This window comes from Nicotiana tomentosiformis, chromosome 7 (assembly GCF_000390325.3).
Source record: "Nicotiana tomentosiformis chromosome 7, ASM39032v3, whole genome shotgun sequence".
In the NCBI taxonomy this organism is placed as follows: Eukaryota; Viridiplantae; Streptophyta; class Magnoliopsida; order Solanales; family Solanaceae; genus Nicotiana; species Nicotiana tomentosiformis.
Window position 1 is genome coordinate 60,090,111 of NC_090818.1, and position 72,089 is coordinate 60,162,199.

General features: G+C 38.2%; 1 protein-coding gene and 2 non-coding genes across 3 annotated transcripts; 1 reads left to right on the top strand and 2 right to left on the bottom strand.

The window, feature by feature from the left end:
* Window positions 1–7,994: 7,994 nt before the first annotated feature.
* Window positions 7,995–8,101, bottom strand: LOC117281775 (small nucleolar RNA R71). Its single transcript, XR_004512405.1, has one exon. It is a non-coding gene; the product is annotated as a small nucleolar RNA R71 (small nucleolar RNA).
* Window positions 8,102–12,258: 4,157 nt separating this feature from the next.
* Window positions 12,259–13,083, top strand: LOC138895652 (uncharacterized). The gene has a single exon (XM_070180363.1). It carries the CDS (start codon window positions 12,259–12,261, stop codon window positions 13,081–13,083), a length of 825 nt encoding a protein of 274 aa, XP_070036464.1.
* An 18,344-nt stretch (window positions 13,084–31,427) lies between these two features.
* Window positions 31,428–31,534, bottom strand: LOC117273560 (small nucleolar RNA R71). Its single transcript, XR_004503564.1, has one exon. It is a non-coding gene; the product is annotated as a small nucleolar RNA R71 (small nucleolar RNA).
* Between the last annotated feature and the right edge of the window lie 40,555 nt (window positions 31,535–72,089).

A 72,089-nucleotide genomic window follows, 5' to 3' on the forward strand; every position in this document is an offset into this window, starting at 1 on the left:
ACCTTCCAAAACTCGAAACTTTAGCCTATGAAGTTTGTACCATTGTCCCCCAAATTTACAACTCAAATCCCTAATTAGATGATGAAAATAGCAATAGATTCATGAAATATAGTCCAATCCGAGATAGAATAACTTACCCCAACAACCTTCTTGAAGAAACCCTGAAAACTCACCTCACACCGAGCTCTCAAAGTCCCTAAATCGAAATGGAAATCAAACCCTCGAAATGCCATTTTCTGCTCAGTTTTTCCGCATCTGCGGACACACAGTCGCACCTGCAGAATTTCCCTTGCAGGTGCGGAAATGACATAAATGGATGGGTCCGCATCAACGATCAAGTGGTCGCACCTGCGTGTGCGCACCTGAGGACAAAAGTCCATTTCTTCGATCCTCCCCTTCATCTCACTTTTCGCATCTGCGGAGATTCAGGCGCATCTGCGGACTCGCAGATGTGGTAACACCCTCGTACATGTGACCCCTGGCCATCTCCTCAACTACCGATTCTACTCTCCTTTCTCCACATGTGCGAGTATGCACCTGTGGTCTCCCCACCGCAGGTACGAAACCACCAGATATCAGAAGGCTTCAGCCATATGCCTTAGTCCAAATTCAAACCGTTAAGTATTCGAAATACACCCGAGGCCCCCAGGACCTCAACTAAATATACCAACAAGTCCTAAAACACCATATGAACACAGTTGAGCCCTCAAAACACGTCGAACAACAATAGAAACACGAATCACTCTCCAATCCAAACTTAATAAACTTTAAAATTTCCAAATTCTATAAACGATGCCGAATCATACCAAACCACGTCCGATTGACATAACATTTTGTACACAAGTCATATTCAACTTTACGGACCTACTCTAACTTCCAGAATCATAATCCGACCCTGATATCAAAAAGTCAACCACTCGGTCAAATTTCCCAAAAAATTGACTTTCACCATTTCAAGCCTAAATTATTTACAGACCTCAAATTCACAGTCCGGACATGCTCCTAAGTCCAAAATCATCCAACGGAGCTAACGGAACCGATAGAACTCCATTTCGGAGTCGTCTTCACATAATTCCGACTACGATCAAAATCCTAAGACTTAAGCTTTTATTTTAGGGACTAAGTATCCCTCCCGGCAAGTCTCATAAGCAGAAACAGATATGGGGAAAATAGTAAATAGGGGATCGGGGCTAATACACTCAAAACGACTGGCCGGGTCGTTACAAGTTGTCTCATAGACTACTGTTTTAGAATCAACCATTACATTGTCTATTGTAGATATATGATCTTGAATCAACCTCCTTATTTTAAGAAGGCGTCATGTGACATAGTTATTCCCTGCTTTACGATCAATCCCCTTAATGTATGTTCAACCACCTGTAATCAATGTTATATTGTCAACCCCCATCGATATATTCAATTTAACCAAGACTTGTTGTGCATGTTTAGGTAGTCTATTGACAAACACCGGTTTAGGTAGTTAATTTAATGTCTAATGTTAATAACAACTGGTAGCCAATATGAAAAAAAGTTGTATAATTAATTGAACTGCATCAAATATGCCGATGCAAAGCATCAATTCGTTTCTCAAAACACTCAACAATCACGTCATTTACGAGAAGTTTTATGGAAAGGCATCATTTAATGTCAAATTTTGCATATAAATACACTGGATCTGATGGAAATATTTATTCATATTCCAAATATCCCAATCACTTAATAGATAAATGCCTCTGAGGCCAAGGCCAAGCATGAACACTATTTTCATCAGGGAATCATTGGATAAGCTCATCCGAGAGATCCAAGAAGACAGGGTGAGGCAAGAGAGGAATATTCGTCGTATAGCATGCATGCTGCAGATTCTCCTTCGTAGGGTTGGTGCAAATATTAACCACTATGTTAGCCCAAGAAATTCTCCTCTCTGTGATCCTTCTCCCCCTGCAGTTCAATTGTTTTTCTTTAGTTAATGAGAAAAAATGTATGTTGCTGTGAATAGAGTTATTTAATTAAAAAATAAAGTTTGTGTCTATTTAATTTTCTGCCTTGTTTTTTTGAATTTTGTTGCCCTATTTTTTATTTTAATGCTTTTGTTTTTTTCCATTTGACAACACTTAAGTGCAAAAAGGCCCCAAAATAAAATAAAGAGATTCCAATAGAAACATACAATTGAGGGGATATAAATTTCAGTCTTCCAAATATTTAAATTTCCTGCCAATGAATTGAAAATTTCATAACAGTTTTTGAATAAACCTACAGTATATAGTCTACCCCACTGGTGCTCGACATGTCCATTTTAAATGTAAACCAATAGACTTTCATAGTAAAGAATTAAGAACGGTATATCATTCATAAATTAGACAGGCATTAGGGTAGTTCCTCGATTATTAGTTGTTCGTTAGTGCAAAGTATTAGTTTAGTTACCTTAAATCAAAACAATGATAATTAGTTGTGAATAACTTAAAGTTGTAAATATTTAACTCAACAAACTGCAAGCTTTGAATTGATTAAAATGGATTACTATAACGTATCAATTATATCGGTATCAACCTAAGCCTGTAATTCATGAAAATAATTTTCATTATATGGTCAATGAATATTATTATAACATAATGTTAAGGCAATGTATGCAATTTGAAGACTAAATACCTATTATAATCTATCATAGCATTACTTAATATCAACACATGTTGATATTACAGCCCAATATTCAATATACAACATTCATACTTAGAGGCATTACTTTTTGACAACACTTCACTAAACAACACTTTTATACTTAGAGGTCTTGCTTCTTGAGTTGTTACATATTCTAGAATGGCCAACTCTTAATGGTATGAAATACACTGCCATGTATAATAACTTTAAATATTTCATGATATTTAATAAGATGTATAAACGTTATAAAATCAGAAAAACCAAGGTCAAACGTGGTGTTATCCTTATTTTTGTGAATTCTCGACCATTAGTTTACCCTCGACCAATAAGAGTTGAGGACGAAACCTTAAGTTGACACTCTCCCATTAAGAATATTTATTGATTTATGATGAATGTCCATGGTTGGGGTTTAGGGTTGGGGTTCAGGGTTAGGGTTCAGGGTTGGGATTAGGGTTCATGGTTTATAGACTATTAAAGAAGTTTATCAGCGACTACTGGTTGATGGAAGACAACTCGTGCTGTTCAGTAAATTAAAATATCCCATGTGGACTATCCCTAACCATACATTTTTTGACACGTTGAAATCACCCATTTGACCCATTTAAAATTACCCATTTGACCGGCTATGTGATCAAAATAAAATTGATCACATTTCAACCATATTTTTTTGACCCGTTCAAATTAACCCATTTGACCCAAAACAAAATTGATCACAGTTCAACCACAATTTTTACTTCCGAAACACATTACTCAAACAATTGATGAAAAATGAGTCAAGGGTCGAGTGCATCCTTTGGGTTGAGAAAGAATTATCACTGCGACATGGCTGCAAGTCAATTTACAGCTATAACTCCGATGAATGTTGGTCGGCGTTTCTCAAAATGTTCCAAAACTTAGGTAAGAGGAATTCCACAGATTCACCTCTTTTTAATTTTGGGGATTTAATTTTACAATTAAATTATTTTGTCCATTTGATTCGATAGGTGTAAAAGATTTCAATTTTAGGAATGGGATGCTGATCTGCTAGATCCAAGGGTTGTTGACCTTATCAGTAGTTTGAAGTGTGAAAAGGACGCACTTAAGCGTGAAAAGATCATTCTGCAGATGAAGGTAGCTGAACTTAAAAATATATTAAAAATGGATATTCATGAGGATGATGATGATGGTGGAGGTATTGAAATGGAGGGAGGGCATATTCGTGTAAATTGTACAATTGGAGGGATGGTTAAGATGAATGAAATGAGGCTCAATAAGTGGGCAATGCTCTTGTGCGTCATTGTCGGATTTGTGGAAGCTTGGATGATGAAGTGAGAAGGAGAAAATTATTTTGTTGAAAGTATTTTGGATCATGTAATGTTGTACTGCTGTAATGTTAAATTTGTTGAAGTTATTAAACTCGACATTGAGTCTATTACGCAACCAAGTAGCTAGTTTATTGATGAACCTAGTGTCTATTATGCAACCTCTGGGTTATGCCTGATGCAGTGTTATATTTGATCAAGTTATTAGTACTAGACACATTTTCTACTATGCAACCAAGTAGCTAGTATATTACTAGACACATTGTCTATTACGCAATGAAGTAGCTAGTTTATTACTAGACACATTGTCTATTATGCAACCAAGGTAGTTTCATTATATACGGGTAGATGCAAATATCATAAATTACTACAAGTTCACCCAAAATGAATTTGTCCCATGACCAACACAACTTGAAATTTCAATTATAAAATTAAGAAGGGTCCATCCTTTCCCTAAAGAAACAAACTGCAAATATTTCCTTGAACAACTCCATTTGCTTGTCATTAAGATGATTCAGTGGCGTATCAGTTAGCAGGAAGTCAATAACCTTCACTGCATATGCTCCACTTCTTTCACTATAATAATGAAAGACACAATTACTTATTAAAGAAATCAGAAGAATGAGTAAAACATAATGAATGACACATTTAATTTACTTTTGCTGAATGGCTGGCACATCCATAATACGCTCCCAGGACCATTTTTTCGTAAGCACATCTTGGCCTAAGTTGGAAAACTGGTCAGTTTTCATCAAAATACTAGGCATCATGAATGCGATGGGTTGTACCAGTTCTTCTAGTTTACCATCATCATAAAAGCTGACATTGCTATCGTAAATGTGAATCAAACCCTCTACCAAGTGGAAAACAACATGCACAAAATACTTGTTATCAATTTGCCATACACAGTGCAACAGCTTAGCCTTGCACCACTCTACAACCACAGGTTTTGGTATACTTCCTTGAGGATATAGCATCAGGTTTGTAAGACACAAGTCTTGAAAAGCATCAATTGTCTCACAAAAGTCCAAATCATTTCCCTCTTTACTAGCAGCCTCCTTGATCTTATCCCATGCAGTGCACATGTTGTTGCATAATGCAACATCTATAACAACATGACTAAGGGTATAAAGGCATGGACGTTTTATGTTTCGTACACGCATCAATGCCAAAAGTTCCTCCATATGCTAAATATTATAAAAATCTGTACGTTAAATATGGAGCTACTAAAAAAAAAGAAATACATGCAGTGAGTGATTAAGGGACTTACAAAAATTAAAATGGACGGCTTAGCACGGCACAACTGCTCGAAAAACCTCCATCCATAGCTGTGAGTCAACAAGATTTTGGGAAACTTCTCCTTCTTGTCAAACCATTCACAAAATAGTTTCTTATCTTCCTCCAAAACTAGTTTGAGTACATCTACCTTTGGTTTCTTCTTCTTTCTCTGTTTCAGCTTCCTCATCTTGCTTGCAAAAATTAGAGCATTCCTCAATCTGCCTTGCAATCTTGTAACTCTGTACCAAGGTGACTCAACTACTTTAAAAGGGCTCTTATTGTGATTTTGCATCCCCCCAAGGATCTTCAACACCTTATCCAATTTTTCATTCAGAACCTTCAACTCTTCGCGTACGTCTGTATCACTTGGCTGAGCATTGCACATCCTGCATGGTCCTCCGCTACCAATATTAGAAAACCACCAACTAGTGGTGAACCAAGAATACTCCCACCCAAAGGGTCACATCAGCAATGTCAGCTTCATCATTAGTCTCTAAGCTCGCTGCACCAGGTGCTTTTTTAATTGCATTCACCCATGATGGTAGGCTATAATCCCGTATTTTAGTTGTTTATTTCACTCTAAATCACTGTACTTTATTTGTGTTTGAGATTTAATTGGTAGTGTTGTGCACTTATTGTGTGTTTTATGCTTTGTAGGAGTAATTTCGAGTTATGTAAATGTTGTGGAGCTAATTCGAGCTATTTGGAACTTTGAAGTCTAAGTAAAAGCCCAAGGGATTAAGCCGGAATCATGTTCGGGGGTCGAGGACCAAGTCTGATGTCAAAACGCAAGCAAAAAGCAACACTCTGAGAATTTTGCACTACTGCGGTGCGTGGGGCAGCGCAGTAGTACAAATCTTACTGCCTGACAAATGTTGAGCTCTCGAGATTTCCCCACTAATGCCCCGCATGGCGCGTCGCCCTATGCAGCGCGCCTATGTAATTGTTACAGAGCCAATGTCCTATTTCGGCTAGGAGAAGATGGTTTCGTCTGGGCCCGACCCTACTTGGTATAAAAATATGGAAAATGTTATTTTCTAGACTTTTGACATACCTTCGACCTAAGGAGGATAAGGAGGAGTTAGAAGAAAACAAGCACAAGGATTTTATCATTCCTTCCTCACTCAAGACCCGAGTTTGGATTGAATTTATATTTTCCTATACTTTAATTTTATTTGTGATGAATTGCTCCATGTCTATGGAATAGTTCTCTTTACGGTTTGATGGATTTGGTCTATTGATAATTGTTTGTGGATTATAACTCTAGTTTTATGTATTGAAGCATTTTTGGATGATTTAATTATTGCATCAATATTCACTTGTTCATGTAATCGAGAGAGGCATAACTTGTGATATCTTTGAATTATATTGTTGGTTGAGTTCATAGATTCTTTTAAGTAATCAAAATAGGCTAGTTGAATCATTGATTAAACCAAGTTAGGAGAATAATCGAAGGAGGTTTTCCTAAAGACCAATCCATTACACATTCTTGCATATCTTCACGTGCTTAAATTGGTTCATCTCGTGAGGTTGAGACTTAATCGAGAGAGGAGTATCTGTTAAACGTGTGAACTAATAATTGAGTGAATTCGAGAGACTCACATAAATATTAGAAGTGAATAATCTAGAGTTAGATCCCAAATAATTATCTTGCACCTATCCTATCAAAACCTTATATTATCCCATTGATAACCTTCTTTGCTTGTTCATTGTTTCGATTTTCATTAGTCAATAGCTGTAGACTCTTATTCAATTTTAGTTAGAAATCATATAAATCTCAATTATTGATCATCTTGGATAGCAATCAAGCTAGAAACTATGAGAGTATTGCTTAAATCCAATCCCTCTGGATACAATATTATATTATACTATATTTGATTAGCAAGCATGATTTAAGTGTGTTTCGAGCTCGTTAAATTTCGGCGTCGTTGCCGGGGATTGGCAATCAATAGAGTTTGAAATAGTTTGTAGTGCTAATTCAGGATTCGTTTTCTTTTTAATTCGTTTTTCTCTTTTTATGTTTAGTGTTTGTTAATTGTGCGCATGTTACAGTTTTAGATTGGTGCATGACTCGAGCTTCTGTGAAAGAAGTGCTACCATACGAGCCCCAGATAGAAAACAACTACAACAACTGTGAAAGGAAAGAAATCTCACCGAGACATCAGAAAAGGTTGGGCAATCCTCAACCAAAGAACTTATGGCTGGAAACGGTGATGATAATGTAAATTTGGCTGCAAGGGAGGCAACCCAACAACTAGAAAAAGCTGCACTGGATGCTGAGGAAGTAGCTATTAGAGATAGACATATTATCTATGAAGAAGAGAGAGGTCGGAGAATTGCTCAAAATAAACCCTTGGATGCAGACCGGTTCGAAATATGGTTCCCATGCCTGGGAGATCACTGGGCGATTAAACTCGACCGGTCTACAATCAAGGCTTATCAAGTGTTAGACCATCTCCAATTGCAGCTAACAATTTCGAGTTGAAGCAAGGGTTGCTTCAAACCATTCAGAACTGTTGTGTCTTCAGAGGAAAGATGAACAAAGATCCAAACACACATCTAATAGACTTCGAGGAGATTATGAACACATTTCAATACAATGGGGTGTCACAAGATGCAGTATACTTAAGGGCATTCCCCCTTTCACTTAAAGATCATGCAAAGCAGTGGCTTCGAAGCTTGCCCATGGAATCGATTAGAACATGGGAGGAGATGACCAGAAATTTTCTTGATAAATATTTCTCCTCAGCTAAGACGTGCAAGTTTAGAAGTGAAATCCATAACTTTTGCCAGAAAGAGACTGAAATTATTTTTGAAGCATGAGAGTGGTTTAAGGAGATTGTTAGAAAGTGTCAACATATTGGAATTGAACTATGGATGCAACTCCAGGACTTTTAGAATGGATTGACACCGGCCTCACGTAGAACATTGAGCAATGCAGTTGGAGGCCCTTTGATGAAGAAGACTCTAGAAAAGATAGTTATAATTCTTGATGAGTTATCTGAAGATGCTAATCAGTGGCCCTATGAGAGTTCTGAAAGAAGAAGATCAATTGGTGTTCACTAAGTTGATGCTAACACATTTGTACATGCACAACTTAATGTTATGGCTAAAGAAATACGAAAGCTGACCTTAGCTTCGATACAAAATGAGCCTCACGCAGCTTGTGATATATGCGGAAGAGGACACCTTACTCATGAGTGTAATTGTTACGACCCCAAATTTCCTTCTGTAGGATGCCGTGATGGCACCTAGTATCTAAGACTAGGTAAGCCTCACACTTACTAAATAATTAGAAGAATTCGACCATCAAATGAAAAATACTAGATAAAATATTATACAAATTACAATTCCTAAAACCGGTAGTATAAGTCATAAGCTATACCGAGTTTGCTACAAAAACCTCTAAATACCATTGTTTCAAAATAGAGATAAAACAATGCAAGTACAATAACAAAAGGTGACTCTGAGGCCTGTGAACGCAGCAACAGGTTTACCTTGAGTGTCCACAGGAATATCCATACAGTTGGCTAGCGATCGACCAACTCTGAATTTCCTGGATCTACATAAAATGTGCAGAAGCGTAGTATGAGTACACCACAACGGTACCCAGTAAGTATCAAGACTAACACCGGTGGAGTAGTGACGAGGGACATTCAAGACACCTACTGGACTAAATAAACTGGACAAGTATAGGTGTAGAACTAGCAGGATACCATATCTCTATAAAGCTAGGCATGATAACAACAATAATACGATGCTTGCAAGAGGAACTAGAAGCAACAATTAGCAACTGGACACAACAAGTAATAACACTGTAGAGTAAGCTGGACACAGTTTAAATCTGGTGGAACCAAACAAGGGAAAAGCAAGTAGCAAATCAATAAGAATAACCGCTCTCACGCAAGTTTAGCCAATAATCCCTACGAGGTACTACACGGACAATACAAAAATTCTCACATAGGAGACAAGTAGACGGAGTACGCATAAATGGTCAGTAACATCAGTGTTCATCTTCTTAAACCAATAGGGTGATAAAGTACGTGTATGCTTGTGCAAGTGTTCTATCACAGTTCGGGCCAACAAATAAGAGTAGAGAAAAATAAACGGCGCATAAGAAACGATACCCTCAATTTGCAAAAAGTAAAACTCACACAAGTTAGGTATGCCACTACACAAATATCAACAACAACAATGTCCCCAGGCCATCCTAAGTCATCACATATCAATCCCCGACATAGCCCACCTTTTTTTCTCCACGTGCACAATAAATAAGTAAATGCCTGCCTTTGTCTCGCTGCACGCACATATAAATGTTCCCACCTTGCCTCGTCACATGCAAAAATATACAGATATAACCTGCCTTGTCATGATGCATGTGCATCATCAATAGTAACAATAGCACGACAGAAATCTCGTGCAAACACTTGAACAAAACCTCCCAACAATATCACGTGCCAAAAACACAACATCACAATAGAATGACTTTCACAACATGTGCCCATATTCTACAATATTTCCTCTAAACAGTGTTAATATGACAACCGCGCATAGCCCTCGGCTCAACAAGCTGAGTACAACAGCAACAACAACAACAATAACACGAGAATATGACAAGTAAATCAACTCAAGAGCTTTGGATCACAAAGAAGCGATAGAACGAGCTCTCAAAGAATAAACAAAATAGGGAATACTAGTCTCAATAAGAATAGCTCAACAAGGGAGAAAACATGAGTCAATAGTTCCAAATAAGGATGAGGCAACAACGATAAAGGATAACTAAACTTCATTTAGGGTTGAGAAATTATAAAGAGATACAACAAATTCAATTAAGGATAAGCAACGAAAAAGATAATCATAACCTCAATTAAGGATAGACAATTACAGAGGAGATAATAATAATTTTAATTAAGGATAAGCAATAAGGAAAGGATAGCATGACAATCGAAGAGGCAACAACTTCAGTTAAGGCACACAAGAGTCAAATAGGCAATAAGGGTGGAATATAAAGTAATTAAATCCAATTAAGACACGTAGAGGTGAAACTAGTAAATGGGGGAACATAACATAACCAAAAAACCTCATATCTAATGAACATATGAACCTAAGAGCCTTAAAAGGTCAACTTTCCACAAATAAGCCCGAGCACGTAATCGTCACCTCGCGTACACGGACTTCACATGACACAATTAGCATCAAATACTAAAATCCTAAGGGGTGGTTCCCCCCCTTTCCCCCACACAAAGTTAGGCAAGATACTTACCTCAAAGAAGCTAGGTCGATACTCTAAAATGGCCCTCTCAAGTGAAACAACCTACAGACGGCTCAAATCTAGCCAGAATAACTTTAATCCATAAATAAAACTTATAGAAAATAATTTCGTATAATAAAGCTTAGATCTTTAATTAAAACTAAGAAGTCAACCACCGAGCCCACAACTCGGAACCCAATAAAATTCACAAAACTCGAACACTCATTTCCATACGAGTTCAACCATACCAAAATTATCAAATTCCTATAGCAATTCGTCCCTCAAATCATCATTTTACATTTTGAAATATTTCTCCAAAAATTCTCATTTTCCTCAACTCAAAACACTAATTATAAGATAAAAATAAAGGTAGATTCATGGAATATAATAAATTTCTAGTTATGAACACTTACCCCAATGAGTTGTTTGAAAAACCCTCGAAGAATCGCTCAAAACCGAACTCTACAACTCAAGATTTGGTAAAAATGGCCAACCCCTCAATTTGGAAGATATATTCTGTTGTCCAGGTATTTGCACATCGCAATCGCAGAAGAAGCAATGCGATCGCAAAGAAGGAAAGGTCCACTGCCAGAAATTGTACTAAACAATCGTGGATAGGTACATGTGATCGCGAAGAAGGAAAACAATAATGCCCCAAGAAGTGCACAACGCGATCGCGAAGAGAAAATACACCAGCTGCTAAAACTGAGCTACGCGAACGCGATGAAGGAGAATGTACACATTGGAGATCGTGAACCTTGTACTGCAAACGCGAAGAAGGAAAATAGGTTACTCACCAAACAGCCTATGCGACTGCGTCTCTACCTTCGCGATCGCGTAGAAGGACATCAGACACCAGAACTCAGCATTCCAAAACATAAGAAAATGGCCCGTGGCCCATCCGAAATGCACCCGGGCCCCCCGGGGCCCCGTCGAGACATAACACCAAGTTCCATAACATAACACGGACCTACTCGAGGACTCAAATCACATCAAACAACGTCAAAACTATAAATCGTACCACGAATCGAACTTATATATTTCCAAATCTTCAAACTTCTACACCTCGCGCCGAAACATATCAAATCAACCCGGAATTACACCAAATTTTGTATGTAAGTTCCAAATAAAATAACAAAGCTAATACAACTCTCAAAATTACATTCCGACCACGATATCACCAAAGTCAACTCTTGGTCAAACCTCTAAACCTTCCATAACTTAAACTTTTCAATTTTAGCCAAAATGTGCCGAATTGCCCTATGAACTTCCCAATCCAAATTCAGACATACGCCTAAGTCCGAAACTGCCATACAAAGCTATTGAAACCAGAAAAATTCCATTCCGAAGTTGTTTACTCAAAGGTCAAACTCCGATAAACTCTTTTCATTTAAGCTTCAAAAATAAGAATTGTTCTTTTAATTTAATCCTGAATCATCTAAAAACCAATGTCGACCACAAATGCAAGTCATAATACACATCACAAAGATGCTCAGGACCTTATACCGCCAAACAAGACTTTAATTCTCAAAACGACTTGTCGGGTCATTTCAGTCAAGCATCAACTGAGGAAGTGAATGTTGTGGGAAATTATAATTTTAATGCAATGGGTCAAAAGCACCCCGGTTTTTCATGGAGTTCACCTGGGGTTACCGCTAATGCATGGAAACAAAACAACCCGAGATTTTAGAACAAGGAGCTCCTGGTTTTATGAATTAGTCGAGGCAGCAGTTTCAGACTTAACAACCCAATCAACCTAGTCTAGAAGATCACATGAAGGCCTTCATTGTGAAAATTGATCAAAGATTTAGAGTACAAGGGGCAGCAATTCGAAATTTAGAGAAGCAAGTGGGACATATTGCAACAATATTATCTGAAAGGGTTCCGGGCACTCTCCCTATTGATATTGAAAGAAATCCCAAAGAAACTGTGAATGTTGTAACCTTGAGAAGTGGGAAAGTGTTTAAAGACCTCACCCCGATCCAAAAATATGTGATACTTGAGAAAGAAATTGAGGAGCAGTTGGGAAGTGATGATGACAAGAAGAAGAAAGGCCCGATGAAAGCTGAGATAATGAAGAAGAAAGAAAAATTGATAAGAGAGGAACATGAGGAGAGCAAGCGTATGCCTGCGCTACCTTTCCATCAAAAGCTATGTAGAGAAAAGCTGGAAAAGCAGTTTGAGAGATTTCTGGATATGCTGAAACAGGTTCATGTATACTTACCATTCACAGAAGTACTCTCACAAATTCCTTCTTATGTTAAATTCTTGAAGGAGATCCTCACGAAGAAGAGGAAAATAGAGAAGACTTCACTGGTCAAGCTCAGAAAGCATTGCAGTGCGATATTGCAAAATAAACTCCCACAAAAGTGTGGAGACCTAGGGAGTTTTACTATACCTTGCTCTTTAGGAACTATTAATTTTGATAAATCTTTATGTGATTCTGGCGCCTCAATTAATTTAATGCCTCTATCTATTTACAAGAAACTGGAAAAGGAGATTGGAGAAATAAGGTCGGCACCAATATCGTTGCAGCTGGCAAACCAAACGACTTTAATACACGGGGATAGTGGAAGATGTGTTAGTTTGGGTGGATAAATTCGTATTTCCTGCGGAATTTTATAGTGGTTAATATTGAGGAAAATAAGGAGGTCCCCCTCATCTTAGGAAGACCATTCTTAGCGACGGGCAGAGCGATATTAGATATACATTAGTGAAAACTCATGCTTAGAGTGGGTGAGGAGACTGTGACTTTCAAGATGGATGTAGAAAAGGGGGTGCAAAAAGAAAAACCAGTTGCGAGTGTTGAGTGGAAAGTGAATGGCCTGAAAGAGAAGGCTTTGGTGAGCGAGAAAGATAAGTGTGGGGTGTAACCTAAGAAGGCTGAGAAGAAGTTATTTGCATGGATGTGTGCATTAGTTCGGGCCCGAGGAATGGAGCCCGACTTCGACTTAGACCCCGACTAGATATTTAGGGAAGTTCCTTTACCTTATGCTTTTTAATTGTGTATCATGGGGACATGCCACAACTTAAAGTGTGGGGTGTATCCTTTGTATGTATGTATAGTAGTTTTCTTTTTGTTAGTTGTAGTAGTTGGAGATAGAAAACAAAATTGAAAAAATATCATAAAAAGTTTAAATTTTTTGATTTTTCCCGATGATTGATATCATCGACAGGTTTCTTGAGGGATTAAAGTCGAAAGAAAAAAAGACAAAAAGATTTTCGTTTGTTAGGTAGTATAATAATTCTCCCTTGGTTTTTCTTTGTGTCGCGGTTCTTTTCCATAGGTTTTGTTTGAATCGGGTGTAGTTAGTAGTAGTTCTTTTTAGGAGTAGGAAACCTTGTGATGTGATTTGAATTGAAGGCAATATCTCTTAACTTTATTATACCTTGAGAATAGTGAGTGCTTTAGTGTGACGCTTAGGCTTAGTTTTTGACTCTTGTATAAGTACCTTAAAGTATATTATCTTAACGTTGCTTAACTGCTTTGACTAGATTGGCATGATAGTCCAATCCTGAGTGAGTTACGTGCAATGTGTTTGTGAGGTTTGTGTATTCTGTGCATTGAATTTGATATCTAGAACTTGCCCTGTGTGTTTGCAAAGCGAAATAGTAGTTTCATGCAGTTTTGGAAGTGATATAGGCATTTCTTTATTGAGCCAATGATATGTTTACCCACCTAATTGTTATGTATGATAGTTAACCCTTTTGAGCATGTAATCCTGTTTCTTTGGCAACCACATTATAAGCCCTACCCATTTGCTTGAATTGACCATCTATTTTACCTCTCGTGAGCACTCAAATTTGTTATGAACTTTGCAAAAGTTGAAGTGTGGAGTGGTTGGTTTGGTTTTTGAGTGGAACTATTGAAAAAAGGAGAAAGGTGCATTATTTTTGAAAAAAATAAGAGCCACTGGAATTGAAAAAGAAAAGGAAAAATAGTTGTATTGTTGTGCAAAATATTCCTTGATAGTGGTGAATCTTGATGTATTTGTGCTTAAAGAAGTAGGGAGTTGACGCATATTTATGTGAAGGTGGAGTTATGGTTTGACATAAGTGTGGGGTTTTGAATGAGTAATTATGCATTAAAGTGCTTAGGGAGGTGTAGTCACCCTTATATCCAAATGTATCCTACCCATCCCGCAACCTACATTACAACCAATTAAATTCCTACTTGATCCTTGACTGAATTGGCTCAATTAGTAGAGTAATAAACTACGGGCAAGCCTATTATACGTCTTTTGTGGCATATGAATGTTGTTTATGAGAGTGAGTGAATTCTGTCTATCTTGAGTTCCTGATTGTTCTTAAATTTTATTGTGTTTGGAACTACTCTCTATTGTTGTGTGAGGGCACTTAATTCATGAAGGACAGTTAATGTCATTGACCTCTATGTTAGAGTAAGTGAGGGGGTTGTGAAAAATGTGTGGTGATATTGAGTCAAATATTGAGGTGAGGATGATACGATATTGTGCTTAATTTGTTTCAAATATTCTTGGTATGATGAGTTATGAGAGTTGTTCATAAAGGTCATGTCTATATGAAGTGTAGTTTGATTGCTCGAGGACGAACAATGGTTTAAGTGCGGGGTGTTGATGGTAGGCTATAATCCCGTATTTTAGTCTCTTATTGCACTCTAATTCACTGCCCTTTCTTTCTGTTTGAGCTTTAATTGGTAGTGTTATGTACTTATTGTGTTTTTACGCCTTGTAGGAGTGATTCCAAGTTATGTAGATGTTGTGGAGCTAATTCAAGATATTTGGAGATTTGAAGTCTGAGTAAAAGCCCAAGGAATTAAGTAGGGATCGTGTTCGGGGGTCGGGGGCCAAGTCTGGACGTCAAAACGCAAGCAAAAAGCAACACTCTGAGAAATTTGCACTACTACGGCGCGTGGGGCGGCGCATGGTGCGTCGCAACAGTGCAAATCCTACTGCTTGACATATGTTGAGCTCTCTGTATTTCCCCACTAATGCCCCACATGGAGCGTCGCCCCATGCGGCGCGCCTATGTAATATTTATAGAGCCAATGTCCTATTTCGGCTAGGAGAAGGTGATTTTATTTTGGCCCGGCTCTACTTGGTATAAATACATAGGAAAACGTTATTTTCTGGACTTTTGACATACCTTTGACCTAAGGAGGCTGAGGAGGAGTTGTAAGAATACAAGCACAAGGATTTAATCATTCCTTATTCACTCAAGACCCGAGTTTGGTTTGAATTTATGTTTTCCTATACTTTAATTTTATTTGTGATGAATTGTTCCATGTTTATGGTGTAGTTCTCTTTAGAGTTTGATGGATTTGGTGTATTAATAATTGTTTGTGGATTATAATTCTAGTTTTATGTATTGAAGCATTTTTGGATGATTTAATTGTTTCATTAATATTCACTTGTTCATGTAATCGAGAGAGGCATAACTTGTGATATCTTTGCATTATATTGTTGGTTGTCTTCATAGATTCTTCTAAGTAATCGAAAGAGGCTAATTGAATCATTGATTAAACCTAGTTAGGAAAATAATCGAAAGAGATATTCCTAAAGACCAATGCATTATGCATTCTTGCATATCTTCACGTGCTTAAATTGGTTTATCTCGTGAGGTTGAGACTTAATCGAGAGAGGAGTTTCTGCTGAACGTGTGAACTAATAATTGAGTGAATTCGAGAGACTTACTTAAACATTAGATGTGAATTATCTAGAGTTAGATCCCAAATAATTATCTTGCACATATCCTATCAAAACCCTATCTTCTCCCATTGATAACCTTGTTTGCTTTTTCCTTGTTTCGATTGTCATTAGTCATTAGCTTTTGACTCTTAGTTAATTTTAGTTAGAAATCATATAAATCTCAATTGATAATCATCTTGGATAGCAATCAAGCTAGAAACTACAAGAATACTGTTTAAATCCAATCTCTGTGGATACGATATTATTCTATACTATATTTGATTAGCGAGCATAATTTAAGTGTGTGTTTCGAGCTCGCCAACCCTTTCCAAATCAACCGCTAGCTGGTCGATTATAGGATCGTCGTATGGTACCAATTCTTCATGTAGTCCATATCCATCTCACGTAGGTTTGGAATAAGGTAAGGATGCACCTCCGAAATATAGCATAGATAGAAGTCATTAGACAAGCAATACAAAATAATAGATCCGAGGTCTATGATAATCTCCTACTTTGGTTGATTCTAAACTACTGGTGGAGTTTTATTGTACTCTCTTTACCACACCAGGGTCGTCAACTTTTTTCTTAAATAGATCCCAATCCGGGTCAGATGTCACTTTGTTGTTGTGCCATCTTAACATCCTTGGAAGCAGCATCGGTATTATCTTTAATTTCTCGGCACTACGACTAAATAGCGGAATTGCTTCGTACGCCCATTCCTACATTTTTCATGAACTAAAAAGTATTAATTTCTATCTCCAGTAAATAAAACAATAATACTCATTTGCAAAGAAATATTAGAAGGTTGTTTTAATACTTACCATGTATGCCCATGAGAAGCCGTATGTCACGACCCAAAATCCAAAAGGTCGTAATGGCGCCGGACACCACTGTCAGGCAAGCCAACCATAATCAATTAACTTAATTACCCATTTTAGTATTTTTGAAATAAAAATTTCTTTAATAAAATTGTAGAGATAAAAACTCATAGAGTAAATGATAAATATTTTTGCACCTAAATTTCTAAACAATTCACAACCATTCTCAAAATTCAGTGTCACAAGTGCATGAGCATTTACTAGGGAATTAAAATAAAACACAACATCTGTCCAGAATACAAATTAGACAGGAAAATATAATAACTCTGAAGGAGATTCTGTTAGCTGCGGATCGTAATATAGAATGCAGCTCACCTATGTCCCCATAATTTTTATAACATCTCTGCGCCCACAAGGCTGCTATACATATATGTACCTGCATAATAAAATGTGCAGCAAGTGCAGTATGAGTACGAAAATAACGTGTACCCAGTAAGTCTCAAGCCTAATCTCGAAGAGGTAGAGACGAGATGGCCGACTATGACACTCACTATGGGTCAACAATATTAAATAATCATGAAAATAGAAATATTTATATCAACGATGATTTACATAATTAACAATAATTTATTGAACCAGCAGAAGTAATTAAATTCCTTCAATTCCAATAATTCTCAGTATAACAATTAAATTCCTTCAATTCAAATAATTTCTAATCTATTAAGTAAATCCTTCAATTTCAATAAAAATTCCAGTTTATCAAATAGCTTTACATGCTACAATTTAATTTCAATAAATTTCCAATTTATCAGATAACTTTATAAGCTGTAATGAACTGTCCAAGTATCGTGTAATTATTATTATTATTAAGCACGATTTCTGTCGAGGACGTACAGCCCGATCCAGAGTGTCGTGTACACTGCGGAGGGACGTGCGACGCGATCCATAGATGCATCTATCCTGCCGAGGCGTTCGGCCCGCTCCACAAGAAAGGAGGACATTTTCTTATGTGCCTCCGGAAGGACAGTATGTTTATTATAAGATAAATTTGGGAGGAGAACAATTTCTTTTAACAATTAATTGATTTAAATAGAAAATCAAGCCTATGAGATTTCCATCCTTTAATATCTTTATCAAACAATTCACAATATATTCATATATATCAATTAATATTAATTAATCAAAGAATATAATTTACACAAGTAATACATGCTTTGAGTCCTAAACTACCCGGACTTTAGCATTAATAGTAGCTACGCACGGACTCTCGTCACCTTGTGCGTACGTAGCCCCCACAATTAGCAACAATTATTTAATCTTAATCACCTATGTGGTAATTTCCCCCTCACAAGATTAGACAAGAGACTTACCTCGTCTTGCTCCAATTTAATCAACTATAAGGCCTTTTCCCCCATTATCCAACTCCGTCTGGCTTGAGTCTAGCCAAAATAATTCGATACAATCACTAAATATTATAGGAATCAATTCTATAAGAAAATACTATATTTTAAAGAAAAGATCCGAAATTAATTAAAAATTCGCCCGCGGGGCGCACATCTCGGAATCCGGCGAAAGTTATGAAATCCGACAACCCATTCAATTACGAGTCCAACCATACCAGTTTCACTCAAATCCGACTCCGAATCGATACCGAAATCTCAAAATTTCGTTTCTATGAGATTTATAAACTTTTCCAAATTTAAATCTCAAAACACTAATTAAATTGTGAAAACAATGATATATTCGTGTATATTGATTAAATCCGAGTTAGAATCACTTACCCCACATGTCTTTCCTTGAAAATATGTCAAAAGTCGCCTCTGTTCAAGCTCGAGTTTGTCAAAAATGGCAAATGGGTTGAATGCCTCTGTTTTTATAACTTATAGATCTGCCCAGTTCGATCTTGGGAGCTCGATCTGTCCAGTTCGATCTTGGGAGTTCTATCTTAGGAGTTCAATCTTGGGAGCTCGATCTTGGGAGCTCGATCTTGGGAGCTCGATCTTGGAAGCTCGTTCTCGGGAGCTCGTTCTCGGGAGCTCGATCTCGGGAGCTCATTCTCGGGAGCTCGTTCTCGGGAGCTCGATCTCGGGAGCTCGTTCTTGGGAGCTCGATCTCGGGAGCTCGATCTTGGGAGCTCGTTCTCGGGAGCTCGATCTCGGGAGCTCGTTCTTGGGAGCTCGATCTCGGGAGCTCGATCTTGGGAGCTCGATCTTGGGAGCTCGATCTTGGGAGCTTGATATCGGGAGCTCGTTCTTGGGAGCTCGATCTCGGGAGCTCGTTCTTGACAGGGGCTCGATTTTTGTCTGGCAGTTCGATTTTGACAGGCAGCCCGATTTTGACAGCATTTCCAGCAGAAACATTGCAGCAGCTTTTGCAGCAGCTAAGTCCTACTTTTGATCCGTTAACCATCCGAAACTCACCCGAGGCCCTCGGGACCTTAACCCAAAACACCAACAAGTCCTAAAACATCATACAAACTTATTTGAAACCTCAAATCACATCAGACAACGCTAACATCACGAATCATGCTCCAATTCAAGCTTAATGAAACTTAGAACTTTCAACTTCTACATTTGATGTCGGAACCTATCAAATCAACTCCGATGGACCTCAAATTTTACACACAAGTCATAAATTACATAATGGAGCTATGAAAATTTTCGGAACTGGATTTCGACTCCGGTATCAAAAAGTCAACTCCCTGGTCAAACTTTCAAACTTTAAATTCCTATTTTAGCCATTTCAAGCCTAATTTCACTACGGACTTCCAAATAAAATTCCGATCACGCTCCTAAGTCCAAAATTACCATACGGAGCTGTTGGAATCATCAAAATTTTATTCCGGGGTCGTTTTCTCAAAATGTTGACCGAAGTCAAATTTAGCACTTTAAGGCCAACTTAAGAAACCAAGTGTTCCGGTTTCACCTCAAACACTTTCAAATCCCGAACCAACCATCCCCGCAAGTCATAAATCATTACAAGCACCTACGGAAAGTTTTATTTTAGGGAACGGGGTTCTAAAAGTTAAAATGACCGGTTGGGTCATTACATTCTCTCCCACTTAAATATACGTTCGTCTTCGAACGTGCTAAGGAGTGTTCTGGAGTTATCCAAAATTACTTTTTAACACCTCGTGCACCTACTCGTGCTACCACACCCAGTTGAGCACATTAACTCGAGCCAATCTTAAAATTCTCTCATTTATTTAAGCAAATAAGCCTTAGAGCACAATTCTAACATCCAGAATTCTCCACCATGCATGTCTCCAACCTATGAATGTCGTATCAATCACTACACGATGCACTAATACAGGATTGCATACCTTTTTTTTGAATTTAGACCATGCACCGCATCATTCACATGACTATAATAACATCCTCCGATAACAATAGCCAAAAGTTCACGAATCTGATGTTCACAACACACCTCATGATACATATAAGTCATGTTACAACTCTTGAAATTCTTCCACGATGGAAGAAATGTGTAGAAATTCATAATCAACTGTCGAGTCAACAATTATTGAGTTTCTCCTTATGACAAGAACCATTGCCTCATTATAACCAAATAATGGTATTTGCTCTTTATTACACTCCATATAATCTGATCGCACAGATCCAAAATCCAATAATCTCGTCTCACCAAGTATAAGCTGCTCAGGCAATAAACCACCTCAGACACGATAAAACGAACCAATAAGCCTCATATGATGCCACGATGAGCTAATAAGTTACGGACTCGATTGCGATACATAAGAAAAACAAACTCTGTAAAGGATTTCTCAACCCACGTGACTAATTAGACAACTGAAAAAGTATCATGAACCTTCCTTAGAAAAAGGGACACAAACACACAAAATAGAATATAGGAGACTGTACTCAACATCACATTATTGCGACGTGCAACCCAATCAACACATGATACCGTTGCTCCGTGCAACCCGATCCAAACAACATACCTGTGGCGGCGTGCCACCCGATCCGCACAAAAAGAATCTATAAGAAAATACTTATCGAGCTAAAATACTCATTACTACAAAATATCCGAATATCGGACACAAGCACGCTCAGTGCATAATATCATCCCTGGAAGAACCGACAGCGCCATATGCTACAAAACTCAAGCACAACTAAGGTACGATATATGATCTGAATCTCGAGAGCCATCCTGCTCACATAACACCATCGCTATGCGGAACCTCATCACATAAGAAATTTATCAAGCCATTTCATAACTCACACGGCACAATATAGTGTTACATGAAATAACCGACGACAAAACGACATCCCACATCCGAATACTCCAACATAGGGAGCTTTTATGCTGAAATGAATACATCCGGCCTGATATAGAGACACATGTCACTCTGATATAGGGAGCTTTCATACTTGGTTACAATTTTCACTCAATCAAGTGACTACATGTCACTCTTCCACAATATTTTCATGAGACACGCTCCCACGACCTTTTGCACCAGGTAACAAGTCTGCACATCCATGCTACCGGTTACACTAATGCTGTAAAGCATATCAAAAATCCACAAATCAATACAAAAGGTCTCTTACACCTGACATTGACCTTAGATGATGCCAAAAACAATACCATCTTACTTTAAACATCTAAATCCCTTTCCTGTTCATCCGAGTTCATGACATCCTTGTCAACATCGAACCGAAATCTTAAATCCTCAACTTTCGAATCCCATGCTACTTAGTGCACTTAACCACGCCAATGCGCAGGAGTACACGAATTCCATCATAACTCCCGAACCACTAATAGAGTAAACACTTCATCATATAGAAACCTTCTTCTTAACTTATTTCAAGAGAACCATTGCAACACATGACTGAATTCTCATATCCGTAGAAAATACCGACCTCAAGTAGTGGTCTAAGCCACCATAACTTTTTCGGGATCCCTCTACACATAACATGCCATAATACTTGAATTTCTCCAGATAAAATCAATTACGGCAGCCGCCAAGTCTCGCACGTACCGCCACAAATTACATGCATAACTCTATGCGCTGAAGGAACTGGTCATTGCCACCATCATGCCGATTCAACCGTTGTTAGCCGACCCGTCTTTTTCTCAATTTATTCTCAACTTGCCTTAGAAATAATAATAGCTTCATTCATTACATCGCGAACTCAAATCCGCACTCATCCCAAGTGACCTTATTTCACGAGACCACGCTGTTTCAAAATCCACAAATTATCTCATACCCCTCCTTGTGCGCACTTTTTTTTCATCTTTAACTGTTACACCCATTCTGATACTTCTTTTATGAATCTGAAGTTATTTTCTTCCGTTTCTCAAATGCTACACCACAACCTAAAGATAACGCAGAGTACTCCAAGCCCTGTTTCATAATCTGCTGTAAAAGCTCGATACTCAACCATACTACGAACTCGAGATCCTTAGACACCGCACTTTAAATTTTTGAACCCGCTAAGACCGTTATTGAGAGTCACTTGCTCTGACTTGTTCCCAAACATGATCAATTCCAAGGCCCTGCTAGCACATGGGCACTTTATCAAGGAAACATCCGACTGCCTCACTTTCTTGTGCATTACATCTACACGAAGCATAAACTCTGAGCCTTCCAAAAATCTGAATATGAATTGATAAGGCCAAATATGGCACACATTCCCCAAATCCTTTGCTCAAATTACCACTGATGTTTTCTTTCCTTAGTTGCAATGACCCACCAATACACTGATAACCAGAAACCGCACAACTTGACACTACGCAATCCAATCATAGACGATGGGGCTCTCCCACTTAGCTTGAAGCTATAATTATAAAATTCAGGAATCCACCGAGATTCTTTCTTTATCGTTGACATGATCCTGCACACGCAACTCGCCAAATTTCCTCGAAATCTTTTTATTAACCTTTAATAAACACTCTGAACCACTAGCCACATTTACATATTAAATCTCTTACCAGGTAGGTAGTAGAATTCTTCGCACAAGCTTTGTCAACACCACGCGACTGCTAACCTGCTCACAGGAGATAACCCACCTGTGGAAATTACATGCCGACATATTCCAACGTCGCTGCACTGGGTGCAATTACTACGAAATCAGTAGATCATCCTGAGTCCGAGCTCATTCACTAGCTGCACCAGTCTGTTCACTCCTCATGGACGTCAACTAAAGGTGCGACAATACATTCCAATCCAAAGTCATGTTGTATCCTTCTTTATAACAAGAAACTCCCTCATGTTTTATCCAATCTTCCTCAATATAGCAGCCAATATTCTAAATTAAGTCCGTAGACCTAGTCACTGTCCATTTTACATCCCAAATCACTCATAATGTTCCTCAAGACATGTAATCATCCTACCACGTAACCCATGTGCTACCTTGCCACTCTCCCACTTTGGTCAACCATCTCCTTTAAGCAAATACTCTTCTTCTGTTTTCTTACACTTGGCCTTTTCGGAACCTAACCACCGCAAGGCACCTTCCACATGTCCTTCCTCATCCTTCGCTGCCCAGTTGTTGCCTTAACTCAAAATCCGTCTCTGTAGCATTTGAACCAATAGCTCGTTACCAGCTTTAAACCTTTCTGACGATCATCCTTCTCGAGACATCAATACTAGAAATGCTGCTTCGATCCTGAATTACTGCACAACGGGATCTCTAACGACTGCTTCCCCTATACCAATTCTAACACCCCGTCGTGAAGGCGAGTTGAAGAAAACCATAACACTGGCGAACCTTAACGCATTTTACAAGGCGATGACATCACATCAAAATTGAGAACTCTACCACACTCGAAAATATCAAGCTTCGTTACTCCATCAACCCCCAACATGAACATTCATAGTCCGGTTGCCTTTTCTCCGCTGGAATTAAAACATGGAGCCTCTGAATCATGTACTGAGAAAACCTTCTTTCAAGTCGTTTACTGCCCTGACACATAGACAGGAATTTTTTCCATTTCATAAACACTGTGCGATAACAACACACGAATCGTCATAACAATCAATGCCAAATCTCAAACCTTAGGTAGTACTGATATTTAATTTGAAATGACAGAGCGGCCTTTCGCAAAGCGATGACAATAGCCCAATTAATTACACAAGGAGAAGTATCTTGTACTACATTTGTAGTACCATTAAAATTTTCCTCGATCCTCAATGTATAACAAGTGCTTCACGTCGCATAAGATTGAATAGGAAGGAAATGTAGGCATAAGCCTCAAAGGAATTGAATCACACGATGAAGAATCAAAAAGGGAAGTATTCCTAACAGCCCTGTAGCCTCTCGAAAATAAGCACAGACGTCTCCGTACCGATCCGCAAGACTCTACTAGACCTTCTCATGACTCGTGAGACCTAAGTGAACCTAGTGCTCTGATACCATGTTGTCACGACCCAAAATCCAAAAGGTCGTAATGGCGCCGGACACCACTGTCAGGCAAGCCAACCATAATCAATTAACTTAATTACCCATTTTAGTATTTTTGAAATAAAAATTTCTTTAATAAAATTGTAGAGATAAAAAGTCATAGAGTAAATGATAAATATTTTTGCACCTAAATTTCTAAACAATTCACAACCATTTTCAAAACCCGGTGTCACAAGTGCATGAGCATTTACTAGGAAATTAAAATAAAATACAACATCTGTCCAGAATACAAATTAGACAGGAAAATATAATAACTCTGAAGGAGATTCTGTTAGCTGCGGATCGTAATATAGAATGCAGCTCACCTATGTCCCCATAATTTTTATAACACCTCTGCGCCCATAAGGCTGCTATACATATATGTACCTGCACAATAAAATGTGCAGCAAGTGCAGTATGAGTACGAAAATAACGTGTACCCAGTAAGTATCAAGCCTAATCTCGAAGAGGTAGAGACGAGATGGCCGACTATGACACTCACTATGGGTCAACAATATTAAATAATCATGAAAATAGAAATATTTATATCAACGATGATTCACATAATTAACAATAATTTATTGAACCAGCAGAAGTAATTAAATTCCTTCAATTCCAATAATTCTCAGTATAACAATTAAATTCCTTCAATTCAAATAATTTCTAATCTATTAAGTAAATCCTTCAATTTCAATAAAAATTCCAATTTATCAGATAACTTTACAAGCTGTAATGAACTGTCCAAGTATCGTGTAATTATTATTATTATTAAGCATGATTTCTGCCGAGGACGTACGGCCCGATTCAGAGTGTCGTGTACACTACCGAGGGACGTGCGGCGCGATCCATAGATGCATCTATCCTGCCGAGGCGTTCGGCCCGCTCCACAAGAAAGGAGGACATTTTCTTATGTGCCTCCGGAAGGACAGTATGTTTATTATAAGATAAATTTGGGAGGAGAACAATTTCTTTTAACAATTAATTGATTTAAATAGAAAATCAAGCTTATGAGATTTCCATCCTTTAATATCTTTATCAAACAATTCACAATATATTCATATATATCAATTAATATTAATTAATCAAAGAATATAATTTACACAAGTAATACATGCTTTGAGTCCTAAACTACCCGGACTTTAGCATTAATAGTAGCTACGCACGGACTCTCATCACCTCGTGCGTACGTAGCCCCCACAATTAGCAACAATTATTTAATCTTAATCACCTATGTGGTAATTTCCCCCTCACAGGATTAGACAAGAGACTTACCTCGTCTTGCTCCAATTTAATTAACTATAAGGCCTTTTCCCCGATTATCCAACTCCGTCTCTCTCGAGTCTAGCCAAAATAATTCGATACAATCACTAAATATTATAGGAATCAATTCTATAAGAAAATACTACATTTTAAAGAAAAGATCCGAAATTAATTAAAAATTCGCATGCGGGGCCCACATCTCGGAATCCGGCGAAAGTTATGAAATCCGATAACTCATTCAATTATGAGTCCAACCATACTAGTTTCACTCAAATCGGACTCCGAATCGATACTGAAATCTCAAAATTTCGTTTCTATGAGATTTCTAAACTTTTCCAAATTTAAATCTCAAAACACTAATTAAATTGTGAAAATAATGATATATTCGTGTATATTGATCAAATCTGAGTTAGAATCACTTGCCCCACATGTCTTTCCTTGAAAATCTGTCAATAGCCGTCTCTGTTCAAGCTCGAGTTTGTCAAAAATGGCAAATGGGTTGAATGCCTCTGTTTTTATAACTTACAGATCTGCCCAGTTCGATCTTGGGAGCTCGATCTGTCCAGTTCGATCTTGGGAGTTCGATCTTAGGAGATCGATCTTGGGAGCTCGATCTTGGGAGCTCGATCTTGGGAGCTTGTTCTCGGGAGCTCGATCTCGGGAGCTCGTTCTCGGGAGCTCGTTCTCGGGAGCTCATTCTCGGGAGCTCGATCTTGGGAGCTTGATCTCGGGAGCTCGATCTCGGGAGCTCGTTCTTGGGAGCTCGATCTCGGGAGCTCATTCTTGGGAGCTCGATCTCGGGAGCTCGTTCTTGGGAGCTCGATCTTGGGAGCTCGATATCGGGAGCTCGTTCTTGGGAGCTCGATCTCGGGAGCACGTTCTTGACAGGGGTTCGATTTTTGTCTGGCAGTTCGATTTTGACATGCAGCCCGATTTTGACAGCATTTCTAGCAGAAAAATTGCAGCAGCTTTTGCAGCATCTAAGTCCTACTTTTGATCCGTTAACCATCTGAAACTCACCCGAGGCCCTCGGGACCTTACAAGCACCTACGAAAAGTTTTATTTTAGGGAACGGGGTTCTAAAAGTTAAAATGATCGGTTGGGTCATTACACCGTACAAGGCATAACTAGGTGATTTGGACTTTTTAGCAGAGATATTATTTTCCTTCCTCTTGCTCACATATGATTTGTACATTGGCGACATGTCCCTCTTCAAGTACTCAATTGTAATCTCATAACACTCATTGCCCCGTGGATATTTCAAGAAAACTTTCTGATTGTTAGCCATATGAATCCACTTCTTATCGACGCGCGCTATGTTATCCCTTGCAAGCAACACTGAATGGACAAACCACACCAATGAAATCTTAAACCTCTCGACTGTGTCAAACCTATTGGACTTCAACTATTTTAAAAGCAGCTCTGCATCCACTATTTTCCTGCTAGACTGGCAAACTTTATCGCAGAATGCTTGGCCATCATCCATCACTTTCTTCATAGCTTCTTTACTTGGTTTGGCACAACAGTTCAATCCAGTCGTCATAGCAAATTCCTTCAATCCAAAGTGGATAGGCTTGTTTCTAACTAAAAACCACAACTCGCACTTCTTCGCGCAATAAATTCGGCGAAGCAGCAGGGAATGGACATGATGTCCATTGAATTGTGTCCAGTGCTCTAAAAGTTTTGCAAACTGACCAAAACAACCACTATTAAACTTTCCCATTAATTTGATTGTCCTAAGTTTATCCTTGAAATCGCGGAATACATTGACACTAGACCTCACACTTATCTTGGCCGAAAAATGTCTATGCTTTCTTAGAAAAGTCCTGAATCTCTATTTGGATGCCTCGATCGCCCTTACAAACATAGGAATTGACAGAGCATCCTGGTCACCTTCAACTACTGCATTTGTTTCACTTTCCAGTCCATTTTTACCATCTTCAAGTTGTTCATCATCTTCATCCTCTTCTTCATCATCATCATCTTCTTCATCTGCTACTTCTTCTGCTATATGTTCTTCTTTTGCTTCTTTAGCATCTTTATCAACCTCCTGAGCATCATCATCACTATTTTCATCATCCTCCACACTTAAAAAGCTTCATCATCACTGCCATTTTCTTCTTCAACAATTGCTTTTTTAGAAACCTGTTCTTCCATTTGCGTTTGTGTTGCATTTATGTCCAAGTCTTCTTCCTCCTCCTCATCAACACCCTCTAATACTAACCTCATTGAAATAAATTTATTACTAACGTGTATGTCCTCGTCAACTAATCTAAACTTTGATCTTGTTCATTTTTTTATTGGTAGACTTTAATGGCTCTTTGTTCTTTTTTCTCCTATCACGCTTAGAAATCTCAACATTTCCTTTACTAGGGGAAGCTTTAGAAGTATCTTTTTTTTCATTTTCTAGTAGTAGTTTTTGAAGGCTCGGCAATTGCATTACTTGGCGATGCTTCTTTTTCTGCATTTTTCTTTCATGTTTGAAGGCTTTGAGGGCTTTGAAGGCTTTGTCAAAGGAATATGCTTCTTAGCGGTTGATTTCCTCCTCATGTTTCCTACATCAAAATATGCAATGTCACATTTAATAATTTTAAACTTATGATTAGAATAGAAAAAATAAGCCCCAATTCCAGCAAACATCTATGACCAGAAAACAATCGACCACAAGTTTATCAATAAATATTAGGTTGGCAGTTATGACGAAATTGTAATATGCAGAGCATAGAGGTAGTCCAAGAAGTCAATATAACCACCCACGCCATATAAGATATGGTTATTCACAACCCAATCGATCTTGAACATGCACATGAACGAATCACTATACAAAACCCGAAATAAAAAATGTAAGAAACGGAAAAAAAAAAATTTAGGATTTACCAAAATTGATGCATTCTGAGCTTTAATACAATGCTTGATAGGTATATAGAGACGATTTAAACCATTTTTCAACCCCAAAAGAATTGAGAAAGAAAATGGGAGGTCACTTGACCAATTTAAGTGTTGAGGAGGTCTTTTTGATAATTCCTCTCAAGTTTTAGGGTATTCACTAAAAATATATATATATATTTTTAATACAATGGATAAATAAAAGAGAACGAAGAAAGTTGTTGATTGTTAATTTAGCAACGTGTGATTTGCTACTACTAATACAAAGTTTCAGTCGTACTTTACTAAAATGCTGCTTCATGGTGCCAAAATTAATAGTTTCGGTAAATTAAATTTATTCAGACATTTTTACCTTTTAAGAAAATTAAGTTATATTTCTTTTTTAGAATATTCTTTTTCAAATTAGTTGAGTGCTAGTTCAACTAGACAAAATATTTTAATGATTAAGCTGCTACATGATTCTTTAAGGGGGTGTGAAAAACTTTAAAAGATCGATAATATAAATTTGAGGAAGTGTACTGACAAAAAGTTCCGACAAAACTAGAGATGCCGACACTTTAAGAGTTTTAATCGTTATTGGTGACTGTACTAAAAAGGTAATTTATATTATATTGAAAGTATGTATTTGGTAATATCAATATCCTTTTCAGGGTTACCTAGAATCCTCAGGACATTACGTTCTTTATTTCATTGATCCTGCTGATGTTACCTAAAATGGTCAAAATATTTGTAAATTTCTTGTCATTATTAAATGGGAAAAAACATAAATGTGCAATATTTTTTAAAAAGTTACAAAATGTTAGCAGGATTACTTAATTAACATTCCTGACAACTATATATTTGCATTCCATAATAGAATCCCTCCATAAAAGGAGTCTAGCCGGAAATAATTTACTTTTTTGCTATAAAAAAACTTCCATAACGTTGACATTTCCTCTCTCCCTCTTTCATTTAATCGATAAATAAATTAGATGTGTTTAATGTTTGGTTATAAATGTATATTTTTATTATATTGTTTACCTTACATTTTGGCGTTTCATATTAACATGTACGACGTTTAAGCTTATTAAGTTATTTTTTTATGTGTATGGTCACTGAAATATAACGATGAGTGAAGGATGTACAAAACGATGCCGAAAATATAAGAAAAAAACACGAAAAGGCAAAACAGGAAGAAGCCTAGAACCACGCGCCAGACTAGGCGATGTCTGGCTCTCGCACCCAGCCTGGCCTTGCAAGGTTCCAGGCACGCTCCTGACCTGGCCCCACGAGGTCAGGCACCCAGTGTGCACAATCCGCGACTTAATTATTTCCTACTCGGTTTTGGACTTGGATGCTTCGATCCTAGCCTATAAATACTTCCTAAACATGATTAGTGAAGGGTTTGACATTATTTGGAGGCAAAAATACCATGTGGCACAACGTTTGAGGGAAAATCATAGAGTTATTCGTCCCTTCATCCTTTCTTTGTAATTTGTTTATGCAAAATACTTGGATAATTGTTACTACAAACATGAGTGGCTAAGCACTCTATTTTCAAATGTTGTGGTTTTCATGAATATTGAAGTTTATAAATTACATCACCGTTAATTCGGATTATCATCTTTGTTTGTTTCTCTAATTCTGTGCATAACTGCTTAATTGTTTCGCTGGCAGTTGAATTCTATTTACTATCTATGCTATGTTTGGAAAAGTCGTGTTTAGATTAGAATAGAATTAGAGAGAGCTTGTTTCTGAACCCGTGGCTTGGGGAAGGATTGCACGGTTAGGATAGGAACATACCTAACAGTTTTGCTTAGTTGAATGTCGTATTTTATTCGTTCATACTAAATTCAATACCATAGGAATATAAGATTGATATATTGTGGATAGAGAAAAAGTATTGTGAAAACATGCTATTTATATAAACGATCCGATCAACTAGCAACCATAGATAATTTGGATTAATAAGTATTATTACGAACTCAAAAGGATTGATAAACTGACCACACTCCTGAAATCTTCATCGATTTTGATTAAAATCCAACCACAATAGCCTACTTCTTAATGAGTTAGTTGTTTATTTGTTTAAATTTTGCAATAGTAGTTTTAATAGAAAACCAATACTTTTGATCACCTTGGATAGTAAATTAATTTTAGTTAGCTTAGTTAACAATTAATTCTACGTCTCTGTATATTCGACATCCGATTTTTCAGTCACTTTATTGCTTGACGACTACGTATGCTTGCATGTACTTGGGCATCCAACAAGTTTTTGGCGCCACTGCCGGGGACTTAGCAATTGATTGTCTAATTGAGATAATTTTTATAAGTTTTCTCTTCAACTTTTGACTTGTTTGATTGATCTGTCTGAGGTACTTGAAAGTGAATGTCAGGGAAAAAGGACAAAGGTAAAACTTGAACCCTTTGAGAACAAACCTGAGAGACTCTTTCCCAAAAATAAGAAAGCAGCAAAAGAAGCAGCAAAAACGGCAACACATTTTAAGAAAATCAAAAATCATAAAACAATTATTGAATTCCACAACCTGTAAGGATGACAAATAATCAAGAACTACCAGTTATCGTAGCTGCAAGGCCTAGCCTTGCAAATATGACACAAACTATCGTCAAGCCGACCATCACCTGCCATTTTGAGCTAAAACAATATATGGTGCCACTATACAATCCCAAGGACAATATGTGGGGTTTCCAAATGAGGATCTGCAGAGGCATATTTAATTTGTTTTGCAAATCACAAATACGTACAAATTTCCAAATGTCTCTTCGGATTACGTTTGACTGACATTATTTCCCTTTTCACTATGGGGGAAGCAAAGGCGTGGCTTCAAAAGGAGCCGGAGAATTCAATCAGAATCTTGGATAATCTGGCACTAAAATTCTTGATAAAATTCTTCCCCTCTCGGAAGACAATATCGCTAAGGAGCCAGATTTGTGGATTCCGACAAAAGGAAGGGGAAACCCTTCGCCAAGCTTGGAAGCGATTTAAAAAGCTACTCAGAGACTGCCCACACTATGATCAAATATATAATGTTTTTGGTCAGACTTTTGTGGAAGGTCTAGATGAATCCTTCAAGATATACATAGCCTCCGCTTGCGGAGGTATGTGCATGGAGAAACCATACGGTGAAATTTAAGCCTTGTTGAACCAATCTACTGCAAATGATCAAACTTGGCAAGGAGATGGAGAACCAAGTAGAGAAATCAGACCTAAGACAAGTGGTATGATTGAAATAGATGCCCTCACAGCGTTGAGAGTTGATATAGCTAAGATAGCTAATTAAGTTAGAAAGGTTCTCAAGAACAAGTGCAACTGGTGTAACATGTGAAACAAATGCCAATTTATTGTGAGTTTTGAGGGGAAGGCCATAGGGGTGGCCAATGTCCTACGAACCCCGAGTCCATCTACTATGAGGGGCAGCAAACTAGAGGTTCGATGAATCAGAACACTGAGTATGGTAATACATAAAATCCTTATTGGAGGAACCATTCTAACTTCTCATTGGGTAGAAAGCAGAGCAACAACAAGCCTCTAGGTAGTTAAAATCAGCCACCGAAACCACCACAATAAGCAGAGGAAAGTTTGACCGATATGATGAAATAGTTCGTGCTCGATAACCAAAAAATAACGACTGAAAATCAACAGCTGCATATAGAGTTCAGAATTCTAGAGATGCAATTCAGGCAGATGACAAATAATCAAACACTAGACCAACGAGAGCTCTTCCAAGCGATACAGAGAAAACTCTTCAAGTCAATGCAGTTACTTTGAGAAATGAGAGACAACTGGGCTCGAAGAGGAAAGAACGCCAAAACTCATGGAGGTGGCTGAAAAAAACATAGCCGAATCTGAGCATGTAGCAGAAAGGGTACCACCCCTTTTCCCTAAAGGCTGAAAAAGAAGAATGATGAATACATTTTTCATAAATTCCTAGATATGTTGAAGCAGATATATTTAAAAATCCCTCTGCTGGACATTATCCTCGATGTTTCAAACTATACTAAATATATCAAGGACATAGTGATAAATAAAAGGAGATTAACTGAGTTTGAGACTGTCACACTCACTAAGGAGTGCACTTCTAGGATCCAGCATAATCTTCCACAAAAGCTTAAGGATCCGGACAACTTTACCATCCCTATGAAGATTGGTGAGGTTGATATGCGTAGAGCTCTTTGCGATTTGGGTGCAAGTATCAGTCTGATGCCATTATCAGTGTTCAAGAAATTAGGCTTAGGAGCTCCGCCACCTTCCACAGTAATACTATAGTTGGCTGATAGACTTATGCATACCCCGAGGGGATAATTGAGTATGTGTCTCTTCAGATTGGAAAGTTTATCTTGCCACCAGAGTTTATCATCTTAGACTATGAGGCTGATGAGCGAGTTCCAATCATCTTAGGACGACCTCTTTTGGCCATTAGAGATGAAATTATCAAAGTTCGAGAAGGTAAGATGATCATGAGGGTGGACAATATAGAAGAAGTCTTCAATATGTACCGAGCCATTCAGTTGCCTCGTCATTACGAGGATCTTGCTATAATTTCTATAGTGGAAGTAGACAAACCAGCCCTGGCGATGAGTGCATTTAAAGATGATGTACTAGAAAACGCATTTATGTTGTTCAATCAGATGGAACATAAAGAAGAGGTTGAGGAGATGATGCACATTCTGGATGCATCATGTGAATACATTAGAGAAGAACCTCGGTTTGAGCCTGTGGATAGGCTGAGTGATCCACCACCTAAGCTTTCTATTGAGGAGGCCCCAAAACTGGAACTTAAACCCTTACCCTATCATATGCATTATACATATTTGGGAAGTTCTAACGCTTTACCTATGATTGTTTCTTCTTATTTGTCTAACTTGCAGGAAGATAAGCCATTGAGGGTGCTAAGGGAGCACAAGTGTGCCAGTGGATGGACAATTTCTGACATAAAGGGAATCAACCCCGCATTCTGCATGCATAAAATACTCATGGATGAAGGATATAAGCCTAGAATGAAAAATCAGCAACGCCTAAATCCAATCATGAAAGAGGTGGTAAGAAAAAAACTGATTAAGTGGCTCGACGTAGGTGTTGTATTTCATATCTCCGATAGTAAGTGGGTAAGTCATGTCCAATGTGTACCTAAAAAGGGATATGACTGTTGTAGTGAACAAACAAAATGAATTAATCCCAACTAGGACGGTGACTGGTTGGCGAATATGCATAGACTACAAGAAGTTGAATAATGCTACATGATATCACTAGAAACTCACTAGAAACTCAAATCCATAAACGTCGTCGGGGCGTTTGTCAAGCCGAAAGACATCACTAGAAACTCATAGTGGCCATATCTAGTCTAGAAAGCCATCTTCGGAACATCTTAAGCAACAATCTTCAGCTAATGATACCGAGATCTCAAGTCTATCTTAGAGAACACCCTGTCACACTGCAATTGGTGAAACAAATCATCAATATGCGACAACAGGTACTTGTTCTTAATGGTAACTTTGTTCAACTGGTGGTAATCAATGCACATACGCATACTCCCATCATTTGTTTTCACAAACAATACCGGTGTACCCTAAGGCGACACACTCGGTCTGACGAACCCCTTCGCGAGCAACTCCTCAAGATGTCCCTTCAACTCTTTCAACTCCTTTGGAGCCAAGCGGTACGGTGTAATAGAGATAAGTTGGGTACCTGGCGCCAAATCAATAATGAAAATTATATCACGATCTGGGGGCATGCCTGGTAGATCGGAAGGAAACATATCGGAGAACTCCCGCACCATGCGCACAAAATCAATCGAGGGAGTCTCTGTGGCAGTATCCTGAACATAAGCCAGATAAGCCAAACAACACTTCTCGACCATATGTCGAGCCTTCAAGAAAGAGATAACCCGGCTAGATGTACTGATAGATTAACCCCTCCACTCTAATCTAGGAAACTTTGGCATTGCCAAGGTAACAGCCTTGGCATGGCAATCAAGAACGACATGATACAAAGACAACCAGTCCATGCCCAGGATGACCTTAAAGTCGGTCATGTCGAGCAACAGAAGATCCGCTCTGGTCTAATAACCACAAAAAGTCACGATATATGACCGGTAGATCCGATGTTCAACAACAGAATTGCCCACTGCGTGGACACATATACAGGATCACCCAAGAATTCACGAGAGACTGGATAATAAGCAAATAGAGAAGAAACATATGAATCTGTAGATGTTGGATCAAATAGTACCAAATCATCCCTACTACAGACAGAAATAATACCAGTGATCACGACGTCTGAGGCTACTGCATCTGGTGTGGATGGAAAAGCGTAGAACCTAGCTGGAGCGCAATCTGACTGGCCTTCACCTCTAGGGCGACCCCTTACCACCTACCCTCTGCCTCTAGCAGAGCGAACGGCTGGTGCGGTGATCATGGGCTGATGGCCCTGTTGTACTGCCTTGCCCCGAAGCCTAGGGAAAACTCTACTCATATGACCCCGCTCCCCACACTCAAAGCAACCTCTCGGTGTGGAAGATGACTGACCCCGAGTCTGACCCTAGGGACCTGGATACCCACTGGAATAATACTGAATAGCTAGTGGACGGTAGGAGCTCTCTGGAATAGCACTGAAATAGGACCGCACTAGTGCACCCCGAGAAGGCGGTGGTGCTTAATAAATGGGCCTACTAGACTGACCCCTCATAAACTGGCCCTTTCCCACAGACGGGGCACCGCTGAATCCTCTAGAATGTCAATGCCTCTTCTCCCCCATTGTATACAATCGTCTTTGGTTGCGGATACCCTCAATCCGCCTAGCTTTCTCCACAACCTGCTCGTAAGGAGTCCCCATCTCAACCTCTTGGGCCATAGTAACCTGAATACCATAATACAAGCTCATAGAACCTCGCCTCATAATCGGTCACAGACATCTGACCCTGTTGTAGCTGCTCGAACTGACCCCATAGCGCTTTCCTCTGAGGGGGTGGACTATACCTCTCCAGAAAGAGACGTGTGAATTGGTACCTAGTCAAGGGAGGCGAACCCGCTGGTCTACTAAGAAAATAGGACTACCACCACCTACGGGCCCTACCCTCCAGCTGAAATGTGGTGAAGTCCACCCCAATGGACTCCAATACTCTCATGATGTGTAGCTTGTCTCTGCAACGATCTATATAGTCCTGGGGGTCCTCATGTCACTCACCGCCAAAGGCAGGAGGATGTAGCCTGGTCTATCTATCCAACAGCTTATGCGGCTCGACGGTCACATCTGGTTATGGCTCTAGTACAGCCACTATAACTGGCTGAGCCGTACCTAGAGGTAGTGCACCCGAGGTATGATATATGACAATAGCGTGCCCTAGAGCCTGAGCGATAAGGGTCTGTGCTCCCCCTCCTGCCTGAGATGTGGCTGGATCTACTGAAAATAAACCAGCCTATGTCATAGAGTCCATGAACCACAGCATACGACCCATGACCTCCTGAAATCTTGGTGCAGACATGAAATTTGTCGGGGCCGGCTCAGCTACAGGTACCTCACCCTGCTCCTCAATAACAGGATCCTCCACTGGATCCATTGGTGGCACAACGGGAGAATCTCTAAGATGCCCTTGTTATCTAGCAGGAGCTGGAGCCCTCCCTTAGCCTTTAGCAATAGGGGGAACATCTCCTCCACTGCCGGGTACATCTGTCGCGCGCGTTCTCACCATCTATGAGAGAATAAGAGAAAGATACATAGGACAACATCAACTGAACGATAGGAGATGAAGAAAGAGAAGTTTCCTAACACCCTATAGCCTCTCGAAGATAAGTATGGACGTCTCCGCACCGATCTAAAATACTCTACTAGAATCCATTCATTCCATCAACATCAATTGATGCTCCGACAACATGTTCAAAACTCGTGATTATATTGCATCCCGATATGATAATCAAGCATTCACATTCCCTTTACATTCCAAGCAAACTCTTTCCTCAGTATTCAAACTCTATAAGTATAGAAGCGACCATCCCAAATTATATACACAGACTTGGTCATTTGTCCACAATGACCCAAATTGCACTTAGATTTCTCAAAGCATATGGCTCCCATTTCTCACTCTGGTTTAGCTATCTTCCGAAACAAATTACTCGGTCTTTGCTGCTCATACCTGACCTGCTAACAATTCAACCACCGCGAGACAGATCTAACAATGTCATTTTTCATCCACCACCACCAATAATATTTCCTCAAATCACGATCTATCTCCATAGCACCCGAACGAATAGAATGCCATCAACTCTAAGCCTACTCAAGGATCATCTCCCTTGAACCATCAACACTAGAAACACATATTCGACCTTGAAGTCGCAACACACCGTCATCACTAAGGGCCACCTCCTCAGCACCACTGTGTCAATATGGACACGCAAATGGAGACCATCAAACTGACATGCCGTAATGCACTCCAACAAGGATGACTACACATAAACAAAGGCGAGAACTCCACTAAGCTTGGAAATACCCCTGCTCGCAAATCCATCGGCCCAAGCCCAAACATTCATATACCAAATGTCTCTCCTGTGCTAGAACAAATACCAAACTCCCAATCATGAACCGAATAATCCTCCTCCCAATGCATTCACTATCGTGACACATAAGTAAACACCCTACCTTTTTGCACCAACACTGTGCGAATATCAACACGTGAAATATCAATATACACCATGTATAGCTCTGAACCCGTGGGCAACACCAACACTGAGCTAAAATGACTGAACACCCTTCCATAAGGCGATGATACTAGTCCGTCCTCATGACGCATGAAAAAGCATCCCGCACCATATTTGCAGCCTCACCACAACTTGTCATGGCCCTAATAATATAGATTGGTTGACATTGTGTATGAATGAGTAGGAAGGAATTGGAGATATAAGCTTCAACCAAAATCAAGTCATATGATAAGGAATTAAGAAAGGGAAGTTCTCCTAACAACCTTATATCCTCTCGAACATAAGTACAGATGTCTCCGCACCGATCTGAAAGACTCTGCTAGACTTGATCATGACTCATGAGACTACGAAACCTAGTGCTCTAATTCCAGCTATCACGACCCAAATCACAACATGAGTCATGGTGGTGCTTAATGCTACTGCCAGGCAAGCCAACAATTAAACATTCACAACGAATAGTCCATAGAATATCTTAAAATAGTTTGAGAAAAAATAATCGGAAAACATTCTCAACCAATCAGGAGATTTTAGGTATGATAAAAGGAAGTTCGTAAAATAATCCAAATGCAAGCCAAAGAAACTAATACAAAAATGACCAAGCGGTCCACAATTTCTAAATCCTGGTGTCACAAGTGCATGGGCATCTACTAGAATATAAAATACTACTACAATAACTGTTTGGAATATGAAATCGATAGTATACAGTAAACGAATAGGGATAGGACTCAGTGTGCTGCAGATCAAAGCATAGAAAGCAGCTCACCACAAAATCTCCTCGGTAGTTGCGCCTACGTGCCTATATGACCACTAAATGTACCTATCTCAGTACCTACAAAATTAATGCAGAAGTGTAGAATGAGTATACAAATCAATGCGTACCCAATAAGTATCTAGTCTAATCTCAAAGAAGTAGTGGCGAGGGGTCGACATTGAAACTTACTAGTGGTCAAATAATCAAAGTACAATAAAAGTAGATAGGTATCAAGCATAGAATGGAGCAACGAAATAGATAAATATGTATGACATGATCCTCAATAGATGAATAGATATGGAATTATCAAATACTAAGTGCTGCCCCGAATAGAATGTAGAGTGACCAATATTGGATGAAAATGTCAAATCCGAGCCAAGATACTCATATACGCACTGACTCCATATCGAAATATTACTCACTATTCTGGCAAGGCGAACAAACTGATCCCATAAAAATAATTTTACAATATCCTTTCGAGGAACGACTCGATCCCATAATAGTGGTGTTACTATAATCTTGCTGAGATTGTACGACCCGATTAATATGTGTGTCTCATAATACTCCCATCATGAACAACCCACTCCCATAAGAGTAGTGGTGAGGCGATCAACCCGATCCCATAAAAATAGTAAAACTTTTGATGGGTAATCAACCTAACTCGCGAATATATGTGTGAGTTAAGAAATCATGAAACCTCTGGACAAATAAGTACAACACGGGAGTAATCCATAAGATAAGGTATAATTTTCGTGGTTATTCAAGTAGCACGCCAAATCTCTATGTATTAAATCTTGATACTCTACGCAAGTCTAGTCTTAGGCTAAAACATGAATTAAAGCTTTTGAACAGGTAAGAATAACTCAAGTAGTACAGTTAGAGCATGGTGTAAGTCTAAGTCTACCCGTACATAATCAAGAATCTAGCATACACATAGACGCTCGTCATCTCGTATGTGTGTAGCTCCTATAACACATAGCATGTAGCAAATATAGCACATATGGAGATAAGTTACCTCTTACAAGGTTAGGAAAGGGACTTACCTTGTTTAGATAATCATCTCCAACGCCTCTCTATCACCTCAAACCAATGCCAAATGATCCGAAACTAGCCAAAGAACGTGCAAACCAGTCAAAACATACTTAAAAACTTGTAATTTAACAATTAGAAATAATTCTCAGCCTCACACGAAAAGTCAACAAAAGTCAACCCCAGGTTCCAAAACTTCTCAAAAATAAATGCTACCCATAGCACCAAAAACTCAAATATATAATTTATTCCAAATTTCATTTCCAGTTTCGAGGTCAAAACGCAAAATACCATTCTAGGTCTTCTTCCAAAATTCAATATTTTTCCACCTCAAATCATGATTTTATAAGTCAAAATTCATACATATTCATGAAATATTATCAAAAGTAGGTTAGAAACACTTACGCTCAATAAGTGGGTGAAATATCCCTTCACAATCGCCCCAAAATCGGTTCATATTGATCCCAAATGAGAATTTAGAAGAAATCCCGAAATTCCAACTTATAAGGTCCTCCCAAGCATTAACCTTTGTGAATGCGGCACGTTTCTCGCGTTCGTGAAGCACAAATCTGCTTCTGCCAAATATCCTCTTCACAATAGCAAAAAGAGTCCGGCGAATGTGATGCCTTACCAGGCCAGCCTTACGCTAACGCGCCCTCGCCTTCGCAAATGCGAAGGCCAAACCTCATGTTACATCTTCTACTTCTCTAATGCGACCTCCTTGTCGCAAACACGAAGCACCACTACCGGAAGTCTTTGTGAACGTGGCACACCCAATGCGAATGTGAAGCACAAATGACCTCCAGCCCAAATCTTTCATCGCGAATGCGTGATTCTCACCGCGATCGCGAAGAACAAAACCAGAACCATCAAAAACAAAACACACCGATATGGTCTAAAACTACCCCGAAACACATCGGAGGACACTGAGACTCCTTCCAGTCATACAAACCAATCCCAATACCTTATCCAAACTTATCCAAGTGCTCAAAATTCCATGAATAACATCAAAACCTAGAATCGACGATATAAATCCTTCTCTTAACTTTTAAGCCTACAAACTACGTCGAAGGCACCAGAATCATACTTAGATATTCTGGATTATGACCAAACCTCACACACAAGTTCTAATCAACTAAATGAACCTATCTAAGGTCCTAGAACACCACCAGAGTCTGATAACACCAAAGTCCACTCCAAGTCAAACTTAGCAAATTCAAAAACCTTCAAAATGTAAACTTCCAATAATAAGCGTTGAGCCTCTCCTAGGCCACCCGATACTCAACCTAAAGATATTCCCAAGTCCAAAATCACCTTGAGAACTTATAGAAACCTTCAAATCTCTATTAATAGGTCATTTACTCAAAAGTCTAACCTTGGTCAACTCTTCCAACTTAACACTTCCACATTGAAAATCGTTCTTCCAAATCAATCCCAAACATCTCAAACATCGAAACCAACCACACATGCAATTCATAATGAATAATATGAATCCACTCAAAGTTTCAAACCACCGAATGGAAATACTAGAGTTTAAAATGACCGATCGGGTCGTTAAGAATGTATACATGATTTTTACTGCATGTTTTCTCTAAATGCTAGCTCCGAAATATATACATGCCTTTTATGCATATCTTCTCTATATGTTGCTTTGCTTGATGAAATGATTCACGATACATATCTTTTCCATATGTTAGTCTATGTAATTTGACATGCTTATTCATGCATATCTTCTTTATATGCAAGTATAGATGAATTATCGATACTTCATGCCGGTCTTCTCTATATGAAACTGTTGACGCATTTGATATTTTATTCATATCTTCTCTCTATGAAATGGTTTACAAGTTATTTGACATCAAATGCATATCTTCTTTATACGTTGAACTGTTAATTGGTTTACGATCCTTGTGCGTATCTTCTATATATGGCCTTATCTGTACTTAATGCTTAGATTTTGATATTGTTGTTGTGCACAAGTATATGTTATTGAGCTGTACAAGTTAAGGCTAGAGAGTATATTTGGAATTAAAACCCCGTCACTACTTCACCGAGGTTAGTCTGGACACTTATTGACTACATGGGGTTATTTGTACTCATACTACACTTCTGCACCTTGTGTGCAGATCATGGAGCTGAGCTGCTGTGGATGACGAAGGGTAGCATTGGAGACATACAGAAATCTTGATTCAACTTACCACTTGTCCATGGTTTTTAGGACTTATAATTCTTTTTATGCAAACTTCAAACAGATGTTGTATTTATTCTTCATACCATCTTTGTAAATCTAAATCTTAGTGGCTCATGACTTATACTACCATTTCTTTGGTGAAATTGTATGGATTTTCACCTTCTTATTTACTGTTATTTATGATCTTTCATTTGAGTTGTGTTAACTCTGTTTGGCTTACCTAGTGGGTTGGATTAGGTTCCATCATGACGTGGTGGGAGTTTGGACCATGACAAGTTGGTATCAAAGCTCTAGGCTGATAGGTTCTACGAGTTATGAGCAAGTTCCTAGTAGAGTCTTGCTGATCGGTATGATTACATCCATACTTATCTTCGAGAGGATCAACATAGTAGTAGAAATGATTGGTTCCTTTGGTATGATAGGGCTTTACATGTGATTTGTGACACTACTTTTGGGTTTGACAGCCCACGAGACTTGGTTTATTTAGAGGGATTTAGTTCTGATGGCTTAGTTATGTGTGAAGGGGCTTCGAAGATTTCACGATGGTTTCAACCATTGCTTGAGATTGATGTCTTCTACAGGTATGAGAGGTTTGTTGTGTGTTGTGATGTTCTTCAAGATTGAATTAAGTGGAAGGTTTCTGGTTGATAGAGTGTCTATCCTACTTGTGGTTCAGAGTTGACTATGACATTCAGGCAATTTCATATGTTAGCATGATAGATGCGGTATGCCGTGTCGGATTAAGATTGCATAGACAAGATTGCGATTCAGTTCGAAATAAAGGTCATGAGTTCTACGCATCATGGGAGATCTAAGATGTTTAAAAGAATGCTAGCACTGTATAGTATCGCCTGAAAAGGGTGTGCATTGTAGAAGATGCATTGTGTTTTGACTTGCTGATGCTTGAGTAATACTACAAAGATTGCACAATTGGCAACCGTTGATGTTTGGGGTTTGCTAGTCGACGTGTCAACGCAAAACATTTATGGGAGTACTTCTCATGAGGTGATTGTGTATGAGCGATTATCAGTCATTTGAGAGGGAGAGTTGGAGATCAAATATGAATATTCCTACTGTTGACGACCAATTTTGACACTCTCTTTTAAAATTAATTTATTCACGCTTAACGATTTACAATAAATGCTTTAAAGGTATTTTCTAGTAATGAATATCTATTTTATAAATTAATTAAGTACTAGTTTCAAAATTAATCACATAGTACTAATATTGTGTAATTACAAATATATTTACTATCATAAATAACTTTTGTATGTACCTTACACAGGTTTTACAATTTGACAAAATTATTCCTTAATTTCCAAAATTAAGCTACTCTATTAATATTTTGAAATTAGTGCTACAATTTAAAATATGTGTCATTTATATATAATTAAAATAATTAGAAACATATAGTAATTATAATTTCACCACATTTTATTGAAATTATTAAGTTTATTTAAATTGATTTTAAAAGGGATTTTTTAAAACTAACATGCTACAATTGCAATTCCTTAACCAGGCACAAAGTGGCTGTTCTTTAAATTAATTTTGGCCCCAAATACCAGGCCTAAATCGGAACAACCCAGTCCAAACACCCCATCCCCTTCCAACTTGGCAATCCTTGCCATTACTTCTCAACCAATCATGACCTGACATGTCACCCGATTATCCCACTCACAAAACAAACAAAAGCGATCTGAACCGTTGATTTAAACCATCAACGGTCACAAATTATTCCTTATTTTTCATTTAAATCTCAACCCATTATCAGTATTATCTCAAACGTTGGATCACACAGATCCAACGGTTCCCCATATTTTTTAAAATTGATTTCTTTTAATGTGTAATGCCCCATTTATCAGGGGCGTTGATCAAATGATCCAACGACCTAGATCCTTTTCCCTCATTTTAACTCAGAGACCAACCGGTCTCACACTCCAAACCCTAACTCATTTCACCTCACCCAGCCACCTTTCTTTCCTCTTCTTCTCTCTTTCTCTCATCAACCCTAAGCCCTCATCAATCAACAAACCTTGCATAAATTGGTGCAAGGTCGTGAAATCAACCACAAATCATCTCATTTGTCCTCTATATCCAGGATTCCCACTGGACTTTTACCTATTTTATCACCAAATCAAATATCCCAAAATCCGAACTTTAATATCAGAGATGAGATTTCAAATCGTCATTGATCTTTCAAATCCATTGCATGCATGGCTATTCCTTTTGTCCCTATACTCTTAGTCCCATCGTTCTTTCTATTTTCGCCTTTCAAATTCAAACCCTAGTCGAAAAAACTAGACCTCAAAGGTGAAACTTTAAACTCGCATGGTTCGCCCTTCGTTCTTTCAAATCAAAGCAAGCAAGAGGTGTTTGCTGGCTTCATCATCAATATTCGACACCCATAGGTCAAATTTAATGACCTCTGGGCATTAGGGTTTTTACCGATGGTTTCTTGTGCCTCAACGTTCAACGATTCACTCCACTCCAGTACTCAAGTAAAATCATTACTGATTCCACCCTCAATCTTCTGATTTTCACTCGATTAGTTGTCATCATCTACCATGCGTCACTCTTCACTACTGATTTGAATTCATGAAGCCTTAGAGCATTGAATGCCACTATAAAAAAGGGTCTTTAATATTCTTACCAACACAACCTAACACAACGAACTAGAGCAACCAAAACACTAAGAAATTAGGTTTTTGATAATTAGATCTCTTACTATTTTCTTCTCTTTTGCCAAGTTCTTTGCTGGTTTAAGTTTGACAGTTTTCTAGGATCTTTGAGCAATAAAAGGGAATTCGTTTGGTCTGCTGCCTTTGAGAAGGTCAGCGCCTTTCTTTCCCTTTTCTTTTGTCGCCTCTCTAAATGATTTACATATGTTAATGTTAAGTTATGTTGATTATAATTATACTGTGTATGTTGGACTTGTTTTGATAATCATGTTTTGTTAGCATAATAATTCTTTAGGAGCAGCCTATTCTGTTATGATTCCTAAGTGATAATCGATTAGTTGATTGATAATTATTGATATTTGTTCTGAGCTTTCTTGCAGTTTCTATGCCTAAATTCTTATATGTTTATGTTCAATGTAAACTTCATAGTTCTCGGTGACTCATAATGAGCTTATTCCTGTTTTATTGCACTTTTGTTATTTTATGAGTTTTAAAAGCTAAGTGTGTTATTTGGTAGCTATTGAAATCTGAATTTGTTCAAGATTTGTGTCCTTGTCCTTTAACCTTAAGTTTGAACTTACAATGTTCAATAACTTTCTTATCTATATGTGTTTGTTAAAACTGCTTTTGAATTAGCACTATGGTCTTTATTCTGTTTGATTACTATCATCGATAATCCAATCATGTTCGTGTTTCCATATCCACCTCTGCATATCATTTCCCTGCATTCTATATATTCGTAGTCAGGTTCATTATATGGTAATCTTAACTGATATAGCATATGTCCATGTCACTAAACTGAGTTGAAGGAGTTTGAGTATCTAGATGCTTTCTTCTCTGCATCTATACGTGTTAATTCTACGAGTGATATCTAAGCTGTCACTAGGACTTTCCCATGATCATGTTCAACTGTTGCATGTATAGGAACACTATTTTACTTACATCAAGTTGTTCCTTCCTCATGAATCTTTGCCGCATATACATCTTGTAAGATTAACTATTTTCGTCTTTTAGTGTAAGCCATGATTTGTTTAGATAAAGTCAACTAGTAATTATTGCATAACTAGGTTTGTCTATTCTATAATCAGTTGAGATCTTTATACACATGTGCAATACATCCCTATCCTTAGTCTTTGAGCCCCTGTGATTTTTGAAAAGTCTGTATGCATCTATAGTTAGTTTATCTCTCATGAATAAATGATTTAGGCCTACTGCTAAAACCAATGATAGAATTATAGCATGATTACTTCATACCTATACGTTGAGCTAGGTTCATGCTGAGTTTGAACTTGTTTGATACAATATTTTCATCTCCTCTCTCCACTTCCCTTATCAGTTTGATTCTGTAGTATCTAAAGTTCCTATACTTGTTCGAGGTTACTACCTTATTTATTCTACCCATAAGCTGTTGACTGAATGTTGCTAGCCTTTGCTTAATTCTGCAACACCATACTCTATTTTGAACCATGCTCAGTCTTTCTTCATACTGTTGATCTAAAACTAGATTTGACTCTCAAACCCTATTGAAGTCCCTTTGATGATATTGTTTGAATATGGTAACTGGATGATACTGTTATAAGCATGATCATGTTGATACCTTAGGGATACTATGTTTAAATCTGTGAGTGTGTAATCATGATAGAAATTCAGACTCATGACCTTGATTATATCTCAGAAATAATTGTTGACTATGACTGTTGGTTTGAATCTGCCTTGATGTCTTTAAGCTGCTAAGTGATATTATCAATGCCTGTTTGAATATGCTATGCCTTAGTGATTCATTCCTGTAATGTTGTGATTAGGAAACTATGTGTATTCTAAACTCATCCTCTCTCCCTTTAATTTTTCTTGATATGTTTTCCCTATTTAGTATCATAGTAGTATGTATTCTTTTGTATTATTTTATTAAGAGAAAAGTATATATGTTGTGGTAGGAAGTACTTTAGTATTTATTTCGCATTGGAAGGGCCTCATTGGCACTTAAACCCATAAGGAAAATATGTCATTAGTGATTAAGGGTATTTGGGAGCAGAGTTCGACTTTAGGTTGGGCTGCCCTCCCCGGCACAAGCATTGCCCTCGGCCTTAAGTCCCTTGAGAACTTTGAAGTGTCGGAGGATACAAAGGGAGTTTAGACCTTGAGTGGGGTTCCCTCTTTAGCTCTTAATTCATTGACACGTTCAGTTCTTTAAGGGTTTAGTATTTAATAACAACGAAAGGGTTTCAATGTGAATTATTTGTTGAGTAAAGCCACCACATTAATATTGTTTTGTAGCTGGAATATGTTTAAAGTATTGGATATATATCTAATGACTTTCTTATCTTTTACATATACATCTGTTTGGGCCTCTGAGTTCTTGATGAACTCAGGCCCAATTCCAGCTCTATTGCACCGCGTCCAGAGGTCCAAAGTTAGCTATGTTCGCTCTCCTTTACTGTTGGGCCTATCTTCTTAAGGCCCAATCCCAGAGTCCATTCCTCTTTCCCTCAACTCTTTTTATTGTTATTACTGCCTCGTTAATTTAGTTTACCGTCTCTACTAGTTTAATATTTTAGTTGTATTTGTTATGTCTTTATTGTTGTTTTATCCCTTATCTCTCATGTATATAACACTCATATATTAGAACACATGTTCTTTTTTTTTTCTTTATGCTTTAATATCATATGAACTTAGGCATGCCTTAGGCAATATAGGATTTTTAAAAAGGGAAAAATTAGCTAACAGTAGGTCTTTAGTTCGCAAGTTGCAATCCGCTCGATAATTGCTATGTTTTTCACTCACCCTTCTCTCCTTGAAAAGAGTTTGAAATACAAAACATAGTGAAAAGAAACTCTATTTCTAACAGGAAAACCAGACTTCAACTTTCGTTTCTCAAAAGAAAAATCAGAACTTTAGAAGATTGTCCCTTTAAGGAATTTCCAGCAAATGACCTTTTCTTTAAAAATCCTTCGAATCTAAGGTAAATCTTAGATATACCTTTTCTCAAATACCCTTTCATCATTATGTAAATAACCATCCCCCAAATAAAAGTATTTTCATAACTCAATCTCTTTTATAAACTTATAAAATTTAGACCACTTATGTACTAATTTCAAAACTCTTTTAACATTTCTTATGAATCCTTTCACAAATTCCTATCCCTTTAAGACTTTGTATCCTTTCTGTCAATATCATCCTTAGGTGTACAGTAAGCTGTCTTCCATATTATTAATCAAAGCTTTTTTTATAAATAATTGATCCCAAACTTAGTCTAAATCCTATGGAACTACCTCAGGTAGATTTTAAGGGGTGCCTAACACCTTCCCATTAGAAGAACAAGAAACCTTACCCATAATCTCATCGGTTAGAAGACCAATAAAGAATATGACTTAGTAATTAAATAGGTACCCTAGTATACCTTTAAATACTAGGTGGTGACTCTCTTTCATCAACAACAGAGAGACCACAAGTTGAATCTTGTCTTGACTAGTGCAAAATAGGGCGCAACACCTATATTCTTGAGGTTTAGAAATTGGATGTTCTTAGAGGTAGACTATTCCTTGGTTGCAGACTATGAAGGTATGTTAAGGGTTATAAAGCTTATTGTATGTGTAGGTATGTTAAGGGTTATAAAGCTTATTGTATGTGTTATGGATAGGTCACTGTGGACTTTTGAAAGGTTACTTACCTATTTTGTGATTATCAAAATTGATTTGGGGGCCTATTGGTAGGCCTAATTAGAATGTGTATTCTATACCTAATCGCGTTTTCTTACTCTTGCGAAACACTTACTGTGAGTGTGTCATTGGGTGGAATGGGTGTTATTCATACCTTAATTTGTTTCATGTGTTACTCTCTTGTGCTACGATGGGTAATGAGAGTATTTGACTATTCACACGCATGATGTGGTTTTGTTTAGGCCTTGTGGCGATATTGGGGCTAGATGACTCTTAGGGTGTTGAATTTCTTATCATACCTTAGTCATGCCTTGCCTAACCGTGGTATATTGTTCTATCTGTGTTCCCATGGTTATGGTCATGTACTTTATGTTCTTATTATTCTTAAACACGTGTTTGTTGAGTATGAGCATTTGGGCTCGATGGGCATGCCCGAGTAGATTGATATGTTGGATTGGGTTACGCGCCTTAGTGGAATTATGTTGGGATATGATTCTCTTTGCTTATTCTATGTGTTTTATTTCTCCCTTGTGGAATGGATTCCATCGTAATTATGTGGTTCTAGGTTTCTTTTGGAGTGGTCTTCCGGTCGAGCAGCTTGTACTGGATGAGACGAGATTATTGGACCCGAAATTAGTGCAATCAGATTTGGATAATGTATGATTAAAAGAAGAACGTCAGTAGTCAGCTTTGAATATTGGCAATGGTTCTTGTCGGGCGAGAGGACTCCACGACGTGTTGATTGGATGGTGGTATGAGTTTTTACATATATCTTTCATGATTAGAAGTATTGCAATTGTTTGGAACAAGATTTTATTTGATATGAGGTATATTACCGGTACCCGTTTGATAATGAGCATTATTATTGTGGTCGGAAGATATTGCTATATGTATATGAGTTATGTGGTAAATCATGTGATCACATATTGGGAATATATTTGTGGCTTTATAAAACTTGGGGGAACTAATACAATGTATATATACGACAATCAGATCTTAGAGGGAGTTTCAGATGTTGGAAATTGATTCTAAAGACTGTAAGCTAAGGTTGATAGAAGAATCTTCAATCGGGGTTATGTTTATGGCCTTATATAGATACCAGAGATCACCCATGGGTATGTGTATGGTAAGTTCTCACCATGATTTGTTGACTTTGGAACGACTCTTGGCACATTTGAGGATGGAGTACGTTCAAGTAGGGGATGATGTAATGACCCGACTGGTCGTTTTGAGCTCTAGCATTTCATTATGTGATTTGACACTTTGTGTGGCTTCATATGGTGTATTATGACCTGCAAGCATGGTTGGTATTGATTTTTGAGTGGTTCAGGATTGATTTGATAAAGATATTCTCATTTTGAAAGCCTTAAGTTGGAAGAGTTGATCAAGGTTTGGCTTTTGAGTAAACGATCTTGGAATCGGGATTTTATGATTTCAACGAGTTTGTATGGTTATTTTGGACTTGGGCGTATATTCGGATTTGGGTTTGGATGTTCCTAGAAGGTTTTGGCTCTAGGTGTTAAAAGTTGGCAATTTAAAAAATTGGAGAATTCATAAGTTTGATCGGGAGTTGACTTTGGTATTATCGGAATCTTATTATGGTTTTGAGATCTTGTATAAGATTATTTAGTTGAGTGGAACTTGTGTGTAAGATTTGGTTGTAATTCGGAAGATTTAAGTGTGATTTGAATGCCTTCGAAGAATATCAGAATATTTTAAACGGAAGAGGATGACTTGATCTTCAATTCTTGGTTTTATGTGGTTTGTGGTGTTTTGAGCCTTTGAATAAGTTTGGATAATTTATTTGGATATGTCGGTATGATTGGATGGGGTTATGAGGGGCTTGGGTACGTTTTAGGATGATTTCAGAGCTCTTTGGTGGCTCTTGGTAGTTCTGGTCCTCCGCACCTACGGATGTTTGGTCGCAGGTGCAGAATCGCTTTTGCGGATGTTCGGTCACTTTTGTGAAGTTGAGGTGGTCAGGCGATGGCTGCTTCTGCATAAGAGGGAGCGCATGTGTGAGGTTGCACCTAAGATGAGAGTTGTCGTAGATGCGAGGAGCAAGCTGGAACTGGAAGCACGCAGATGTTGAATTTGGAATGCAGATGCAAGGGGCGCTTTTGCGGATAGTATAGAACCTGCAAAGCCGCATATGCAGCATGTGGTCCGTAGATGCGAAAGGGGCGATTGTCTAAGTATAACTCCCAAATGCGAGACTTTGGTTGAAAAGGTGGAGGCCGCAGTGCGTCACTTTTAGCTGCAGATGCGATGTAGTGGGCAAATGTTATATTCGAGTGATTTAATGCATTTTTCACTATTTTGAGTTTTGGAGCTTGGTAAGAGGAGATTTTGGAGAGAAGTTTTCACTATTAATTTATGCATAAGTAATTTCTACTTGGATTTGATTATACATCTTGTTTTCTCATGGATTTACACAATTTAATCATAGAATTTTGAAGAGAAATTTGAGTTTTTTTTCTATGCTTTAAGAGACCATATTTTGGTGATTTGGGTATCGATTTGGACTCGAGTTTGAAATTTAATCACATATTTGGACTCGGCAGGTTATGCGTCATCAAGATTTGGTATTGATTTTGGATTTCGGGCACGCGAGCTCGTATTTTATTTTATTTTATTTTTTTGGGAATTCTTCAATGATCGAGGCTTTATGGATTGATATCACTTCCTATAGTATTATTTGACTTACTTGATTGATGATTGGCTTGGATTTTCATGATTGAAGGGATAAAGCGAGGTTTCTATGCGATTTGAGGTTGAAGCTAGTCCGGATGAAGTAAGTATCTTGCCTAATTTTGTTAAGGGAATAAGCCTTAGGACATGACCTTATTTGTCTAATTGGAGTGTATGAGAAGCGACGTATATGTGAGGTGATGGATGTATGCTATGCATGATTCATGACCGAAGTAGTCTTTAAGCTATATAATGCCTTATTTTGGATACTCTGCTTCCTGCTATCATGTTTTATATGTTTGAATGACTATGTAAACTTCTCGAATCATGCTAGAAATCATGTCTAGGTATTGATTTCCTGTTTGGTCATGATACTCGTTATGTATGGCGTACATGTCTAATCTGTGTTGTAATTCTATACTTCACACATGCATATAGCCTAGCATGATATTTTTCTCAGTACATGAGTATGTAATTTGATATCCGTTGACTGTATACATACATCCTTATATATGTTTTCTGTGTGATGGACTAGATTGGTGGCACATGAGTTGTCTGTGCGGCTGTTGGGATAATGGCACGTGAGTTGTCCATACATTGGTTGTGATTATGGCACGTGAGTTGTCTGTGCAACATGTGAATAAGGATCCATCCCCTTAGGGCCGTCCTCTCATGTTTCTCCTTGATGAAATACACGCGGATTAGGAAAAACTGATCAATGATTGGACTTCGTGTATCTTCTCTACATGCAAACTCCTTGGAAGTATACATAATTTTTACAGTGTATCTTCTCTATATGCTAGCTTCGGAATATATACATGCCTTTTATGCATATCTTCTGTATATGCTACTTTACTTAATGAAATGATTCATGGTACATATCTTCTCCGTATATTAGTCTATGTAACTTGACCTGTTTATTCATGTATATTGTCTCTATATGCAACTGTAGATGAATTATTGATCCTTCATGCCTAACTTTTCTATATACAACTGTTGACAGTATTTGATATTTTATTAATATCTTCTCTATATGAAATGATTGATAAGTTATTTGATATCAAATGCGTGTCTTTTTTATATTATTAACTCTTAGTTGGTTTACGATGCTTGTGCATATATTCTCTGTGTGCACCGATGCTCTTATCTGTATTTCAGACTTGGATTTTTGATATTGTTGTTGTGTACATATATATGTTATTGAGCTGTACAGGTTAACGCTAGTGAGTATCTATGGACTTAAAACCTCCTCATTACTTTATCGAGGTTAGTTGGGATACCTACTAAGTACATGGGGTTTGTTATACTTATACTACACTTCTGCACCTTGCGTTCAGATCTTGGAGTTGAGCTGTTGTAGATGACGAAGGCAAGCATTGGAGACATACCAGAAATTCAGATTCAAGCTACCACTTGTGTATGGTAGTTTAGGATTTATAATTCTGTTCATGTAAACTTCAAATAGATGTTGTATTTCCTTTTCATACCAGCTTTGTAAAGCTAAATCTTAGTGGCTCGTGACTTGTACTACCAAATTCTTGGATAAATTGTATGGATTTTCACCTTATTATTTATTGTTATTAATGATCTTTCATTAGAGTTGTGTTAACTATTGTTTGGTTTACCTAACGGGTTGGATTAGGTACCATCATAACTTGATGAGATTTTGGGTCATGACATTTCTTCCCTTTATTTTTTCATGAGATAGACTAGTTTCAAATTATATAATTCTCCCTTTTTTGTGGTATCTTCTTCCTCTTTTGACTCTTCCTCTTACTATTTTTTCCTAGCTTTGATAGTATGCGCCTCTTCCTGCTCCTTCTCTTGTACATAAATCTTTTTTGTTATCTTCTTGCACAATCGCCTTTGCTTCCTCCTTTATTTTTGGCCTATTTCTCTTTGTGTTAGAACGTTGCCATTTCTCCTTGTCATCATCTTTCCCGTATCCTGTTTTACTTTCTTTATTGTGCTAGATTCTCCAAGTTCTTTAGTTGCTATACTTCCTTGATTTCGATGTTGCTCCTGATTTATATTGTGCTTAACTTTCTCTGCTTTCTTGTGATTCTTTTTGTGATCCTGAATTGTGAATTAATCCCCATTGGTTTTACTGTCTCCCTACATGTTATTTCTGTGACCTTTCTTAATCATAGCCTCATTTTGTCCCTGATTTTCAGTTTCTTTCTCCTTTTCTTTAATCTTGCATAATATTAATAAGTGGACAAGGATATTGTAATATTTGCAATACGTTGGCACTCCCTCATACTTTAGTTTTTGCGTGAACTCCTTAACTAATTGGCCAAAAATAATTACAGCCGTAAGCTAAATATATAAAAATATACATTAATTTTGTATAAAATGTACATATTATATGTATATTTTACCGTAATATATAAAAAGTATATATTTATCGGCAACTATTTTTGGGGGACGACTATACTATATAGATTTCCCTACAATTGGAGAGTAATCTTCCGGCTCAAAATTTAGAGATCATTTTTACAACCACATAATCATTCCATCAATCTCAATTGATCTCTTTTACGCAACGATTTTGAAATCATCACTATTAGTAACAAGTTTGAAAGTTATGTGCCCCAATTTTAACCTTACCTTTCATTTAAATCTTTTCAGCAAAAACTAATCTAATGTGTTTAACGTTGGGTCTGGTTCTCAAAACCTTATCAGTGATCTTGTATTTGCACTCGTCGGCTATCACTCCATAGTAATTATTGGCTTTGAAGATGACCGCGAGCGTTCTATATTATGGATGGTTTTCTAGCTTTTACATTTGGATCTCCCAATCTACTCCCTTTAGAATTAGATTTTGTCATTGCGTTACATTTTGTCCCGCGAGCTTTAGAGGCGTTATTCGTATGTAGAGCATTTGTTTTCACCAAATCACCGCCTGTCTGTTCACATGTCATCACATATACGCATCCCTAAATGGTCCAATAGTGTGAATATTTTACCATTCATCGTTGATACGATGTGTGATAAATAAAACAATGGAATATAAAAATAACAATAATTAAAACAAAACTAATGATAGGTTTGATTAAGATAATGAAAGTAGTCTGAATAATGAAGTGTAAAGAAAATCTAGAACTCTAAGTGAATGTCTTAAGCAACAATCGAAATACTATCCCATCACCTCCCAAGAACAATAAATTAGAAAGCCTAGATATAAATAAAGGAGAAAAAGATTACCCTAAAAAACTCAAGTCTTGAAAACAGGTAATCCAAAGTCGAACTAAAACCAAGAGGTTCTAAGTCTCTCTCAAGAGTTTTCTTATGTCAAAAAATGCTAAGTGAAAAAATAACCCTAGGCTATTATAAATACCCAATAGGTAAAATAGGAAAAGTTTCAAAGTTAATTTTCCAAAAAAACTCGCCAGGCCAAACCATAGCCTCAACTAGGGGTGTCAATGGTTCGGTTCGGTTGGTTATTTTATATAATTTGTACCATACCAACTTTTCGGTTATTCTATCATATATAAAAATAACAGACTTTTTGGAACTGTCTCAATCATGTCAGTTTCTATTCGGTATCGGTACAGTTCAGTTAATTTTTGATATTTTTTTAAAATATTATGTAAAAGTCACTAGTAGAAGTAGAATGCAATAATATGCGTTCTTTTATAGGACTTAGCAAAATTCTCTAGACATTTTTACTGTTTAATGGGTGATGAATTAAGAAAATATGAAAGATGGTAGAGTACGGAACCATCAACTATTCTACAACAACGTAAAATAAACTAAGCAAATACAAAAAAAATATAAATCATATAAGTGGAAAGATATTAGCCAAGCTAGGACTTAAGAATAAAGTCTTTAGAAGATTAAATATTCAAAAAGATAAATCCAAATCATACGAAAGGAAAAATATTCAATACATTGTAGTTTTCTACTCATAATTGCTAGAAAACCTTGTGTCTTGCTTAGTGTATATGGTGGAAATAATTTAGTTTTAATAGGAGTAACATAATAGGTTTGAGAATTTGGATTTTGAGTTAAATTACTTGTTGGCTTGTAACTCTTTTCATAATTTCAAGGCCCAAAAAAAATTTTAATGCTTTATTATTTTTAAACTTACTATATAAATATATTTTTTACATATAAATTTATTCGGTACGGTTCGATATTTTTTCGATTTATTTTTGTAAAATACAAAATCTACCCTAATTATCGGTACGTTTATAGATTTATATAAAAAAAAACCTATGATTTTATTAAAAAAAACATAAAAACGGTTCGGTATGGCATAGTTCAGTCGATTTTTAAATATTCATTGACACCCCTGGCCTCAACCATAACCCCAACTGTAACACACAGCTGAACCGTGTTAAATTTCATAAGCTTATTTTCTTCATCTATTCAGGCCCCTATTGAACTATAGCCAACAGTTGGTGACTTAGGGTCTTGATTCTTCAATTCTCAAGACTCCAAACATGATATTTTTGCATGAATCCTCCAAGTGACTTTCCAAACATCTTATAGTTAATTGTTAAAGATCATGCAGCTCCTTAGCGTGCATCCCTCGAGCATTGTTGGACTTGAAGCGAATCAACGGTCCACTAGATAATTCAAGGTCATCTTCAATATTCTTCGATCTGCCCGATTATCTAGGATCATATCATTCTCCCCCTCTTAAAAGAATGATTCGTCCTCGATTCATAGCCTACAACATAGAAGAACCACAATAAGATATAGAACTTACATGATAAACAACACTTATTTGGTATAAGCCCATGCATCCACTTGACCCAATTCAGGAAGAAAGTAACAACCCTAGATGTCACGTAGCCTCCTGATTATAAATGTGGCGCGCTACACATCCATAATCAAAACTCTACTAGACACGGCTCATAGACAACCCCTAGGACAGACTTGCTCTGATACCAAGTTTGTCACGACCCAACTGGAGGGTCATGACTAGCACCCGGGCCATACTTGCCGAGCACCAACGTACATTTTATCTAACCTTCCTTATTATCTTTAAGGGCCGACAAGATCAATATAAATAGTAGACATGGATCATGAACATCCAACAATGAAAGATAATGTCATGAACATACATAACATGGGACGACAAGACTGTCAAGAAACTATATATAAGGTACGAGCTAACATGATGCCATGAAAGACTATACAACAAAAATCAGCCGACAAGGCATTCTAAACCATACATAAGTCGACACCTGTCTATGAGCCTCTAAAGGAACATAAGTGCTACAACATTGCCGGAACAGGGCCCCGACATACCCATAATGTCTATAACAAAAATGCATACCAAGACCACGGCAAGTCCGGAGAAGGGATCTCGCCAATAACCGCTGAACTGGACAGCCTACTGTGGTGGGGGAGCTACGTCTACCTGTCTATCAGGACCTGCAGCACGACATGCAGCGTCCACAAATAAAAAGGACGTCAGTACGAATAAAGTACTGAGTATGTGAGGCAAGAAAGCATAAGTAAGAACAGTAATGTAAACAGGGATAGAGAATATACAACCTGTGACATCTGGGTACCTCTGAGGGCTACTGACATGAAATACATGATACATACATATATATACATAAACTTTTAAAACATACGCCTTTGTGGGCATCACCATCATCATATCGTACCCGGCCATAATAGGCTCGGTAAAACGTACCCGGCCATCATAGGGCTCGGTAGAATCGTACCCGGCCATGTGGAGCTCGGTAAAACCCAACTGATCAGTGGTTGCACAATAGGTGCCATACCCGGCCGACTATAGCGCGGCTCGGTAGAGTAAAATAGATACATATATATGATGCATGCTGGACTCATTGGAATTACATTTTGAACCTTTCGGAGTGACGTAAGGTCGGTATCCTTCGTACACGTTATTAGGATTAACTCTTCATCAAGAATCTTATAAGAATCAGGAACTACCAACAACATTGATAATATAAGAATAAGAGAAGTAACATCAATATCAATCATTTCATAAGAAGGGCAGCAATGTAAGTACTGCTAGCTTCTAAGAGTAGAGTATCTTTGGGAGCTCGTTCATTACATTATGTACAATCGGAGTCGTGCAAAAGAATGAAGGGGATAGCCTCACATACCTTGTATATACTGCCCAACCTCAAGCTATGCAAATGTCACGACTCCTTAGTCTACAATAAGACAAATGACACTATCATTATCGTTTAAGCGTCGTAACTATTATGTATCGACCACAACCTATTTTACGATGAAACGGACAGTACCTCCCCTATTTATATGACTTCCCACAAGTCAATACAATCACCAAACAGCCCAAGCAATATCATTAATAATCATATTGAGCCTCCAAAACAGTCCACCAACCAACAACATTACTACTAAGCCTTTCGATATATATTTCACAAGTTCTAGCTTCAACGACTTAGCTGCAACTTGGATAATCTTAAATGTATATAGAGTAAGAGGTTCCTTACCTTTAAACAGAAAGAACAACTCCAATTTGACCTTAATTTTCCACGAAATATCCCTTCAATTCTGCCACAAGAACAAGGAAGCGAAACTAGCAATTAATTCGGGTTTTTCGGCACTGGAATTACTTTAGAAGACTTGAAATCACCTAGGGTTGATATTAAAAACTTGAAGGTGTATTTACAGGACATAAAACACTTAAAACAACCTCCCACACGAGCTAGAACAACACAAAAATCAGCAACAACAAGAAGAACAAGAAACATACTAGCGCCACGGGATTCCCGATATTTGATTTGTGTTGTTTGCCCTTTGTTTGGGTCTTGGATCATGAGAGAACCTTGAGAGACTATTTTTAGGGTTATAAGGTCTGAATATACTGAAAAATAATGACTTAAAACGGGGTTGAGGTATCTTATATATGTCCATATGTCTTAAACCGCCTTTGTGGGCCCCATAGAGAGCAGCTTGGCACACTCTCGCGAAAATGCGAATATCTCTCTATTCCGAGATCGTATCGATGAACGGTTTAATGCGTTGAAAACTAGACTCATAGATCTTCAATTCGATAGGTAGATCACCCCATAATTCCAAGCACATTGGGAGAAAAATGCAGTAACATGTGACCTAAAGTTTAAGTAAAATTATAAACCTAAGTTGCAACAACTTTTATCGACTTTTGTTTCATAACTCGCTTGACTTCAAGACTTATGATGCAGATATTATATGATTCAAATACATTAAAACAAGACCTCTTGGGAAAATTAATCACCTCTAGTGTTACCAAAAATACGGGTTACAACATCCTTGATTCGTTTAACTTCAAATACTTGTTAACCACTCTTATACACCCTTGTATCGTTTAAGACCAATAGGATTAACTTCTTATCATCTCAAAGATAATCTCTTCTTGGATTTACGTCGAATAACTTACGGCATGATCTATGGTATGCGAATTTGGGTTGTAACATCCTCTCCCCCTTAGGAACATTCGTCCTCGAATGTAAGGGTTTATGGGGTGTCTAACTCATTGTGGATTCCGACGGAGATTTCCGGCTGAGTTTCCCCTATAAAATGGACACTAGCCAAACTTGCAAGCAGTTAAACCTAACCTATGGCCTTACAAGACTATACAAAGCATTATGGATATGTACATTATCTGCATATTACCATTTTGTATTAAAAAAAAGAGTATTCACAAGCTATTGCTTACCTCATAGAGCCGTTTCACCTTATAATGCGTCCTTCTTTCCCCCGGCATCCTCGTTATCTTCACTCTGGAATAGGTAAGGGTATTTAGACTTCATCTCCTCTTCTGCTTCCCATGTCATTTCTTCTATATTCTTGTTCCTCCATAATACTTTCACGGAAGCTACATCCTTTGTTCTCAGCTTGCGGACTTGTCGATCTAATATAGCCACTGGCACTTCATCATATGATAGATCCTTTGTAACTTGTACATCTTTGATAGGGACGACCCGAGAAGGGTCTCCAATACATTTCCTTAACATAGATACATGGAATACCGGGTGGACAAATTCCAATTCAGATGGCAATTCTAACTCGTAAGCAACCTGTCCAATTCGTCGAAGAATTTTGTACGGCCCAATATACCGCGGACTCAACTTACCCTTCTTCCCAAAACGCATAACACCCTTCATCGGCGAGATCTTTAGGAAAACCCAATCACCAACCTCAAATTCCAGATCACGACGTCGGACGTCGGAATAAGACTTTTGCCTGCTTTGTGCCGTCCTCAGTCGCTCTTGTATCATTTTCACCTTCTCAATGGCTTGGTGAATCAAATCTGGCCCATATAATTCTGTCTCACCGACTTCAAACCATCCAACTAGTGATCTACATCTCCTCCCGTACAGTGCCTCATACGGGGCCATTTTAATACTGGAATGGTAGCTATTATTGTAGGAAAATTCTATAAGTGCCAGATGGTCATCCCAATTCCCCTTGAAATCTAGAACACATGCTCGTAGCATATCTTCAAGCGTCTGGATGGTACGTTCAGCCTGTCCGTCAGTCTACGGATGGAATGCAGTGCTGAGATTTACTTGTGTGCCTAAACCCTTCTGAAAAGACCTCCAAAAGCTAGTCGTAAATTGAGCTCCTCGGTCTGATATAATAGATACCGGCACACCATGAAGCCTAACAATCTCCTTGATATACAATTTCGCATAATCTTCAGCCGTGTAAGTTGTCTTAACTGGCAGAAAATGGGCAGATTTTGTAAGTCGATCAACTATCATCCAGATGGAGTCAAACTTATGATAAGAGCGAGGTAATCCAATAATGAAGTCCATATTAATCACCTCCCATTTACAGGTCGGAATCTCTATATTCTGAATCAATCCACTAGGTTTCTGATGCTCGATCTTTACTTGTTGACAATTAGGACACTGGGCTACAAATTTTGCAATAAACTTCTTCATGTTATCCCACCAATACTGCTCCTTAACATCATGATACATCTTTGTCGAGCCAGGATGGAGAGAATATCGGGACTGGAGAATCTCAATCATAATCTTCTCTCGCAACCCTGCCACACTAGGTACACATAATCGGCCCTAGTATCTCAGTGTCCCATCTCCTCCGATCTTGAAAGCTGTAATCTTACACTGCTGAATTGCCTCTCTCAATCTTACTAAGGTAGGATCTTCATATTGCCGTGCTTTTACCTCGGCTACCAAAGATGATTTTGTTGTATTCTGTACAGTAACACCTCCGTCATCAGAGTCCAACAATCTGATTCTCATATTGGCCAGCTGGTGAAGCTCTTTGGTCAACCCTTGTCTACCTGCCTCAATATGTATTAAGCTTCCCATTGACTTACGGCTGAGAGCGTCTGCCACAACATTAGCTTTACCGGGATGGTATAATATCTCGACATCGTAGTCTTTCAGTAATTCAAGCCACCTACGCTGCCTCAAATTCAACTCCTTCTGCTTGAAGATGTATTGTAAACTCTTGTGATCTGTGTAGATGTCAACATGGACGCCGTATAAGTAGTGCCGCCATATCTTCAAAGCATATATTACTACAGCCAATTCCAAATCATGAGTCGGGTAATTCTTTTCATGCTTCTTCAATTGTCTTGATGCATAAGCAATCACCTTCCCACGTTGCATCAATACACACCCCAAACCTATACCTGAGGCATCACAATATACCACATAACCTTCTGTTCCTTCTGGGAGAGTGAGCACTGGCGCAGATGTCAATCGATTCTTTAGCTCCTGAAAACTATGTTCACAAGCATCAGACCACTGGAACTTGGTAGCTTTCTGTGTTAACTTAGTCAATGATGCTGATATAGTGGAAAACCCTTCTACATACCACCTATAATATCCTGCTAGCCCCAGGAAGCTGCGGACTTCTGACGGTGTTGTAGGTCTCAGCCAATTCTTCACTGCATCGATCTTCTGAGTGTCGACACTAATACCCTCATCAGATATCACATGGCCAAGGAATGCTACTGAGTTCAGCCAGAATTCACATTTAGAGAGCTTAGCATATAACTTATGATGCTGAAGGGTCTGTAATACTATCCGCAAGTGGCCCGCATGTTCCGCCTCCGAACGAGAATACACCAGAATGTCATCAATGAATACGATAACGAACACATCAAGATAGGGCCTGAATACACTATTCATGAGATCCATAAAAGCTGCTGGGGCATTTGTTAGCCCGAACGACATCACTAAGAACTCAAAATGCACATATCTTGTCCGGAAGGCCGTCTTTGGAATATCCTTCTCCTTAACCCTCACCTGATGATACCCTGAACGCAAGTCAATCTTGGAGAAATACTTGGCACCCTGGAGTTGGTCAAACAGGTCATCAATTCTTGGAAGTGGATACTTGTTCTTTATTGTAAACTTATTCAACTGTCGATAATCGATACACATCCTTAACGACCCATCTTTCTTCCGCACGAACAAGACTGGCGCACCCCAAGGTGAAGTGCTAGGCCTAATGAAACCCTTATCCAGCAAGTCCTTCAACTGTGCCTTCAACTCTCGCAACTCTGCCGGGGCCATCCTATATGGAGGGATAGAGATCGGTTGAGTGTCAGGCAATGCATCAATGCTAAACTCAATCTCCCTTTCAGGAGGAAGGCCTGGGAGTTCATCTGGAAAAATTTTAGTATATAAAGTGAAATGTAAACAATTGACTGAGTTGCTACAGTATCTTGTTCTAAAATAAGGGGTGACTACTGTAGCACGTTATCAACAGTTTAGCACATTCAACAGTTTCTACTTAATAGATTCTTGTTCTCTGTTTTAAATCTCGTGAATCTCATCTTTTTAAAACACAAGTAACCAACATTTTAACAAAATAAACTGCAAAGAAATTTTAGGAAAAAGAAACGATTGTTGAGAATAGTATTCTATTTTCTAATGCTGAAGTAATTAGCACTATTTTAAAATGTAGTGGTTTGTTTCCCTCAAGTTCCTTGAGAGTTTATACAATTAATAAACATAAAAATCAAATGCTCTCGTTAACTAGAATTAATTTTAAGTTTTTTAGTAATGAAAATTAATGGGTTGGACTTTAAATTTGAACATATTTTAAGATTTTCTGAGAAATAGTTAAAAGAAAATCGCGTTATATATGAAATATAAAATTAATTTTGCAAGTATCTATCCGGTATTTATTTATTTCTAGAGTCAATCAAAAAATAAAGATAATTGGACTAAACAAAGATCATATCTTGATTCGGAAAAATTAAGGATGAAAAGGTAAGGTCAACTTTGGACTACATTTTCAATTTAAAGAGAGGCATGGGCAGGGGTTTGATCCTCACTATACTTATTAAGGTGTCAAATTTAAATAACTTACCTTTTAAAACTAAAAACTAAAAAACAACTTACCTTTTAGAAGTGTCAACATTGACATTGCATTTTTGTTGATGTTGGAACGCGTTAATCTAAACACATTAGATAGCGCATAAATCGTAAAACAAGAACTTACTTGTTCACGTAGCAGAAGCGGAAAGAACGGATGAACCGCGACTGGAATTACTGGTCGGCGGTGATTGTCACGGTGTGTCGGAGCAACCCCTATATCACAGTCTAAACCCTAGTCTAATTTTTGGAGAAGACTAAGTATAGGAAAATACTTCGTCATGTGATCTTAGTTTTTATTAATTTGTTCTAAAAATAATAAAATATTTTTATAGTCATAAAAATCTCATGCATATTTAAAACTATAACTTTCAAAAGTTTTTTTTTAAAATTCCTTTGTCCAGTCAAATACGATTACATTAATTAAAGCGAATAAAGTAGTTTTTACAAGTAATTTACATTATCAATTAATTTTACAAGAGAAGAAGATGACAGGAAGAGCCAACGAGGCCTAGCTTAACAGGCAAATAGACACCCACAAATTCTTGCATTCTAATTATACTTTTAACATAGCTAAAAAAATATTAGCAGCTCCTATTCAATGTTCCTATAATATACATTAATCATTTCTGGGGCGGATCTACACGTAGAAATTTGAGTGTTTAAGCACCCATTGACCTCAATTTAGAGTATGTATAATTTCATAAAAAAACTTAACGAAATAGATATAAAAGGTCAAAAAGCACCCATGAAACAGAAATGTTAATGGGTGTTTTGGTTAAGGAAGGTTGCTGGAAGTTTAATGTTGGTGAGGAGCCTTTGTTTTTATCTGTTTTTTTTTTTTTATTTTACTTTACCTAATTCTCTATAACAAAGACAAAAAATTTTCTTAAAAAAAGATCCCAAAGTTCGACCACTTTTAGAGACGAACAATTCCTCCAAAAAGGTAAAACCCACCAATCTTTTTTTTTTTTTTTGCCAATTACATTCTCATCACCGATTCACGGTGTCCATAATATTAAAATTTGAGTTTTCCCGTTAACTTTTTTCACCGTAGTGTTCAAATAGTTGTGTACTTATATAATGCGTAATAACTTTACGTCTAAAAATATTAAACACCCACGAACACAATTTTTTAGATCCGCCACTAAATTATATATATATATATATATATATATATATATATATATATATATATATATATATATATATATTTTCAGCTATTTTATTGAGCAGAAGTTTACTTAAATTAATTTCTCTAGAAATTCTATGGTCTATAGGGGCCCAAAAATGTTAGCCTCTAACCCCTACTATAATGAAGCTGAAAATCTTACATCTATAAAGTTAAACTTGAGACCAAAGTCGGCCCGTTTACAAGTAGCTCATAGAGGCATCTCCAAAAGGCCTTGCTGCGGCTTCCGGAAAGGCCTCACAAATGCTTTTTTTTCTCTCTCTCTATAAATAGGGAGCCTAAACAGTTTGTTATGTACATTAACTTCAAGAGAAATAAATCCTCTCTCCCAGATTCTTTTGGCTATATCTTATGTCTTGTATTTATATTATTTATGACATGTTATCAGCACAAGATTCTGTCATTTTACGTATTTACTTTGAATTTGATTTCTAATTCCGTGTCTAACTCCTATGTAAGGCGACAACCTTACATCCGTGGTTAGATCTTGTTCATTCCGAGCATCGTAAGGCAACTTATATCCTTGAGGTGGTGGACTTTTCTTCTCGACAGTAATGATATAGATATCAGTTACATTTGGAGTGGCCAAATTTGTATGAAGTAATTTGAACCTTTTGCTTATATTTAGATTTATATCTTTATCCTCATTTGCTTGGTTATGTTCTACATACACAATACTTATTTTGGTATTTTTTTTCATCCTAATTATCTTAATAAATGATTATAAAGTAAATAACATTGTTAGATCCACTTAAATTACAGCAGAGATTGCAAGAAATATATAATTACCCGCAATGACAATATTTTCTAAGTCTTGTTATGACTTAACTTCATGGTTCAATTGAACTCTAGCAGAGTACAACCACCAGAAGTGGCTATATTTTCGTATGTCATATTTACTAAATTTGTTAACCACCAGAAGTGGTATATGCCTATGACTGCCAGAAGTGATAATTTAGACTTGCTATGGTTACAATTGAAGATAAGTCAGAGGAAATTTTTCTATATTACATGCATGCCTCGATTCGCTCATGAAGTAGCAAATATCTTAAAAGAGATTCTAAACCATTCGCAATTTGATGTGGTTAATGCAAGTTCAGATAATTTTGTTCCATTCCCTGAAGGATGAGAAATTTTGATAAATAATGAACTATTCCCTAAAGCGAATATGGCAATATTAATAAAACTTATAAATACGAAGGCTCTCTTAGTTGTGAATATATCAGAACTCACCTCTAGAAGAGGTAACATGCTTGGAAGAAGATATCCTCAATATTTCATACTTTAAAATTGCTCCTGAAGTAGTAAATATTCAAAATTTTCTCCTGAAGCAGAAAAGTTTAAAAAATATATTATGAAACGGTGTCTTCTTTTTCTTAAATAAGATAATGAGCCATTTAAAACTGTGTATAAAATACATTCAAACATTTAAGTTTTATTCCCCGAAGTGAATAAAGAAATACAACAACTCACCTTGTGTCACGACCCAAAATTCCAACCCGTTGTGATGGCGCCTAACACACTTTCTAGGCAAGCCGTACGTAATGATAATGATCCAAAACAACGAAATTTATAGAAATAACATAAGCCTAAAATCTCAATGTAATAAAATACCACTAATACATGATAAATCCTCCCCAGAACTAGTAAATACATAGTCATGAGCTCTAATACGGAAATACAAATCCGAAATAACTAAATATAATACTGTCTAAAATAAAGACAACAGTACATAAGAAAAGACAAGTCAAGATTGTGGACGGAAATGCAGCTCTACCTCGTTTCTCGATACTCTGCTCAATCTCGACTGTGCTACTGATAGCTGTTACCAACACCTGGATCTGCACAATTAAGTGTAGAGTATAGCATGAGTACAACCGACTCAATGTACTCAATATGTATCGTAACTAATCTCGACGAGGTGAAAGAAGCAAGAATTATAAATGATACCTGCTATGACCTGTACGGTTTCATCAATTTAACAAGTACAGAATAATAATGTGATCAAGTATAAAGCACAGAAGGAACTATCTGTGTGTGGGTATGTAAAATTATTCAAGTACTCTGCTCAGTAAATAATACAACATATAAGGGTAATATGCAAATGGATCAGGTAGATAACCATGAAAATTGCAAGTAAAGATGAAATGCAAATCCAACGAACACTGGCCAGATTTTCCTCAACCATTCATATCCGTACCAAACTACTGATCAATTTTCCTAAATATCTGTGTGTACACTATCAAGAGAAAAAAATGAGAGGGTGACCCTAGGGGGATGGATCCATATTCACACACTACAGGATAATTCACGTACTGCACGGATAACTCAGGTGTTGCACGGACAACTCACGTCTAATAGTATCAACCGCATGGACAACACACATGTTGTACGAACAACTCACGTGCTAATAATATTAATATCTGGATCCTCACGGACAACCCACGTGATGATAATATCAACCGTACAGATAACTCACGTGTCAATAATCACAATCCGCCCCACATGGTCATATGCTACCAGTCCACATTAACTCACAGAAAGAAAATATACGAGAATACATGTACATGATCAATGATTATCAAGTTTCATACTCCTGGACTGATATAACTAACATGCTATAGTATAGGCATCTGCAAAGTGTGCTATCACAGCTAAAACAAATAATTTCATCATGGAATAGCAGTTTACCAGGTTTATTCGGGAAAATAACCTCATTGAAATTTCAAATGGGTACAAATAGCTCACAGAGGGGTAAAAATAGGATAAACATCTCATCTTGAATCTAAGCAATCAATTCAAGGTATGTCATAGCCTAAGTACTACCCCGAGCATGTGAATAGTATCTCTGTACACGCATATGGGCTCAACCCCACACATTTGCGCCACTTATAGCACGTAGCAATCACAAATAATTCAGGAAACTAGTGCCTCAACCAAGTTTAGATTAGATACTTACCTCAAGCAAGCCAAATTACTCCTCTAACAAGCCCTTCCCGTGCGTATCGACCTCCGTACGATCCAAATCTAGTCAAAGTAATGCAATACCATCAATAAAATCAAAAGTCAACCCTGGGCCCGCACCTCAAAATACGACAAAATTCACAAATTTTAAACTCCCATTCAATTACGAGTTCAACCATACCAATTTCATCCAATTCCGACCTCGATTTGACCTCCAAGTCTTCTATTTTCACTTTAGGAAGTTTTTACTAAAATCCCCCTTTTCTTTACTTTAATTTACCAAATAAATGATAAAAACTAAGATGGAATCATGAATCATGAATAAATCCGAGTAAAAAATACTTGCCCCAATCAAAATCGTTAAAATCCCCTCCAAAATCGCCCAAAACCAAGCTATACAACTCAAAATATGATATAATAACTCTAACCCTCGATTTGGGTTTTTAACAGTATGCCCAGGTACTGTGCATTGCGAACGCGGGACACATGTCGCATTCGCAAAGACCAAAAATGATCTGCCCAGAAAAAAGCCTTCGCGTTCGCGTCCTCCAACTCGCGAACATGATGAAGCAAACATCCAAACCTTCGCAAACACAGCCTGGGCCTCGCAAACGCGTAGGCTAAAACCCTCGCAACACCTAGCTACTTCGTGAATGCGAAAACTCCATCGCGAACGCGCAGAAGGGTGACTGCCCAGCCCATAACCCTTCCTGAACGCGAACGCCTTTTCGCGAACACGAAGAAGGAAACCAGAATCGAGGCATCATCAGTCCAAAACCAAGGTAGAATGGTTCTTAGCCCATCCGAATCACACTCGAGGCCCCCGGGATCCCGTCCAAACTTACCAACAAGTCTTAAAACATAATACGAACTTGCTTGAAGCCCTAAATTACATCAACCAATACCAAAACCATGAATCATACATCGAATCAAGCCTAATAAACTAATGAACTTCCAACTTCTAAAACTAATACCGAATCATATCAAACCAATTCCAAATGAGCTCAAATTTTGCACACAAGTCATAAATGACACGACGGACCTACGCCAATTTTTGGAATCAAAATACGAATCCGATATAAAAAAAGTCAACTCTCGGTCAAACCTCTCAACTTTTCAAACCTTCAACTTTCCAACTTTTGCCAAAAATTATCAAATCAACTTACGGACCTCCAAATCAATATCCTGACATACACGTAAGTCCAAAATTACCATACAAAACTATCAGAACCCTCAAAATTTCATTCCGAAGTTGTTTACACAAAAGTCAAACTCTGGTCAACTCTTCCAACTTAAGCTTCCAATTTTGGGTCTAAGTATCCCAATTCACTCCGAACATTCCCAGAACCAAACCAACCACCTCGGCAAGTTACATAACCATAAATGAACATAGAATAAGCAATAAATAGGGAAACGGGGCTACAATACATAAAATGACTGGTCGAGTAGTTACATTCTCTCCCTTTTAAACAAACGTTCATCCTCGAATGGGTCTAGAATCTAAAATAGAGTCTCAAATAGGTGTGGATATCTACTCCTCATCTCTTGGTAGTCCTCCCAAGTAGCCTCCTCGACTGGCTTACCTCTCCAACGAACTTTCACTGATGTTATATTCTTTGACCTCAACATTCTTACTTGCCGATCCAAAATGGTCACCGGCTCCACATCATAAGTCAAATCCCTATCTAACTGAACCGTGCTAAAGTACAAAACATACGACGGATCACTATAATACCTCTGGAGCATCAAAACATGAAACACAGGGTGAACACCTGATAGACTAGGTGGAAATGCAAGTCTGTAAGCCACCTCTCCCACTCTCTCAAGCACCTTAAAAGGACCAATATACTGAGAGCTCAACTTGCACTTCTTCTCGAACCTCATCACACCCTTCATGGGTGAAACTCTGAGTAAGACCTTCTCCCCCACCATATACGTAACATCACGAACATTCTTATCGACATAACTCTTCTGTCTGGACTGTGCTTAACGAATCCAATTCTGAATCAACTTGACTTTCTCCAAGGCATCCCAAACCAAATCAGCACCCAACAACCTAGCCTCTCTCGGCTCAAACCAACCAACTGGAGAACGACACCGCCTCCCATATAAAGTCTCATAAGGAGTCATCTGAATACTCAAATGGTAGCTGTTGTTGTAGGCAAACTTTGCAAGCGGTAAGAACTGATCTCATGAACCCCCCAAAATCCATAACACATGTGCATAACATATCCTCCAAGATCTGAATGATGTGTTCGGACTGCCCGTCCATCTAGGGGTGGAATGCTTTACTCAACTCAACCTGTGTACCTAACTCGCATTGCACAACACTCCAGAAATATGATGTGAACTGCGTGCCTCGATCGGAGATAATGGACACCGACACACCATAAAGACGAATACTCTCACGGATATAGATCTGAGCCAGTTGCTCTGAAGAGTAGTTAGTCACAACCGGAATAAAGTGAGCAAACTTAGTCAGTCTGTCCATAATAACCCACATTCAATGGGAGCCCAACAATGAAATCCATAGTAATATGCTCCCACTTCCACTCGAGAATCTCAAATCTTTGAAGTAAACCGCATTGCCTCTGATGCTCGTACTTCACCTGCTGACAGTTCAAACACCAATCCACAAACTCTGCTATATCTTTCTTCATTCTTCTCCACCAATAGTGTTGCCTCAAATCCTGATACATCTTAGTGGCACCCACATGAATGTAGTACCACGAACTGTGGGCCTTCTCAAGAATTAACTCATGCAACCCGTTTACATTGGGCACACAAACTTGACCCTACATTCTCAACACCCCATCATCTCATATACAAACCTCCTTGGCATCACTGTGATGCACCGTGTCCTTAAGAAAGAGCAAATGGGGATCGCCATACTGACGCACTCTGATGCACTCATACAAAGAAGACCGAGATACTATTCAAGCAAGAGCTCGGCTTAGGCTCCGAAATATCTAGCTTCACGAACTGATTGGCCAACGCCTGAACATCCAATGCTAGCAACCTTTCACCAACTAAAATATATGAAAGGCTACCTATACTTTCAGTCTTTCTACTCAAGGCATCTGCCACCACATTGGCCTTCTCGGGATGATACAAAATGGTAATATCATAGTCTTTTAACAACTCTAACCACCTCCGCTGCCTCAAGTTTAGATCCTTCTGCTTAAACAAGTGTTGTAGACTCTGATGATCTGTGAATACCTCACAAGACACGCCATAGAGATAGTGCCTCCAAATATTTAATGCGTGAACAATGGCTGCCAACTCTAAATCATGAATGGTATAGTTCTTCTCATGGGCCTTCAGCTGACGTGAAGCATAAGCAATCACCCTAACTTCCTGCATCAAGACACACCCGATGCTAATCCGCGAAGCATCACAATAAACTGTATATAAACCCGATGCTGACGATAAAACTAGAACTGAAGCTGTGGTTAAGGCAGTCTTGAACTTCTGAAAGCTCTCCTAACACTCATCAAACCACTCTCCTAATACTCATCAAACCACCTGAATGGGGCACCCTTCTGGGTCAATCTAGTCAAAGGTGAAGCAATGGACGAGAACTTTTCTACAAAACGGCGATAATACCCTACCAAACCAAGGAAACTTTTAATCTCAATAGATGAAGATGGTTTGGGCAAACTCTAAAATGCCTCAATCTTCTTAGGATCTACCTTGATCCCATCACTAGACACTATGTGGCCCAAGAATGCCATCGAATCAAGCCAAAATTCACACATGGAGATTTTAGCATAGAGTTTATTAACCCTCAAGGTCTGGAGTATAATCCTTAGATGTTGCTCATGCTCCTTCTGGTTGTGTGAGTATACCAATTTATCATCAGTGAATACTTTGATGAAAGAATCAAGATACAACTGCTGGGGTATTGGTCAGCCCAAAATACATCACAAGAAACACGTAGTGCCTATAGCGGGTCTTGAAAGTCGTCTTCAGAATATCAGAATCCCGAATCTTCAACTGATGATACCCTAACCTCAAATCAATCTTTGAAAACACTATGGCACCCTGAAGCTGGTCAAATAAGTCATCAATGCACGGTAGTGGGTACTTGTTCTTAATTGTAAATTTGTTTAACTGCTGGTAGTCAATACACATCCTCATGGTACCATCATTCTTCTTCTTCTTCACAAATTGAACCAGCGGACCCCAAGGTGACACACAGGGTATGATGTAGCCCTTATCAAGCAACTCTTGAAGTTATTCCATTAATTCTTTCAATTTCGTTGGTGCCATGCAGTAAGGTAGAATAGAGATGGACTGAGTTCCCGACACCAGATCAATACCAAAATCAATGTCCTTGTCAGGTGGCATGCCTGACAGGTTTGCAGGAGACACATTTGGGAAGTATCTCACTATCGAAACTGACTCAACGGTAGGAGAATCAATGCCAACATCCCTCACAAAGGCCAAATATACCAGACATCCCTTCCTAACCAATCGCTGAGCCTTTAGATATGAAATCACTCTACTAGGAACATAATCCAAGGAACCTCTCCACTCAACCCTAGGCAATCCCGGCATCGCCAATGTCACGGTCTTAGAGTGACAATCCAAAATAGCGTGACATGGTGACAACCAATCCATGCCTAAAATCACGTCAAAATCAACCATTCTAAGCAATAAGAGATCAATTATGGTCTCTAATCCCCTAATAGTTACCACACACGACCTCTATGCACAATCTATAATAATAGAATCACCCACCGGTGTGGATACGTGAACATGCATAACTAAAGAATCACGGGGCGTATCCAAATAATGAGTTAAGTATGATGACACATATGAATAAGTGGAACCAGGATCAAATAATACCCAAGCATCTCTACGGCACACTGGAATAATACCTGTGATCACGACATCGGAAGCAACTACCTTTGGCCTGGCTGGAAATGCATAGCAATGGGTCGGACCACCGCCTGATCGACCTCCCCCACTAGGGTGGCCTCGAGCTAACTGAGCCACACCCCGAGTTGGTTGTGCGGGTGGTGTATCTGCGAATGCTGAAATCATAGATTGAGAACTCTACTGTGGGACCCTACTCAACAGTCTAGGGCAATCTCTCTTGAGATGACTCAAGTCCCCGCACTCAAAACAACCTCTCCTCTGACGGAGATACTGACCTTGATGATCAGAATAGCTGCCTATGGAACCCTGTGCAGCTAAAGCATGGTAATAACTCTGTGCCGGCAACACTGAATGATGACTGAGCTAGACATGTACTATAAGAATTATGGCTAGCTGAATGGGTCTAGAAGAGCGACCCCTGCTGTAATGGGACTGACCTCTAGATGAGGTACTACTGAAACCACCTAAACTACAAGGCCTCTTGGCCTCCCGCTCCTCACGCTCCTGCCTGTGAACCAACTCTAAGCATCTAGCAATCTTGACCACCTAGTCAAACCTAGTAACCATCGCAGTCTACCGAGCCATAATAAAGCGTAAACTATAGTTGAGGCTATCAATGAACCTCCTAATCTTCTTCCTCTCAGTGAGAACCAACCATACCACGTGACGAGCCAACTATGCAGACCTCATCTCATATTGAGTCACTGTCATACCCTCCTGGCATAGCTTCTCAAACTGCCTGTGCAACTCCTCTCTGCTAGTATGTGGGACAAACTTCTCTAAGAAGAGAACCGAGAACTCATGCCATGTAATTGGCACTGCATCGGCTGGCATGCTCAACTCATAGGCATGCCACCATCCGTAAGCTGCCCATGTCAGCTAAAAAGTAGTAAATGAAACCCCACTAGTGTCCAAAATACCTGTTGTGCGAAGAATCCGCTGACACCAGTCTATAAAATCCTGAGCATCCTCCGACTTTGCTCTACTGAACTCTGGAGGCTTAAGCCTCCTAAACTGATCCAATCTCTTTTTCTCCTCATCACTCATATGGGGACCAACCTCGGCCCGAGTGGCAGCAATTAGCGGAACTAGCAATACACCAGTGTCTGAAGTCCCGGAGCTAGCTGCTCTGGAGTAGGGCGGCAGGAGTCTGAGCACCTCCCTCGGCCTGTGAAGGGGCTGGTACAGCTGGAACCAAAACTGCCTGTGCCAGGCTCGTGCACACAGTCAAAATCTGGGCTAAGTTCTCCTGAAGGCCAGGAATCAAGAATGGCACTACTGGTGCTTGAGCTGGCTCCGTAGGCTCAACATCATTTGGTACCTCCTCCTCAGCTGGAGTAATTGGTGGATCTAGAGGTGCTTCTCTGGCTATAGTACGAGCCACACCTCGGCTTCTACTGCAGCCCCGATCTCTCGCGGCCCTAACTGGTGGTACTTGTGGCCGTCCTCCTGATCTGGTCGAATGTGTACTCACCATCTATGAGAGAATAGAAGAGTCAAGTTCAAATTTCGGAAATAATAAATCTGCATGACAAGAATAAAAG

What these genes read in the sequence shown, in the direction of transcription:
- LOC138895652 (XM_070180363.1), top strand. Translation starts at nt 12,259, where the DNA reads ATGAAGGCCTTCATTGTGAAAATTGATCAAAGATTTAGAGTACAAGGG.